The following is a 72,089-nucleotide window of genomic DNA, read 5'->3' as shown; positions in this document are numbered from 1 at the left end:
TGTAGAAGTGTTATGAGTTATACAAAAACTCTATTTGTATATATATAATATATATGTGAATATATATTTTATATATGTAAACATATACATATATATATATATATATATATATATAGAGAGAGAGAGAGAGAGAGAGAGACAGAGAGAGACAGAGAGAAGAGTAAACAGCTCTCCAATCAGACCTTGAAACTTACTGTACTTACAAGCAGAACCCAGGTCAGGATCGGTGGCTCACGCCTGTAATCCCAGCACTTTGGAAGGCCAAAGTGGGTGGATCACAAGGTCAAGAGAATGAGATCATCCTGGCCAACGTCTTTCCTAAAAATACAAAAATTAGCTGGGTATGGTGGCACATGGCTATAATTCCAGCTACTCAGGAGGCTGAGGCAGGAGAATCACTTGATCCTGGGAGGTGAAGAGCCAAGATCATGCCGCTGCACTCCAGCCTGGTGACAGCCTGTAGCGAGACTCCATCTCAAAAAAAAACAAAAGTAGAACCCTATACATTAGCATATTAAATAAAATAGATAAGCATTGTATAGTATGTGTGATTTATATATTTGTGTATTTATATATTTTAATTATATTATGAATATACATTTAGATATTTAATTATTTTATTAAAATAATAAAAGTAATATATTAATATTATGTTAAAAACTGATTGCCAAATTGAATTAAGATTTCAGCAAAAATCAGAGATAATTTTTTGAATATCTTGGTGATATATGTGGGGGGATGTGCTACTTTTATTTTTAAAACTCAATGAAAGTACCTACTGCTGACCAGGCAGTATTCTAAATACTTTAAAAATATTAACTCAGATAATCATAGCGGCAACTCTATGCAGGATATATTAGTGTGATGTTCAATTTGCAAATGAGAAAGTTAAGTAGCTTATACTCAAGGTCAGATAGCAAAGTGGCAGAATCAGGATTCAAAATGACTCAAGACTCTATGTTCCTGTTTGAAAAGACTATTCAGCCATATCTGAGCAGGTTTTATTTATTAATTAGAGGTCAAAGGCATGGAAAAGATTAGCCAAGTCTTGGTAGCTTGGTGGCAGGTCATCTAGGGTCCTGGAGTCTCCCTTTCAGCTGTCCCTCTGTGTGGTATTTGGAGCTGCAGTCATGCCTTACCTGCCTTCTCCTGGGGCCCTATCTTCAGACTACTATGACAGCAGGCAATAAAGGGAAGTTAGCATCAAGCAGCAGCCCTTCTCTTTATGTAACATAGAAATGACCCTTTCATTATTTTTGACTGACCACAGCTGCCTTAGTATTAGATTAGCCTTGGTTACAGACTGGATTTTGGTGATAAGTATGACTTTTGTAATTCTTTGAACCTCTGCAAGTCCTCTCAATTGCCCTACTAACCGTGTAAATTTGGGAGTATAACTAAATACAGATCTTCACAGATTGGAGTTTGAGCTTGCTTCTTCAGCAAGGAGCTGGGACTACTCTTTATTACAGGATGTTTTTCTCATCTTCTAGAGCATAAGTAAAAAAAAAATCTAGTTTCTCTTTGCGTAGTCATGATGAATTGTAGATACTTCTGCATAAGCTCAAGGAAAACACATTCAACTTTTCTGGTCATAAATGGAGGCTCATTTTGCTACAGGGGAAAACAGAGTTTTAAAAGACAGTAACTATACTGAGTAACTCTTATTTTCTCACTGGATCTTGAATAATAGAACTTAAGCGGTTGTTTGGAAATAAATTATTCTTGCCTCTTGAATTACCATTCAAACATCCTAAGTTCACCATATGTGTTAATTCAGAAAATAACGAGCCTTAAAAATTGCCTCAGAAATTTTATTTCCTTATATTATAATTGAAATTTGGTAACTTCCCTTAAGATTAATAGAAAAGTTGTTCTAAAATCAATAAAACATGTTCACTTAGGTTTTTTTACCCCCCACACTATAAGCAAGAGCTAATATTTACTAAGGGTCCAGCATACGCCAGACATTTTACTTTAGTTAAGCCCATGCTCAGTATATGTGGTAAATATTCTCTTTATTTTATTGGTGAAAATCTGGAATCTCAGAGGCATTAGACAAACTACTGAAACCTAGACAGGCCCTAAGAGGTATCCAAACTGGGGTTATTCAGACCTAAAAAACCTGTGCTTTGCCCTTCACAATACCATAATTTTTTTTTTTTTTGTACTTTAGTTTCTGCGGTACATGTGCTGATCACGCAGGATTGTTGCATAGGTACCTACATGGCAAGGTGGTTTGCTGTCTCCATCGCCCCATCATCTATACCTGGCATTTCTCCCCACATTACCCCTCCCCACCCTCCTCACCCCCCTGCTGTCCCTCCCCTAGCCCCCTCAACAGACCCCACTGTGTGATGCTTCCCTTCCTGTGTCCATGTGTTCTCCTTGTTCAACACTCACCTGTGAGTGAGAACATGTGGTGTTTGATTTTCTGTTCTTGTGTCAGTTTGCTGAGAATGATGGTTTCCAGATTCATCCATGTCCCTACAAAGGACATGAACTCATCATTTTTTATGGCTGCATAGTATTCCATGGTGTATATGTGCCACAATTTCTTTGTCCAGTCGATCGTTGATGGGCATTTGGGTTGATTCCAAGTTTTTGCGGTTGTAAACAGTGCCACAATGAACATATGTGTGCATGTGTCTTTATAATAGAACGATTTATAGTCCTTTGGGTATATATCCAGTAGTGGGATTGCTGGGTCAAATGGGATTTCTATTTCTAGATCCTTAAGGAATTGCCACACTGTCTTCTACAATGGTTGAACTAACTTATCCTCCCACCAACAGTGTAAAAGTGTTCCTATTTCTCCATATCCTCTTCAGCATCTGTGGTCTCCAGATTTTTTAATGATCGCCATTCTAACTGGCATGAGATGGTATCTCAATGTGGTTTTGATTATCATTTTCTAATGATCAATGATGATGAACATTTTTTTATATGTTTTTTGGCTTCACATATGTCTTCTTTTGAAAAGTGTCTGTTCATATCCTTCACCCACTTTTGAATGGGTTTATTTCTGGTTTTTTTTTTTTAATCTGTTTTAGTTATTTGTAGATTCTGAATATTAGTCGCTTGTCAGATGGGTAGACTGCAAAAATTTTTCCCATTCTGTTGGTTGCCAGTTCACTCTAATGATTGTTTCTTTTGCTGTACAGAAGCTCTGAAGGTTAATTAGATATGATTTGTCTATTTTGGCTTTTGTTACCATTGCTTTTGGTGTTTTAGTCATGAAGTCCTTGCCTGTGCCTATGTCCTGAATGGTTCTGCCTAGGTTTTCTTCTAGGGTTTTTATGGTGTTAGGTCTTATGTTTAGATCTTTAATCCATCTGGAGTTAATTTTAGTGTAAGGTGTCAGGAAGGGGTCCAGTTTCTGCTTTCTGCATATTGGTAGCCAGTTTTCCCAACACCATTTATTAAACAGGGGGTCCTTCTCCATTGCTTGTTTTTGTCAGATTTGTCAAAGATCAGATGGTTGTAGATGTGTGGTGTTGCTTCCCAGGCCTCTGTTCAGTTCCATTTGTCTATGTCTCTGTTTTGGTACCAGTACCATGCTGTTTTGATTACTGTTGCCTTGTAGTATACTTGAAGTCAGGCAGTGTGATGCCTCCAGCTTTGTTCTTTTTGCTTAGGATTGTCTTCACTATGCGGACTCTCTTTTGATTACATATGAAGTTTAAAGTGGTTTTTTACAGTTCTGTGAAGAAGGTCATTGGTAGTTTGATGGGGATAGCATTGAATCTATAAGTTACTTTGGACAGTATGTCCATTTTCATGATATTGCTTCTTCCTAATACAACTAACAAAGGATGTAAAGGACCTCTTCAAGGAGAACTACAAACCAATGCTCAAGGAAATAAGAGAAGACACAAACAGATGGAAAACATTCTATGCCCATAAACTTTTTTTAATCTTGATCATTTTTCACATTTAAATTAATCATCAGAATCAATAATGCAGTTTAAAAGAGGAGGAGTATTTTTAAAGAGAGAGCTATTTACTCTTTTGGTCGGAGGCATAGAAATCATGCTGAATATTATGTATAACTTACTTTGGCAAGTGTAATGGTTAAAACTAAGTACTAGGCTGGGCACGGTGGCTCACACATGTAATCCCAACACTTTGGGAGGCAGAAGCGGGCAGATCACGAGGTCAAGAGATCCAGACCACCCTGGCTAACATGGTAGAAACCCATCTCTACTAAAAATACAAAAATTAGCTTGGCATGGTGGCACACCTGTAATCCCAGCTACTCAGGAGGCTGAGGCAGGACACTCGCTTGAACCCAGGAGGCAGAGGTTGCTGTGAACCAAGATCACGCCACTGCACTCTAGCCTGGGCAGCAGAGCGAGGTGCCATCTCAAAAAAAAGCAAAACAAAACAAATAACAACAAAAAACTAAGTTTTAGTGTGCTTAAATACTTCCTTATTAAGCGATTATAATGCAGATTAAAACCAAGTGTGAAATGTGAAGTTTTATACCCTAAGCCCACAGAGGTCATCCCCTCCTTGTGGACTCAATGCACAAACTACAGTTGTCTGAACCTTCAAGCCCTCTTATGAATGCCTGGGAGGGGTTACAAGGAATCCGCAGGTGAGAGGCATCAAAGGTTACAGCTCACAGTGCCCCTGACCGTTGGCCCAAGGCAAAGACTCAGAGTAACTGTCAACAGAAAAGAAACCATTGTATGAGAGAATTGCTTAAAATATTTCAATTGCTGTCTGTGCATAATGGAGACACTGTTTGTGGTTTAGAAAGTTATAGTGACAGTTAGAGGCTGTTGTAGCAATTCACGAATGTATGTACTCATATGTATCTGTAATGTGGTATGCTTTCTTATCTTTAAGGGCATAGTTAAAACAGTTGGATTATGCTGATAAAATGGAGCCTATGAGGAAAGTGAAAGTTTTGACATTTCCTCATTTTGTAGTTTGTGTTCAGTTGACCATGTGACTGTTAATAGTGAACAGTGTTCATGCCTGCTTGCTATGTGAACCTGCCAGCTAAAAGATGATAAATTATGGATTTATTATTCTTTTTCCCAGTCTCTTGACAGCTGTGAGCAAGGCTATTCCAAATTACTACAAAATGGTAGAAAGTTTATTACTTCCCTAGTCAAATAAAATACAAATACAATTTTACCCTGCAAAAATATTATTAAGCTAATGTTGTAAAAACCTTATTAATCTTATTATAGTTAACAGTGCATAATACTAAAATGACAACTTGGGAAATTCAAGACAGCTTGATTTTTAGAACCTAATGATGTCTAGAAAATCATATATTAAATGTTCAATAAATATTTATGAACTAAATATACATGAAGACAGTATTAATATCTCTTCAAAGGAAAAGCACCTAGCCACTAACTTTTAATAAGTTAAGTGCTCCTAATTAGGAGTTGGCATTTATAATAGGGAGATGCTTTGTTGTTTTAACATACGTGGAGACTGAGAGACAGAGATTTTATTGTGAAATAAAGGATGTATTGTGAAACAAAGTAGATGGGCAGAGTAGAGTGGGTAAAGAAGACAGATAAATTAGGGAAACAAAACAAAGTTTATTACTTTAAATTTTCTGTGAATGTTTTTCATTGAGATATATTTTAAGGAGAATTTTGTTTACCACTACAAAAGAGATTCATAAATGAGTCAGAGAAGGGAGGAAAATAGAAAATGTAGTGAATTATGAAAAAGAAGGCAAAAATGAGAGAAATAAAAATTGTATAAGAAAGGTAAAAGAAAAATGTCCAGAAGAAGAAAGATATTTGTAAAATGGTTGTAGATCTTCTGCCCTTTCTTCATCTTGAGAATCCTTTTGTTTCATATTCTCTGCTTTTTTTAGACAGGATGTACATTTATAGGCTGTTTACTTAGTAACTGAAACCTTTGCTTTTTTTCTCCTTGAACACATCATGAAATGGTAAAGCTAGAAGGGAGAAGTTTGTTGTTAGCTACTTAAAAATATAAACCTCATCTGGGGGCAGAGTAGAGATTATAAACATTCTTAATAACCTAAGCTGAAAAAACTTTAAAACAACTATGCTCTTCTTATTAGCTATTAAGATTTCTTAGTACTTACTCTGTAAAATATGTTGTGATATTAATGACATTTGAGTGAAAGCCACTTCTAGTACCATTAGTGGCATTTTTATTTGTAATTATTTTAGAATTCTTTCTAAACAGTATAGGTCTAAGGAAACCATGAATGGGTTCCCCAAACTGGAGAATTGTCTGTCGACTTGAAAACTGTCTCTAGCAGCACTGTAGTAGAAGGGTAAAGTGGTATGCTCTGAGGCCGAACTATCTGGGCTAGAGTCCCAGCTCTGCCCCTTACTGTCCAGGTAACCTTGAGCAAAGTCATTTCTCCTCTGAGAAGGTACTCTCTATGTAGATACTGTGTCATGTGATTGAACTATAGAGTAAATCTACAGATGCAACGAACTCAGAAGAATGTCTGACAAAAAGAATGTCTGACAAAAAGAAGTTGTGCAGACAAGAGAATGGGGATGAGAGTGAAAGCATGGGGTCCAAGAACCTGGTGCCTTTCGCAGCGTCCCTTCCAGGGGCTACACAGAGATGGGCTGGCACGTCCTGGGTCCAGGCACCTAGGTCCTGCGACCCCTTGGGAGAGGGCCTTGTAGGTGAGGAGGGAGGCAAGTGGCCTGGGGTTCCCACGGAATATGTTATTTTGGCACATTATCCAACATAAAAACAAGTAAACATCACTTCAAAACATAAAAACAGAAATCCATTTAAAAAACAAGTGTTTGTAGCCAAAGGTGAAGATTATTTCTTAAAATGAATCAAATTATACATATATGTGTCTCAAGTATGTGTGTGTGTATGTGTGTGTGTGTATATATATATACTGTCATTTATATATATTTATGTATAGTTTTGTTTTGTCACCCAGGGAGGAGTGCAGCAGCATAATCTCGGTTCACTTCAACCTCTGACTCCTGTGATTCTCAAGTGATTCTCCTGCCTTGGCCTCCTGAGTAGCTGGGACTACAGGTATGAGCCACCACACCCAGCTAATTTTTGTATTTTTAGTAGAGATGAGGTTTTACCATGTTGGCCAGGCTGGTCTCAAACTCCTGACCTCAGGTGATCCGCTTGCCTCAGCCTCCCAAAGTGCTGGGATTACAGGCATGAGCCATCACGCCTTGCCCAAATTATGTATTAAATCTATCAGAGTATCTCCCACTTAATAGCAGTTCAGTAAATATTTACTGAAAAACTGGGTAACTAAAAGAATAAAATATAAACATCGAGATTTTCAGCAAAAAGGTATTATTGAGATCTGGCATGAACTTATAAATGCATTAGGTCTATTTTAATCGAAGAAGAAATATAAGATGTAACCCATGCTCTCAGAGTGGTTTCGATTAGTTGAAGAGAGAAGACCACATATGTAACAGATGTGGGGATTATATTTTGCACACAACAGGCTCTTAATAAATGCTGAGGTACTTGAAATGATTGAATGAAAATATCTGAAATAATTATAAATGATAATAGCAATTTAAGGCACTATAAGTAGGCATTCTGGGGATAAGGGCCAATGGATTGATGTAGTTCACAATGTAGGGCTCAGACTGATATTTAAAAATAAATAAATTTAAGCCTGTCATTCTCAGCACTGGTTGCACATTAGAATAATGAATGCCCAGATCCCACCACGAGAATATCTTATTTAATAGGTTTGAGGTGAAGCCCATGCATTTATGTGGTTTAAAGCTACAGAGGTAATTCTAATATTCAATCAAGGTGAGAATTCCGGTATAAAATGGGCAGTGAGGACAGAGAAGAAATTCCAGGAAGAGCTAGAGGAAGAGGGATGTCAATGTGGGATGATTTGTGTATAGGGCCTTGAAAGGATGCATAATGATTCAAATGGAAGCTGTACTGAAGCTAATCTAGCTTAATGTTGCTGTAACAAAGTCCCTGACTGGAGTGGCCTAGACAGGTATAGAAGGAATACACATGCGGCTCTCTCATATACGTGGGCTTTGATTTTTAGATATCCCGAGCTTAAATCTCCTTGGAAAGGTTGCATAATCTCTATATGCCTTAGACCTCTTATCTATAAAATGCATAAGAATTTTACTTCAAGTAGCTCTCTCATAAGGTGTGGGGACAAAGGACACAGTGAAAGAAAGAAATGAGTTAAAGATGAATGGGAAAATGGTGATGTTCCCACAGAGGCAAGATGAATGTGCCTAAAAGGGAACAAAAGCAAGTCACATGCTTCACATATAGTCCTAGAAAAATAAATCATGCAAAAATTTCTAAATGAAATATACTGTGGATTAATAAGCCACTATTTTATAAAACAAAACACCAAAGACTACTAATACATTTTCTTTCAAAACTGACTCTACTAACTCAGAAATCAAACAAGAGATGCATGAGCCTTTGGGCAAAATAAGAAATGACCCTCTTTTTTTTAACTTTTAAAAAAATTATTTATTGTACTTTAAGTTCTTGGGTACATATGCAGATCATGCTGGTTTGTTACATAGGTATACATGTGCTGTGGTGGTAGTTTATGGCATCCATTGCCCCGTCATCTACATTAGGTATTTCTCCTAATGCTATCCCTCCCCAATCCTCCCACCCCCTGCTATTCCTCCTTTACCCACCATCTCCCAGGCCCCAGTGTGTGAAGTTCCTTCTCCATGTCCGTGTGTTCTCATTGTTCAATACCCACTTATGAGTGAGAACATGTGGTGGTTGGTTTTCTGTTCTTGTGTCAGTTTGCTGAGAATAATGGTTTCCAGTTTCGTCCATGTCCCTGCAAAGGACATGAACTCATCCATTTTCATGGCTGCATAGTATTCTATGGGGTGTATGTGCCATATTTTCTTTGTCCAGTCTATCACTGATGGACATTTGGGTTGGTTCCAAGTCTTTGCTATTGTAAACAGTGCCACAATACATATACGTGTGCGTGTGTCTTTATAAAAGAATGGTTTATAATCCTTTGAGTATATAACCAGTAATGGGATTGCTGGGTTAAATAGAATTTCTATTTCTCACTCTCACCAACAGTGTAAAAGTGTTCCTATTTCTCCACATCCTCTCTAGCATCTGTTGTCTCCTGATTTTTTAATGATTGCCATTCTAACTGGCATGTGGTGGTATCTCATTACCCTTTCCAATAGAACAAGTAATAGTGAATTAGAGAGAGGTGAATGGCTCAGGTTGATGTTTGTTAAGATTTTTCAAGTACCCTAAAAAGGAAAGATAATTCATGTAGCATGAACACTTCAGTAATATAGACTAGAAATCTTACATATTGTGTGAAACAAATTATATTAAAGAACAATGACAGAAACTATTTTTCTCAGTTGGGATTGTCATGTAGAAGGCAGATCTTTGCTCTGAGTTCTTTTGCTTCAGATGGTGGAATTAATCACTGCATTGCTCTCTGGGGTAAAGCAGGAATCCCTTTCTTACTCTTAGGACATTTTTTGCTAAAGAAACTGATTATGACCCAAAAGTAGGCAAATGTGCAAATTTAACAATTTCTTCACATAAAAGAAATTATTTGTAATTTATTTGTAGCCTGGTTCTAAATCTAGATCAGTGGGCATGATACGCTTGCATTTTGTGAGAGTTAATCGTGCCCTTTTTTTTTTTTTTCCTGTGGCTGGTGACCCCCCTGAGCCACCCTCTCATAATGTTGCAGTTTGGTACATTCTTATTCTTTGCCATGAGCACTCAGGGTATACACTTTTTAATGTAGAAAACTTCATTTCAGAGCCAGAGAGAATAATTTTTTATTCTTCATTTGACTTGTTTCTTGTTATAAATAATTACAAATTTTGATTGAGTTTTCTGATATGAACATCCTAGCAATGTACTTGCTAAAGGGGAAGATTACTCAGCACCAGGACATATATTTTAAGACATCCACTGTCTGAATTCTAAATGCTTAATTTTCAATTAAAACAACATCCAGTTTGATTGGTCATGGTTCATCCAAATGAAGTGAGATAAAATAATTTGAGAAAAATACAACCAAAAAAAATCTCATTTGTAGCAGTTATTCCTGGAAATCCTTCTAGCTTTCCATAAATATATCAGTGATCATTTAAAAACCATCTGCTTTTATAACCCCTTTCCCAGAAACATTCCATTTGCAAATAACACAAGATACACACTGGTGTCATTGCACTAAAGGAAAGAAGAACAATGCTTCTATATGAGAGGTTGAATGTAATTAGAAAAATAGAATCCATAAATACCTTTGTAGCTTAAAATTTGACAAAAAATTAAAAAGCATCACTTACTATTTTATTAAAGGCATATAATACATACAAACTATATTTTATATCAATTGGTATCTCAAATGCTAAATAGTCCAACAATGAAGTCATCTCAGTACCTTGCCAAAATAATGAAATCTGATGAAATAATAAAACATAAATTAGCCTAAAAAAAAAAAAAACACTGCTTATATATGCCTATTGACAAAACATAAAATGAGATTAAATTTAACAGATGTTTAAGGTCAAATAATTTAGTAGTATCTAAATGGAATAAATCTAATTTTTCTTAACTTTGAAACCACATTGCTGGGGGAAAAATGCAAGATACAGAATAACACATGTTGTAGAAAAATAAATGCATTAAAAATGTATTGGATGAAGCACACCTAATCTATTAACAGTGCTTCTGATGTTATCTCAGGAGAAGTAAATAGAAAAAAGGAGTTAGGAACAAAAGAATTTTTCTGTTTTACCCTGTATTTCTTTTTTGTTTGTTACATTATATTAAATCTTTTATATTGAGAATGTATTCTCTCATAATTTGGGTAATTATGACATTTTTTAACCAGTAATAAAATGTACTCACATAAAAAAAAGACAAATTTCCCTCTTAAAAGTTTACTTAGTGTTTTTCAATGTTCATATTAAGAAGCGGAAGTGTATAAGTCCCATGAGAAAAAGCCAAATGAAAATAGGAAGTACTGAAAATGAAAGCCACATACATTTTGTAAGAATTTGTCCTTCCAAATTCTCTTGATATACTTTTTCTACAGCAAAATAATTGAAATTGTTAGACATTTAGATGAATATTATCTACATGGCAGCATATATTAGTGCAGCTATTTTTAAATTAAAGAAGTGTAGTGGCTTAGAAATACGTCAGATGACCAATAGGCACCCTTTTTGACTTAGCACAATAAAACAAAAAATACTAAGGGAAGCAGAATGATCTAGGGAGAAGTGTTGACCTGTAATTAAATAAGGTTTTTAAAAAATCTGAAGCTCAATTAATTTCCCAGGCCAACTTTTGAAATCGTCTCTAGGTATCATTGGCCTGACTATATTTCTGTTATCTCCACGCATTGTTATGTACTGTCACTCATTTTATTGCCACAGAACTTGAAAGACAAATAGACATGCAATGCCATTTCAAAGTAGAGAAGATAAGCTACAGAGAGGGATTAACTATCACCAGAAAACATCCCCGGCTAAGCAATAACAATGACCAAGGTGGAACACAACTTTCTCGAGTTTCAGTCTGATATTATTTCACTGTCGACTATCATATGCAATTTAATGGTCACTGACCATTTAAAATCATATTCAGTAAAAATAATTACTATATCTTTCTTCTGCTTATTATAACACAAGTGAACCAAATGCATTTCTCTTTATGGAACTTTGTATGACTTGAACTGATAAATGTCACTCTATAAAATAAGCAATGGTTCACAATTTCAATATGTGCAAGGCTCTAATTTTAGATAGCACAGTTTAAATATTCTAGACAAGTGGCTTAATCTCTGCATACCTCAAACTTGTCATATGTAAAATAGATAATTATTTATATTTGCAAGGATTTAAATAAATATGCATATAATATTCTTAACAAAAAATAGGCTCAATAAATATTATATACATAATTTTGATTTTTAAAATAACTATTTCCTACAGCACACATTTACCTATGTAACAAACCTGCACTCCTGCACGTATACCCCAGAACTAAAAATAAATAAATAATTATAAAAGAAAAAAATGCTTTCATGTTGAAAAATGCAACAATGCAATAATGTGATTTCATATGAAACCATATGAAAATATAAAGCTCTCTATAAAAGGTAAATACATACACAAATATAAGACTGCTATCATAATAATGGTATATAAAATGCTCATAATTCTGCTATAGAGTTAGTATAGTATACTATTAAACTGTACATTTAAAAAGGTATAAAATGGCAAATTTGTCATTTTAGTTCAATTAAAATTTTATAAAATGAAAAAGGAAAATAATTGCTATTTTTCTTCATAAAATGAAGAGGGGGGTCTCCATGGGAAGGAGCGGCATTATTTCATAATATGGATGTATTTATTAATTTATTATTTATTACAAAATTTGCATTTTATAAAGAAAAATAGCAATCTATATTATAACCAAAGATACTCTAAGAAAAATCAGGTTAAAATGTGGAAAAATATTTCAAACAAAAAATGTGAAAAAATGAAACATACAATAAAAATATCAACATGAATTTTTATGAAGCTAGACAATTTTATTTTAAAGTTTATGCAGAAAAACGAATACACAAAATAGGACCTTGCACGGAGACTTATCTCTATAATCCCAGCACTTTGCAAGACCATGGTAGGAGGACTACTGGAGCCCAGGAGTTTGTGACCAGCCTAGGCAACATTAGTGAGACCCTGTCTCTATAAAACTTTAAAAAAAAAAAAAAAAAAAAAAAAGCCAAGTGTGATTCCAGCTACTCAGGAGGCTGTGGCAGGAGAATCACTGAGCCTGAGAGGTCAAGGTTGCAGTGAACCAGCCAGTGAGCACTCCAGCAGCCTGGCTTACAGAGTGAGGCCGTTTCAATTAAAAAAAAAAAAAAAAGAAAAGAAAAACACTGAAAAGAGAAGCTGTAAGTGGGAACGAGTTATAACAAATGTTAAAACTTACTATGAATCTTTTATTATTGAAACAGTGTGCTACTAGCTCATGATAAAAAGACTGATGTGCAAAACTGAATGGAAATTCTAGAAATAGATCCAGGTACATATAGAACTTGCATATGTATGTGCATATCTATATTTTTACATCTATTTCCAAGTTCTATGCCAAACCTAAAAACCCATTTATTTTTTTTAATTCTTTCCTGCACTGACTTGGTGTTACTGTCCTGGCAGGTGAACCTTGATTTTATTCCATGCTTCTAGTAATCAATTTTACCAGCATTGTTCATTACCACTTTTTGTATTGATGGAAATGTTCTAAAATCCAGGCTGTCCATTAGGGAATCCACTATCCATATGTGACTATTGGGCCTTTGAATTATGGCTAGTGTGACTGAGAAACTTATTTTTAACTTCTATTTAATCTGAATTAATTTATATTTAAATAGCCATATGAGGTGTGTGAGGACTCTACTGAATGATCCTGCTCTATGCTCTAAGCTCCTCCAGGAGAGGACCAAGTCTGTTTAGTTCACATCAATGTTTAGCATGGTGCCTGAGGGATGAGTGGTCTTTTTATTTCCTATCCATATTAATTATATTACAAATGTATAGCAGGAGGGCTGGTTACGCCCTGATGTTCAGCTCCAAACCAGAAGATTAAATGCCCCAGTGCTGGATGTAGATGCTTAGAAGCAGCAGAAGCAGCTGCTAAGGGAGGGGTTGGGGTGGGGTTGGGGCGTGATCAGGGAGGAGAACTGCAGCTTGTAATAGGTATTTCGCGCAAAGGCTTTTCCCTCTGCAAAAGTTCACTCTAATTTGCAGGAACCTCGGAGTATTGTTTTTAGATGATTGGGAATAGAAAACAAAAGCAGAGAGAGAGAGACTTCTTAAAATAGTATTTTCAGCTTTTCTCTGGAGAAATCTGTCTTTAGGAAACATACATTGCCAACGGTTTAAGTAAACACGGGTCTCAGAAAAGCAGAACATCAGATGGAGGGCTCAACAGCAACAGAGGGAGGAAATTAGAATTTTATAAGAATTTCTGGTAATCTAAAGATTGTTTAAATCAGATCTTCAGAGACAAAGTCAAATAAAATGTTAATACTGATGTAGAGAGAGCAAATGCTTGCTTGGGGCTATAAATAACCGATTGGACCTCCAGCTTTCCCAGTCCCTCAGCTGAGTGAGGAAAGCTACTCAATTTCTCTGGGCATTAGCTCCTTTATCTGCAAAAAGAGAATCATATTGGGTAAGTGGTTTGTGGGGACAGAAATGTAGGTCAGTGGTCAGCAGAAGTGAATTCCCCTCTACTAGTGTTCCCTCCCACACTATAGCTACCCCAAAGAAGTTGTTATAAACAGTTAAAGAACGTGAGAACTGGAGGAGATTCTAGAAACCACCCAATCAAATGAGGAAATTGAGTAAAGAAGCAAAGACAAAAGTGATACCAGCAGCAGACTCTAAAAAAAGGACATGGCAAAAGTCACCAGTCTCACACCTGCTCCGTGCTCTGGGTTACCACCTTCGAAATTGGGACTCTGCTAAAGGTTCAGAGATAAAAACACTCATGTGCATATTTCGAGTTCAGCTTTCTCACACTGTGATTTCCAATATTTGTTTTTCTTTAGTTTGTTAAATGTATTGCTAGAGTGGTGAGATTTCTCTATTCAAGCAAGTGATTACAATCACATTACATTAAAAAAAAGTGTCTCAACATTATGTAGTAGGAAGACAAGCTCTTTGTTCAGTCTTCTGCAATTTTCTCTCTTCTGATGTGGCATTTGGCTTATCTTACATTTCAAAAAAAACAACTTTCAGGGTTTTTTTTTTCTAACTTTGGATGGCCTCTTTAGCTTCATTGTCTTTCTGCTTAATGATCATAAGACATAGCACAGGGATGTCTGATTGTGACAAAGAACTTGTGAAATTATACATTAGAGACAAAGAATACTTTAGTCATGTAAGTTGTGAAACTTTGTATTTTATAGTACAGTGTGGAAGTACAATATCAATGTGTAGAGCAAATATTTGCTTAAAAGAAAATTCATGAAAATCCTATAATTTGGAGATTTGTTTTCTTCAGATTTGAGTATGCTTTTGGTTTACTTTACAGCAAATCTAAAATCTGTTTTATTTTCTCTCCCTTTTCCTGATTTGGGTACTTAATTTTACATAGGTAAACATCTACAAACCTTTTCTTGTATCAAGTTAGTTTTCTCATAGAGAATTTTTTTGAGCTCAGCTAGAACTTTACCTGAAGAGAAATCATTTTAGGTGTGGTATGCAGATATAATAGAACCCAAGAGAAAGACAAATTAAATAATCATAATTTTTGTTATGAGGTGATATAATCTAAATATTATGTGTATGACATGGCAGAGGAATTAATATACAACTGGTATTTTACCAAATTTCGGGATATTACCCCATCATGTCACTCTGGATACAAACACACAGATCACTCCTAGAAGGGATATGACATAGGTAGTTTTATCATTATCTATTATTAGAGACTCTAGACCTATAAATATTATTAACAATGTGCTTTCTTTTTCATTGAGTCATCTGGTCTCAATACCCTTTTCTTTAGCTATGGTTTCCCCAGTGTTTCTCTTACTTTTTTATTTTTAGGGTCCCTCCCCTTTCTCACCCACTCAGCTCATACCTGCTCCATATGTTACTTGTTTATTCATTCATTCATTCTATTCAGAAAGAATTCATAGGATGATAAGGTTAATATTAATCATAAAGAAAGGAAGATTCTCAGAGAAGACTTTCATTCACAGTGCTGAATTTTTGCCTCTTTTTCCTTTTAAGACACAGTTTGGACAAATGCCAAAATGAAACCTCCCCTGAATAATAGCTCTTTAAGTGAAACTATTTTTTAGTTGATTTTCTCCCTTTATAATTCATGCTTTAGTGCAATATTTCTGGACACTTAACCTCTCCCTCCTTCTCAACAGGAATCTCTTTCTTTATTGAGAGTAACAAAGCCAGAAGGGGAAGCAGGTGTTCATAGCTTCAGTGGCCACAACTGGAAAAAAAGAAAAAGAGAAAAAAAACTTCAACCCCAATCTATCTAGAGCGGAATCTTTTTAAACATATGCCTTCCTAAGTATCATACTGTCAAGTTTATTCAATTTTCTTAACTGGGAGTGCATACTACCTTCAAATTTGCCAGAAAATTTCTGGGACATCCTCTTTTTTTTCTCATTCTTGCTAATGAGAGGGAAGCCCTAGACAGCAAACTCGTGTGGCACAGCTCAAGCTCTGACTCGGGGTAATGGGCCTAACTAGAATAAAGACAAGGGGCATCCCAGGGGCTTGATCATTAGTCTTTTATAATCATAGTCTGTAGGAATCCATGTATCAGTAACATAAGTCCAATTTTGAGACAACTTATTTTTTAATAATATGAACTATTTATAAAACCATAATGTGGTATAAATTAAATTATAAAACCATCGGTCCACTACTTTTATTTTCTAATTGGATGTAATGTGATCTAAAATGATCTATAGAAATAATTAAACTTTGTAAGGTGATAAATTAGTGAAATTAACTTGCTAATTATTGTGAGACATTGAAATATTAGTACTCTCCATTCAGATAGAAAAAATATTGAACAAATTCAGTGATGGTATTTTTTTCTTATTTTCCTCCTGTTTCTTTTTTCTTAATTCTCTAAGAATTCCAAGGTCTACATTTTTAAAATCTAGAAAAAAGTATTTGATGATTTTCTTTCATTCAAAGTCAGTTCAATATGCTTTCTTCATCAAGAAATCTTTCTCAAATCAGGTTGCATTTCAGATGTCATTTTAAAAATTAACCTTACATTTGTTAACATCTTGTGAAAAAAGAAATAAGCATTCTCATATATTGTTGTTAGGAGATAAATTGTTGGAATGTCTGTGAAGAGCAATTTGGCAACAAAGAGCAAAGAGAAAAAAGCACATAAAATTTAACCTTGAAATTCCACTTCTAGATATTTATTTAGCCTCCACATATACAGGCTTATGTGCACAGTGATGTATATACAATGATATTCACTGGTGCACTTTTATAATACCAAAAATTAGAAACAACCCAAATGTCATTAATAGAAAACTTGTAAAGTAAGTTTTTTTATGTCCATAGTGTGGAATGACATAGACATATTTTAAAAATCAATAAAACAATGCAAATAAAATGATGCAGGCTTTGAAATTATAATGCCTAATATTTATTGAGCAGTAATAATTTATTAAATAAATATATAAATTCATTTAACCCTCACAGTATCCCTATGGTGTATATACTATTATTAATCCTGTTTTACAGTTAAGAAGACAGAGAAATGGAGATGTTTCCTATAGTGATCAAGATAGAATGCAGATAGGCCCTTATACAAACCCAGGCAGTTTTATGCTGTGTGATACTATATAAACAGCTATCAGGTATATAAGAGTGTATTCATTTGTAAGAGAAATATATTTGGAAGAAAGGAAAGAAGGGAAAGGACAGAATTTGCATTCTTAATTTATCTAAATAATATTCTTTTAAAAATATGCTTTCCTAAATATTTCCTTATTTGCTAACGTACAACATTTTTCTAATATATTCAGTAAATAAGCATTTTTTCAATAGAGGTAAGGGTTTTCATAAGTCATGCATAGCAAAGCATTTGTATAATTCCACACTGTTCAACATGGTTGCCCCTAGGCACAGGCTGCTCTTCAACATTTAATATGTGGCTCTTCCAAATTGAGATATGCTGTAATGGTAAAATTCTCCCCAGGTTTTGAAGACTTTAGTATTGAAAACAGAATGTAGAATATCTTACTAACACTTTTATAATGATTTATGTTGAAGGAATACTTTGATTTTATTGGGTTAAAGAAATATATTGTTAAAATACATTTCGCCTTTTTATTTATGTAATGTGGCTCCTAGAAATTTTAAAATTACTAATTATATTTCTATTAGACAACAATAATTCAATGCATTCAGGTTTCATTGTACTTCACTTGCCTCTCTTCTAGCATTATTTCTCTAGCATGGAGGTTCTCTATCCTTCATATACATTAGAGTCACCTCAGAAACATTCAAATAATACCTGGGCCCACTACCAGAGGTTCTAAATTAATGTTCTGGTCTGAGACCCCAGCATCACTATTTTTCTTTTAAAAAGATTTTTTTAAACTTTGCATTCTACTATGAAGACATTGAAGAGAACAATTGCTCTATCTGAGCCTATTAGGGTTGTGCAAGAAACTTAATTTTTCAAAAGGTATTTCTTTTAATAACATTTTAGATGCCAAATTTTGCATTTCTTAACTAGGCAGGGACATTTATTTTGTTGAACAATGCCAAATATGTTGGAAGATGGGACTTTTTAACTAAAGGAATATTAAAAATTGTTTTAGTCTTTACTTGGTTAAATTTGTTTAATCATTGTTGGAACAAAGAGCCTTCTCCATGTTCCTATTTGTCCTCCAAATTTGGCCAGGAAGAAGCATTTAAAACACTTCAAATAGAGCAAATAAAAGTTACAAATCTGTTTATGTTATGGCAATGACAAATTAAATGTAACCAGCAGTACTGGCTTAAAGAATATGCCTTTATAAGTCACAAAAAGATCTTTCTGGTCCCTAATATTCCCAGTGCTATAAAATTGGACTGCGATAAACATGCTAATAAAAATTTTGTGCTCTTCTGGATAAGCTCTAGTTCTTTTTTAATGGCACTAAAAGTTGACTCTTATTATATGTCATTGTATTCCACAGAGCCAGTGTTCAGCCTCTCAATTTTTCTGTCATTTTTCATAATTTATTCTCTTTTCTGTCACAATGTTCTGCTCCATATTGCAACTCCCATTGCTGATTGGATGGTAGTCATAAAATATGGGTGAGTCAGAAAATAAGTAAATGAAATTCATAAAATTGTGACTGTTATAAAGTTACCTCCTTTATGATTTTTTTTTTCCCCAAAATACTGAAAGTCTCTTATTGGTTGACTGTGTAGGCAAGTTAGAAAATAAGTTCCTTAAGGACAGGCACCAATCTACCTTGTTCACTACATCTCTTCAATGTCCAGTAAAATAACTAACATGATTTTTATTTTTTTTTTTTGAGAGAGGGTCTTGCTCTGTCTGTCAATGAGGCTGGAGTGCACAGCTGCAATCACAGCTCACTGCAGCCTTGACCTCTTAAACTCAAGACGTCCTTTTACTCTAGCATCCCAAATTTGTGAGCTTATAGACATGACCCAACAAGCCTGACTCACATGGATTTTTTTAATGAAAGAAAATAGAAATTTATAATAAAATATTCAAAGTACAATATAGCTCTATTATGATAAAATTCCTTAATAATTAAGTGAAACTGTAATTGAATCACTCTGAATTTTTCCCTTTTCCTATTTTTGTTTACTTCAGAATAATTCCAAAATTAGGTTGCTGAATAAATTTAAAATATAAAAAAAATTTTAAATAAAAAATTATTTTCACATTTGGGAAAAATTTTCAAGGTATAATGTAAGCTTGGCCTATCAAGTATTCTTTCCATTGGCAATGGCAAAATGCCAGCTATTTAACATTTTGAAACAGATACCGCTACTGTGACTTTCAAACAAATTGTAGTACTATATTTAACCAAGTTACAGAGGCTGGGTGATTGTACTGAGTATGATCTGGCATTCTGCAAGCATACCTTGAGTTAAAACCTGTGAACTGCGCTACAGTCACTTCATTCTGTAAAGCCTGTTATAGCATCAGGCTAGTTCTAAGCTTATCTGGGCAATAGTTCAGAATCAAATGCTACATGAACTGGCTCCATTGTTATTGAACAAATTGATACAGAACAGTCTAAAACATTTGTCAGTAGATTGCATGCAAGACTTTATTACCTTGAAATATTCCTCCATTAAAAATGGTATGAATGTAAATTATAGACACTTATAAAAAACTCCATTCTTTTGTGTAGATGATATCTCAGCTCAAAAGAATTTAAATTTGTGAAAGGGGGCATGCAGGACTCAGTTGAAAAGAAGTGGAATTTGCAAAACAAGACAGGCAGGACTCAACTGATTCTGTACGCTATCATCACATAAGCTAAAAATATGATTTTTTGATCGAGTTAGGCTCTTGCAAAGATTTGAAGTCAGAAACTTGGTAATTGTTTGCAGAAGGGACCTCTCCCAGGAGTATAAAATGTTTAGCAAAATAATCCTAATGATTGCTGGGAATTATTCAAGCCTCTCTTGTCATTTATCATTAATTTATCTGTATGCATGTGCTTAAAAGTGAGTAAAACCTTCGGCAAAGAGAAATCCATGCATATATTAAATTTAAAACTAAAATTATCTCTTAATTACAGAAGAGAATATTTTTAAGAAACTCCAATATTTTGGAAATATTTTGAAAATGATAAATCCTAGAGTATATGCAGCTGAATTCTGGGCATTGTTTTCTGTTAAAGTGGCCATAAAATAGTCACAAACTCATTTCCTGGTATTATAAATGAACTGTGTTTCAATCATGATTCTCTCCCTTACTAGTTATGTGGTTATGAGCAAGTAGCATAACTTCTCTACCCTACAGATACCTCGTTTTTAAAATAGGAAAAGTAATAGTACACACTCAATTTTGGGGCTGTTGCAAAAATCCATTTGTGTAGCAGATGTGAAGCAGCTAGAGTAGCCAGTGTTCAATAAGTATCAGCTATCAATACTAATAATTGCTTGACTCTGGAAAACTATATAACTATGTATGCAAATAAAACTGTGCAAAATCTTTAACAATAAAAAGTTCAGCTCTAGTCCTTAACTCCTCTGGCTGGAAGATGTTTTTGCACAGCCAGACTAGTTTGTATTTTGTTCTCTGAATTGCTTGCTGCTTAATTAACTAGTCAGTGGGGTTGAGACTTAATATTCAAATATGAATCCTAATACTCTTAGTTAACAGAAAGTCTATGAAAAATCTAGTGTTTACATTATCATTTATTAAGAGTTTGTGATCTCCCAGGCAGTATGCATGAATAGTTTTATCTAATCTTTACAATAACTCTGTGATAAAAGTACTGTTTTTATTCCTTTCATGGTAAAAGAACCAAAGCTTAGAGAAGTTATGCAGATTATGTATTTAAATTTGTTTTTTAAAAAGTTAAACTTTTAATCAAACTCATGATTTCAAAATATTTTTGTATGGGATGAGGCTAAAGTAGCTAGCCCAGTGGGCAATATGCCCTACCTGCGTAAGCCAAATAAATTTCATGGTGGTGATCAACCGTATCTTTTTTTTTTTTTTTTTTTTTTGAGATGGAGCCTCGCTCTGCAGCCCAGGCTGGAGTGCAGTGGTGTGATCTCGGCTCACTGCAGCCTCCACCTCCCAGGTTCATGCAATTCTCCTGTCTTAGCTTGCTGAGTAACTGGGACTACAAGCATGTGCCACCATGCCTAGTTAATTTTTTTTGTATTTTTAGTAGAGATAGGGTTTCACCATGTTAGCCAGGATGGTCTCAATCTCCTGAACTCATGATCCCCCTGCCTTGGCCTCCCTAAGTGCTGGGATTACAAGCGTGAGCCACCGTGCCTGGCCCAGCCATACCTATTAAACTACTAGGATTTAAGTATAATGTAGATTGTTTGGTTGCTAATATGAATTCTCATATACTGAATTTCCATGTCATTATGTGGTTCTTTTCAGTGATGTACTACAGGTCGCTTAATATATGAAGTATCAATTATAACTTGCAGTTGGGACTATATACTCTTTGATTTCCTTTTCTCTTGAACCTAGCATGGATCAGTGCTTTATAAATGAGTCCTTTAAAGCATAATGCTGAAGACATTGATGGAAATATAGGTGCTATGGTGATTGCAATAGAATCGGTCATATGCTTTCAGAATGGTAGGAAGGCCAAATTGATGAATCACCAGAAACCATCTGTTACTCTTATAAAAGCGCCAGCTGCAAAGAAAACAAAATTATACAATATATTGAAAATTATTTGAAATTTGGATTTTAGTAAACTGTCAATGAGTGTAAACTTCTTTGTTAGATATAATTTGTTTTGGGGACACTCAGAGTTCTAGTTAGAGAGCATTTTGTCTCAAACGTCAGTTTTGAAATGTACGAAGACTACCACAGAAAGCATTGAATTTTTAAAAGCAGATGGATATTCAGGTACCACAGAAACATCAGCACAGGGTGGTGTGAGATGAAATTTCAGTGTTGCAGAAGCACTCTTTATAATGTTGGTTTCTCTTGCTAAGGTTAGTGATACTCAATTGGTTAGACACTTACCAAATCAGCTGTAAAAACAGTTGCAAGTGATGTTTAGTGGGACAAAGCAAGGGGAAAAATTATCTGAGGGGGCAACTCCACCAAATACTGCAATTCGTCAGACAGTGACAGATATGATCTAAATGTGGAGCAGTGTTTATTATCCTGGGTACAATGCAGTCCATAATATTCACTGGAGACTCTAAGATGAATCCCCTGACATTAGCAATTCAGCTGATCTTACCATGTTTGTCAGATATGAGCTGAATAATGGGTTCCAAGAAGACACGTTGTTTGATCAATCTTTGTTAACTCTTACAACTGCAAAAGAGATTTTAAAATTATTGATAATTTCAAGATAAACAATGACATGCAAGCGATATATTGGGTATGCACAGATGGTGCTAAGGCAACGGTATCCAGTAAAAATGACTTGTTCCATGTATTCAAGCTGTTGTGCTGGAAACAACATCTACTCACTATCCATGCATACTGGAGGCTCTCACCACCAGAGATGCTATTTAAAATTTAAGAAACACACCTGATGACGCTATATAAAGACTATTAACTATTAAGGCCTGCAAATTGAGTTCTCTATTTTTTCTTTCTTTTGAGAAAACACTAGCATTGATTACAAAATTACTGTCTATCATAGTAACTTGAAAAAAAAATCATGTCGGTAACAAAACTTATACATGCATGATTTAGATTGGCTTTGCCAATCAGTATATTGAGGCTATATTTTGTCCTTTAAATAACCTAAACTTATCATTTCAAGGTAAGCAAATTTTCATTTTTATTCTACATGAAATTGAAAATCAATGTGATAGTTGAAGATGGGAATCTGTGGGACACATTCCCTGATTGGAGTGAACTGAATTATTATATTGCTCTGAATGAACTTATTTAAAAATTCATAAAAAGAAGTAACTGAAAATATTCTGAAAATTGGAACTATTCACTTGATAAATATCTCCAAGGAGAATGACTTTGGTGAATGGCTGAGTGCCACATTTTTCCATATTATCAAATATTATTGAAATATTCATATTAAAATGAATTCAGCAAATGGGTTCTGCTAAAAGTTTGTTGAACCAAAGTTATGGAATTTTACTGCACTGTGATCTATGAAGTGGCTCATCTTATGTCTACATTAGGATATTTCTAAAGGTTTTGAGGTTACTACCTGTTGTCAATTTTTTGTAAATTTTCCATAGACCCTTAAAAATTGGTGAATCCTCTCTTTGTACAGAAGTCATGATATAGCTATTAAATAAATGTTTATAGTATTATCCATGACCTCTATATTATAAATTTTTATTTGGTTGTTCTTTCAAAGCCTGAGAGAGCTAATGGTCAAGTTTCCTGTGACTCTTCTGCTTTTTCTTTCTTATTCTCTCTCTCACTCACTCACTCACTCAACAGCTCTGCTTTGTAAATACTTGCTAAGTTACTCAGCATGTTATGGTTACAATAATGCTATCTTCATCATAGACTGTAGTCATCTTTACAACCTTTTATTCATAAAGAATTTATAACCTTGAACTCTGCAGTTTGATTTTAATACTGTTTTCTATGCTTTATTATTGTTTGTATCTTTTATGTATACATTTATCCAACATTTTCTTTTTGTCTACTCTGAAATGCCTTTGTCTTATTATATATGTCTTTTGTAGATCTTTCGTACATACATTCAATAATGAATGTATCATACTTATTTTTATTGTCACTTTTTATAGACTGGCTTCTGTTTCTCATGTATTTTACTTTTGTCTTTTAATTTATTACATCTCACTGTTTTCTTTTTCTTTATATTATTTAAGATTTTCTAATTCTTTAGTAATTTTAAAGTGTAAGGTTTGTATTTAGATAGGTCAACTGTTAAATCTTTTTTGAAATAGCCCTTAAATATTTATTTTTTTAAGTTATTAGCTTCAAAAATGAATTAGTTATGCTTATGATCTCATGACAATCCCACCTTCTCAGGAGAGTGATGCTATTTATCCCTCCGGACCCCCTCCTTTTTATTATCACTCCCACTTCAGTTATATGGTTCTTATCATTTTTCAAAGTATGTTCAGATTTTATCCATAAAAAGAAACTTCTTCCCTTGACTATACATCTCTGTCCTGCAATGGCTTCATCTCCTCCTCACTACTATGTTTCTAGAAAGAATTGCCAATTCTAGCTGTCTTCTTTTCTTGCCTCCCTGGGCTTCTGCCACATTACTCCCCTGATTTTCCTCCTACCTCTAGGCAGCTCCTTCTCAGTCCTTTTTATAATGCCATCCTCCTCCACCAGACCTAGATGTGTATAATTCCTCAAGGCTTAATCCTAGGTCTCTTATTTCCTCTCTCTGGGACGTTTATGCCAAGAGTTTCAAATGACACTATATACAAATGACTTGCAAATGGACATCTCTAGTCCCAGGCCTCCTCCCCAACCCAGGACTCCAGATTCATACTTGCAACTGCCTTCATGACATCTCAAGGACCTGTCAAAAGTGCCTTACAATCAATGCATCCATAATCAAGTTCTTGATTGTTCTCTCTGAACCAATTTATTTTTTAATCCCTGAATAAAGAGAGCTGTGAGAAAGCCAAGAGTGAGTGATGAGAAGAGTAGCAGGAAAGGAACTGGAAGAAGTGGCCCAGCACCTGATCATGACTAGCCTTGGAGGTTATGACAAGGATTCAGTCACTTGAGAATTTTGAATAGGGAAGTAATAATATTTGTTTTTGAAAGGGTTCCTTTGTCAATTGTGTGAGCTAGAGTGGAGAAGAGAAACAAGTAGAAAATCTGTCACAGAAGCTTAGGTGATAAATAACAGAGGCTTAAAAGAAGGTGGTAGAAATGGAAGAGATTAGATGTGGTCAGATTCTGATACCTTTTCAAGGTAAAGTAAGCAATATTTGTTGATGGGTTAGACATAGAGTATGAGATAAAGAGAAAAATCCAAGGCAGCTATAAGTTTTTTGTTATCTATCTCTAGTGAGGGAAACTTAAAGGGAAAGACACATGGAGGAAGGAACTGGAATCAAGAGTTGAGTTTAAAATCTGCTCATCTGAGATGCTCATTGGACATCAGGTGAAGACACTGAGTGGGCATTGGCATCGACAAGTTGAATTCAGAGTAGAGATGAGACCAGTAGATATACATTTGGGAGGCATCAGCATATACAGATGATAATTAAGAACACCTAGGAGTCAATGTAGACTGGAGATGAGAAGAGGTCTAAATACTAAGCAAAGAAAATTGGTACAAAACGGTCTTCGTCTTTTTTTTTGGCAGCCAACTCTGATTAATATTTATTCAAGACAAAGAAAATATACCTTCAAGTAGGGGATTGGTCAATTTTCTTTCATAGCCTTACACTTTAGTCTCTACTTCTTCCAATTAGGGGCTTACTTTATGATTTAGAAAGAGTTTCTTAATATAAACTGGATCCTTCACAATATTGAGAATCCAAGTCAAGAGAAGCAATGCCACCCCTGGCTTTGAGTGGGATGAGGTTTATGCATTTCTCTTCTCCTAGCTCCAATAGGAAGTTTAAGAATGCTACTGATGCACTTCAGAAGGAAAATTTCTCTGGGGTTGGTGGTTCTTATCTCTCCCATGGCCTCCCCTCATGTCAGTTCTTACCCTTCCTAATCTAGGTACTTCAGTGAGTACCTAATTGGTTTTGCCAAAATGTATTTAATTACTTTCACTCACAATTCATTTTTCTCTTAAGAAGATCAGTAATATTTTATTCCATTTGGTCCCATCTTTGCTATATTTAGCTATATTTCATTTAGGTGTGTCGTTTACAAATCAAGTCCCCTGGTGTCAGACACTGGGTTAAGTTCCTTAACAGATACAACCAGCTTGTGAAAAAACGGAGGCATATGGATGTTAAGTAACTTTCACCAAGATCACATAGCTAATAAGTGAGACCCTGTTAGACTTTGCTTTCCACAGAGTCAAAGAAAGTAATTAATTTCTAATTTCTAAAAGGTATGATATACCTATGTTTCAGATATTTTTTGTTGATGTGACAGAATTTTTAGTTTTTTAGAATAAAGGGACAAAAATTCAAGATATCATCATCATTAATAATGTTATAGAATTACTTTAAAATATTCAGAACCATGTTTCACAAATGCTTAGATTTTATAGACAACTTATTGGCACATGTGTATGTGATCTGTGAGCTCTGAATTCTGTAGAAGTATAAAAATTTTACCTTGGTAAATACCTGCTTAAGGAAACAAAAGAGTTTCCACTTCATAAAGTTCAAATTCATAAGCATAGTATATAAGCCCTCCATGAGCTGAATCCTACCTAAATCTTCAGCATTCTCTTTGCTGGTCTCATGTTGGTACCCTGCTCTCCAGTGTATTTAATTATTCACATTCTATAAACATACTAGGCTGTTTTCTACCTCTATTCCTTTATTCATATGTTCCCCACTTCTTGGAATGCTCTTTGCCTCATTGTTCCTGTGGAGGGAAAATTCTACTCCTCTTCCAGAGCTTAGTTCAAGCGTCATCTGCTTATGAAGTCTTTCCAGTCATGATTACTCCTGCTTTTGCCCTGAAAATTCCCCAAATGTAACAATCATTACATTTTACACCATTCATTTCTTTACATTTGTTTCTCTTCCATTCAATTTTGAGCTGATTCAGGGCTGAGATATCACGTCTGATTAATATCAGTGCCCCACACTATTTCAGGTACATAAACATGCTTAATAATACTATGCAGCCATAAAAAATGATGAGTTCTTGTCCTTTGTAGAGACATGGATGAACCTAGAAACCTTCATTCTCAGCAAACTGACACACGAAGAGAAAACCAAACACCGCCTATGTTTTCACTCACAGGCGGGTGATGAACAATGAGAACACTTGGGCACAGGGAAGGGAACAACCCTCGCAGGGTTAGGTGTCAGGGTGGTGGAGAGGGGAGGGGCCACGGGGAGCAGGCAGGGAGGAGGGGGAGGGGTAATACCTGGAGAAATGCCTGATGTAGGCAATGGTGGCAGCGGGGATGGAGACAGTAAACCACCATGGCATGTATATACCTATGCAACAATCCTGCAGGATGCGAGACATGCACATGTACCCCAGAGCCCAAATACAATTAAAAAAATTGTTATATTCAGTGGTAATAGTCAAAATTTTGAATATTTTGTTCAATACTGAACAAGAAATGACCCATCCGAAATGATCAATTGAACATCTAAAGGGATACCATACTGGGGCATATCAGCTTAATTTCAGCCTTTCAAAGTTCACTTTATTTCCATTACATGCCTTCTTTCTTTATGATTTTGATCTCTGTAGATCTGGTGAAATAATGTATAACCAATGATTATATAGTTACATTGTTCTTTTTAAAACTTATTTTTAAGTGCTTTATAACATGTCAAATTCCATGACAAAATCTTACCAGATCTTCATATTAACACATCTTCAAAATTATTTAAAAGATCATTGCATTTTATATTTCTAAAGTGAGGCTTTTGGCACGCTTCCTGTACCTCCTATAGGAGGTGCTTTTGTCTTGCCTCTGACACAGCTGAGATCAATAATATTATAAGCCTTTTACTGAGAGATTATTTATACAGATGTCAGAACTATCTTAATCCCTTGACAATGTTAAATAAAAATTCACTAACTCACAGTTTATATTCCACATTGTGCAAGGTGAGAAGCCAGCCTATAAGACCAATGCAACCATGTATGCAGGTAGATAAAGAGCTAAAGTGCACAAATAGGTGCTCTTTCTTGGCCTCTTCGATTTAGTGATGTTCTTCTGCTGAAGGTACTTAACTAAACAAGAGTTAAACTGAAACTCAAGTGAGTAAATGTATGATGATATTTTCTGTGAATCCCCAAAGAAAAGTATACAGACATATGTTTTAGCCATTATGTTATGAGGTAGTCCTTTTTAGAATTTCAGCGTGTGGGACCACAAATCATCTGAAATGCTAGTTAATCTTGAGAAAGTATTTACAACAATCCAATGCCCCCTAGAATAAAAGACAGCATTTAATGTGGCAGACCATGATGGAGGGGAAGCAATAAAAGAGAAAGCACAGCTTGAAGTGCAGTATAACTGGGTGACTTACACCTCCCTGCTGAAAGCAGCAGACTTGCAGTTACGGAACCACTAATCTGTTCTACTGTTTTTTAATCAGATGTTGGCATTATCTGCCACTAATTGCTTTTTCATTTCCACTTGTAATTATTCCATTGCATGTTTGTAGTGAGAAGCTGAAAATGAGGCAGATCACTGAGAAAGAATTAATTGTTAATGAATAATCATCAGTAGGAAGCCAATTTCATTATCTTCAAAGAGGTAGCCAGAGATTAACCACTAGCTGTGGTTCTCCTACTTTCTGTGCATGACTGTAAAGTAATCACAAATAATCACGCCCTCCAACTTCATCAATTATTTTCTATTATGTGGATTGATACCCATTTTTGTCTTTGTTGTTTAATGATAATGGCAGTATTCATGCTGGGGAGTGCTAATTGGAAGGTGTTACATTCAGTGGGCTCTAGGCCTAATTATTAGAGCATCTTCTTCATTAGCACATGATCCTACAAGGGTGGCATGGTGGGAGTTACTAATTTCTCCAGGTTACAAGAATATCATGTTAGGAAACTTTTGCATGTCCTTATGCCAAGTAACACACAGAAAATCTTACTTCTGGTCAAAGTTGTGTAGATACCAACAGAGACTTTCTGTTTAAACAAGTCAAATAGGAGGTTTTAATCGAATAGGTGTCTTTGAACACAAAGCCTCTTTCTGCCCTAGAAGCTGGATCTGCCCAGGACTGTTGATGAGTGTTTGCTTCTGCTTTGTTTCTGCCATTTACTGACACGCATTCTTTAGAATGGCTTGCACAGGCCCCTGGGATTATTATAGCTCCTGTGGAGCTTTGCCAGCTATTAACGGAAACATCATGAGATGAGTTTGAAAGTCAGGACAGAAGGGTCCTAATATTTGTTACCTCAGTGACTAGGTGACATTACTGCTCACAACGCTAGGGAGAAATAAATATTTTACCCTATTTCACATGTTTATAGGATTGCATAGCTTCTCAAGACACCTTCACATGTACTGGCTCACCTTGTCCTTTAACAGAGAAGTACAATTCCTTGCTGATAGACTTTCTGTAGCCTCTGAAAGTTGTACAGCATAAAACCCCCATGTCCAGCATACCATAGATACGTTCACCTGCCTTCCCTCTTCATAATGGTCTAATTTTTCTAATGAGCGTGACTAAAAGGCAACCTCTCTAATTTGAAATACCTTCTTCTCCATGCTTTTAATCTTTCCCAGGCACCCAGGCCCTATTTCCAACTAAACTCACAGTTATAGAAAGGCTTAGCCTTCCGGAATCTCAAGCTTAATAGAACACAGAACATGTTTGTTAAAAATCTCCAGGAAGAAAAACTCAGAAAAGGATAGAAATATCAGTTGTAGTTGAAACAGTGTGAACTTTGAAATTAGTTCCAGACATTTTGTTGGTGTGTGAGCTAGTGTAAATTATCTAACCTCTTGGAGCCTCAGTTTTCCTCATTAGGCTGTCATAAAAAGTAATGAGCTATATGAAGTATTATATGTAAAGTGCTAAACTCAGGGCTGCCACCTAATCAGTGGTTGTTTAGATAGGAGCCTGTCATAAAGAACCTTAAATATCTGAAGCAACACATTTTTACTTTAGAGGAATATGAATGCCCTTCAGAGGAGAATCACCAAAGAAAAGGGATAATGGAAGCCTGAAAATAGTTTAGACACTGATTAAAAATGTCAGCCAAGAGAAAGGGGTAAAAAAGATAAAACTGTAATACATCAACAGTAGCCAAGCCAAGAGTCAAATCAGAAAGGAAATCTTCGTAACTGCCATAAAAAGAATATAATACCAAGGAATACATCTAACCAGGGAGGTGAAGGGTCTCTACAAATAACTGCAAAATGCTGCTCAAAGAAATCAGAGAAAACATAAACAAATGGTAAAATATCCCACGCTGATGTATAGGGAGAATCAATACCATTAAAATAGCCATACTGACCAAAGTCATTTACAGATTCAATTCTATTCCTATCAAACTACCAATGACATTCTTCACAGAACTAGAAAAAATGTTAAAATTTATACAGAACCAAAAAAAGAACCTGAGTAGCCAAGGCAATCCTAAGCAAAAAGGACAAACCTGAAAGCATCACATTGCTCAACTTCCAACTCTAGTACAGAACTGCAATAACCAAAACAGCATGGTACTGGTACAGAAACAGGTACATAGACCAATGGAACAGAATAGACAGCCCAAAAATAAGGCACACCTACAACCACCCCCATCTTCAACAAAGTTGACAAAAATAAGCAATGAACGAAAGACTCCCTATTCAATAAATGGTGCTGGAATAACTGGCTAGCCATATGCAGAAAACTGAAACTGGAGTCCTTCCTTACACCATTTACAAAAATCAACTCAAGATAGATTCAAACTTAAATGTAAAACCCAAAACTATTAAAAAAAAAAAAAAAAAAAAAAAAAACCCTGGAAGACAACCTAGATAATACCCTCCTGGACATGGAAATGGGCAAAGATTTTATGACAAATGTATCAAAAGCAATTGCAACAAAAGCAAAAATTGACAAGTGAGAGCTAATTAAACTTAAGAACTTCTGCACAACAAAAGACACTATCAACAGAGTAAACAGAAAACTTACAGAATGGGAGAAAATATCTGCAAACTATGCATCTAATAAAGATCTAATATTCAACATCTATAAGGAACTTAAACAAATTTATAAGAGAAAATAAAACCCCATTTAAAAGTGGGCAAAGGACATAAAACAGATACTTTTCAAAAGAAGACAAATAACAAGAAACCCCTGTGACAAACCTTCACATATACCCCAAAACCAAAAATAAAACTTAAAAAAAAAAATAGTGGTCCTACAGAGGCATAATAGCAATATCTGAGAAAGACTGGATTTGGACGGTGAGAATGGAAAAAGCATGTCGAGTGCTATTCTAAATAGACTAGGGTGTAACTGGAGGTTGCTTGATTATCAAGAGAGATACAATGAGGCCAACAAAGTTATGAAAGAAAGATCAATATCACTGATCATTAGAGAAATGTAAATCAAAACCACAACAAGATATCATCTCACACCATTCAGAATGGCTATGCTTAAAAAGTCAAAAAATAAGAGATGCTGGTGAGGTTGTAGAGAAAAGGTAACACTTATACACTGTTGGTGCAAGCGTAAATTTGTTCAGTGATTGTGGAACTTGGCAATCATACTTGGCAATCCCTCAAAGAGCTAAAAGCAGAATTACCATTTGATCCACCAATCCCATTACTGGCTATATATCCAGAGGAATAGGAATCATTCTACTATAAAGACATTTGCTTGCAAATGTTCATTACAGCACTATTTATAATAGCTAAGACATGGAATCAACCTAAATGCCCATAAATGACAGATTGGATATAGAAAATTTGGTACACATACCATGGAATACTATGCAGTCATAAAAAAGAATGAGATCATGTTTTTTGTAGAAACATGGATGAAGCTGGAGGTTATCATCCTTAGCAAACTAAGGATCAGAAAACCAAATACTGCATGCTATCACTTATAAGTGGGAGCTAAATGGTGAGAACTTATTGTGAACACAAAGATGGCAACAACAGACACTGGGGTTTACTTGAGAGTGAAGGGTGGGAGGAGGGAGAGGAGAAGGAAAGATAACTATTGGGTACTGTGCTGAATTCCTAGGTGATGAAATAATTTGTACAAGAAACCCCTGTGACAAACCTTCACAGGTACCCCAAAACCAAAAATAAAAGTTAAAAAAAAATAGTGGTTCTACAGAGACATAATAGCAATGTCTGAGAAAGACTGGATTTGGAGGGTGAGAATGGGAAAAGCTATTCTAAATAGACTAGGGTGTAACTGGCAGTTGCTTGATTATCAAAGGAGATACAATCATAGAGAATAGGAAATCACACCTATGAGAGACCTGGACTGTCAAAGGTTGAGCAGAAAGGTTCAAATGTCTTTTGAGCTTTCTTAGTAGTCACTGAAGTGGCACAAAACCTCCCAACAAAGTTGCTTTCAACAAACGTGAAAATCCTCCTCAGAACTTTTCTCTTGAATATATTAATAAGATAATCCTTTTACACAATGACATTTACCCAGGCCCAAAATTACCTTTCAAGGAAAACAACACTAGATTCTTGGTTTATCTATTGTTAAATGAGAATTTGGAAAGAAGATGGTGAGAAGTAGGGTATAGAGGATAGCATACACATAAATATTCTGTATTTTCACAGTATTTGTCGTGTTATATGTGAGAAAAATGATTATCATGGGATGAGCCTAATAGATTCTCTAACTTATTAATAGATAACATTATTTTGGGATTTGTGCATTAGGTTATTCCTGGATGGCAAGCAATAACCTGATGCTGTGGCATGAAATGCATATTTTATATAAGTCATAATAACTAGGACTTCTTATTTACACAACTTGTTTGTCTGACTTGTCTTACGTGTGTAAGACATTTCACAGGATGCTGAACACACACTTCAGGATCCTGACCTTATTGTGATGTAGGCATTATAGCTGGTTTGCTGATGACTGGTTACTGTTGCCAAAAGTTTTGTTTCTACCTTTCATACCCTTCTCAGCTTCTTGACTAATGCCTTTGATAAGAGAAGCATGAGAGAAAGTGGAAGAAAGCTGAACTCATTCTTTTATCGGGAGCCCACTCCCACAGTAACTAGTCTACTGCCATGCATTAATCTGTTCCTGAGGGCAGAGCCCTCATTACCTAATCACCTCTTAGGGCCCTGCTTGTCAACACTGTTGCACTGGGGATTAAATTTCCAACAAATGAGCTTTGTGGGGCACATTCAAACCATAGCAATGGGGTGTAAGGAACATCCCAGTCCCGAAATACATTCTCTTCATGGCCTAGAGGTAGGAATCACATCCAACATATTTATTTGTTGATATTTCATATTTATATAAAATAGTAATGTTATACATTTTATAGTCTGTGATACTTGATTAATTCATATATCTGATATTATGCTAAGAAGAAGATATGGTTTCTGCCCGCCAAAGCTTAAAGTCATATATATTATCTTTTAATGGAAGTTTTATTTCAGAGTACTTTATAGGTGAGCAAGAAAAATCCAAAATACGGATTTTAGAGGCCTCTGAGTATGTTCAGGGATAAAAATAGTTTTAAAAACTAAATAATATGCTCTTACATGTCATGAAATATTCTGAGTCCTGAATTTCAGGGTGAATCTCACAAATTATATTGCTCTTTAAAACATAAAAGTAGGTGGGACTATAACATATGAAAGTAAAACTTGATGAAATTAAGGAAACTACTAAATTGTCCTTAGGAGAATTCATCCTGTCATCAATTCAGCCATCATATATTCTTGCAAATAAAATCTTTCTAGTATTTAATACATTTTCAGCACTTTCTGTAAGAGATAAGAGCTCATTACGTAATACTAGGCTCACATCCTGTACATTTCCATCTGAAGTATTTGATTCTGAATCAAATGTAAAGATTAGCAGATAGTCTCAGGAATGAAGCCATAGCAGAAACTGCCCATGACAAGTGAAAACAATACCCCTAAAATACTATTCTCTCATTTTGTCATCTCATATCAATTTTAATACCTTATGTCTCATCAGAGAGCGGTTATACTCTGACACATTCCCTCTTGGTGCAAGATGGCAGCTACTAAAATATAAATCACTGTAGAGAATTACTGGATTTAGAGCCAATTCTTCTAATCGAAAATAACAGCAATGTTAATTTCAGCTTGAGAATGATGGCTTTTCTATGGTGATATAATGGTACAGACTATAATAGTGTCAACTATCGCAATAAAATATGCTTCAAATGGGCTACCTTTTTTACATTTAGACTAGGGTGACTTCTGTCACATTTCTTTTTTTGGCATGAAACTGACAATCTATTAAATAAATATTAAACCCTAGCAGTCTTCAAAGCAGGCTGAACCATATCAGGATTTTAAATAACTTCATTAATTGCTTAACTACCTTTTCCCTAAATTCCTAAGGGATCCTTTGATGCTAGTCACTCTAATGAGTTACCAAGTGATTCATGACTTCAACCTGTTATCATGCAAAATACATTTCCAGTTGGATATCTTTGCAAATGGTTTTGCCAGAATATAGGTAGCCTTTCTAGACTTTAAAAAGAGCAAATATCATTTACATCTTTTCTTATTTGGTTTTACATTGGTACTCTAAAATAATACCATGTGTCCAGAAATTTAGCTCTGGCAATACATGATCGATTGAAGGGATTCTATTTGAATGGTAAAAGAGGACCTGGAATTATCTGTGGATGAATCATCCAAGACAATTTTTTTTTTTTTACTGTACACTGGCTAGTCCTTGCTTTCCTATAAACTTTCATATTACTTCTCTCTTTCCAAAGTATTAATATAAAACATAGATTTTTTTTCATAATCTAGACAAAACATAATTTGTAAGGTAACTATTTGTCAAAGAAATGAGCTTTATTTTTCAAAAGCTAGGTCTGTTCTTCTCCACTTGAATTGTACTCAAACATTTAGTATTTTTTATTTTTAACAGAATATATTTTTATCATACCAGCATATATGCATGCTTAAAAAAATGCAGTAAAGCTAATAAAGAGCATTCCTGCAGAAGCCCTTTTGGCAGCCCTCTGTTCTCTGTTACAGTCTCGACTGGCTGCTCTCTAGGGGTGGTATAGATCGCTTTTTTAGGATTGCCTTTGGCCTCTGCCCTGTACTGAATCACCCATTTCCAGTGCTCTGGAAGCTAAATAGAAAAAGGATTAGAGGAAATCATATAGATTTTCTTTTCGTCTTCTTTATAGGAAGATGTCCTTGAGTCTGAACCCCCTCTAGAGATTAAGCCTTCTAATTCCCGGAAGGATAATTAAGAGGTAGCTGCTTAATAATCAACTCAAATAATCCTCTTGTTTTTAATTCTATCTTTGACTCCCACTTCCAGTATCTGGTGCTTCTAATTTCTGAGCTTTTCTGGGACTCTGTGGCATGAATCAATTCATATTCCTGGGACTTAGACATTTCAACTTTCCATCTGCCCATTTGTTAACATTGGCTCCTCTTATTCTTTCTTTTTGTCCTTATGCATGATGATGACAATGATTTTATCACTTTAGTAGTGGTAAGGAATGAAGCAGTGATAAACAGATTTGTTATCTGCTATGTTAATTGATGTTGATTACTTTCAAGCTTTGTCTTTTAGTCAGGCATTTGGGCAGTCAACAAATAGTAGGTCTACTGGGAACAGAAAATATTTCCAATCTATATAACAGAAACTCCCCAATTTATTTATAAATGTTTCAGTAATTTTTAATCCCTGCTCCTCAGAGTTCTAGAGATTCCACAGCATTTCCCTGGGGAGCTACCACATAGGAAAGGACCTAAAAAGGCTGCTAGTGGGTGGGTCACTGGGCCACCAACCTCTCCTCCTACCCCAAACCTAAGAAACTCCATTTTTACCTGTTTCATATATATATTATACTTTATGTAACATTTTAATTGAACAAAGAGTTTCAGAAATACAAAATGTTTCAACCCAATTTATGTCGAAATGCTTAATAAATATTCAGTATTAATACTAAATAAGTTAAATGTAGACTATCTTGATCTCTTAAGAATGAGTGGCTGAGTTTTACAAGAAAGTGTCATCTGATGGCACTTTATGTGCAGAATTGTTCATTTTAATTGCTTTTTCTTTGCTATTAGTTCTGCATAGGCTCTAGATTAGGCAGGCTCCTCTATCAGTGTGTTACTGGTGGAAGGTGTCCGGGTTCTGGCTTCTTGAACAAAGAATTAGACAAAACACACAAACAAAGGAAAGAATGAAGCAACTAAAGCAGAGATTTATTGAAAATGAAAATACACTCCACACCGAGCATAGGGGCTCAAGAGCCCCATTATAGAAGTTTTGAGGTTTAAATACCCTCTAGAGGTTTCCACTAGTTACTTGGTGTACACCCTATGTAAATGAAGAGGATGAAGTAAAGTTACAAACTCATTTACTTGGTGTACGCCCTATGTAAATAAGCAGGATATTTCCTGTCACAACTGAAGTGCTGCCATATGATTCAGTTCTAGAAAGTCAGCAGGTTCCCTGCCTCTAGACCCTATTCTTTTGCTTCAAGTGCATAGTTGAATTCATAGTAGATGTTTTTATACCTTTAAGAGACACTAAACTGGGACACAAGGTAGTAGCAAATTTCCTCAGACTGACTGAATAGTTGCTCTATTTTATAATTGTATTATTTTTCTTTGTTTGTTTTAAAGAGAAAAAACTAGACAGAGTCTCGCTCTGTCACCCAAGCTGGAGTACAATGGGGCAATAATAGCTCACTGCAGCCTCAAACTCCCTGGCTCAAGCAATCCTCCAGCCTCAGCTTCCCACATAACTAGGATAACAGCTGCGTGCCACTACATGCAGCTAATTGTTCAGTTCTTTGTAGAATATGGTCTCTCTCATTTCCTTCTTTTTACTCCTGTCTACTCTAGTCTTCCTCACTCCTCGCAGAGCCATTTAAAAATGTTACATTTTCAGAAACTGGATTGTTTTTCTTAATAGAGAATAACTGACAATATGAGAAAATAATTGATATAGGTTCTTCACTTTATATAGAACCAAACTAGAGGTAGGTAAACACCTAATTTATTTCACAAAGGAACAAATTTCCACGTCCTTCTTACTTGTGTTGTGTCTTCCTTGAGTAGAGATAAGCAGTTCCCATTCATGAGCTAGCTCTTTGTCCATTCCTGGCTGTTATAACTTCAAAATCCAATTGCATCTGTGAAATGTGGAGGCAAGCAACTTATTCCTGACTCAATTGTTGGCCAATTCTTTTAAATCATAATATATATTTATATATTTATAATATATTTATAATATATAATTTCTCAAATACAGAAAAATTATTGCTAGACACATTCCATTCTACAAAAAGCCCAATATATTATATATTTGGGGGCCATTGAGTTTTTAGGACAGAAGATCTGTAAGCCTTGGAATAGGAACAAATTTTGAATTATTAGAGATTTGAGGCATGAATTCTCAGGGGTCGTCTTTATGCATTTATGTACTCTAAGGAAGAAGTACACATACTAATTGTTCATAATTGCTATCCTGTAGTTAAATGGTGCTTGGTGTTTTCCTATTCAAAGGCATATGGGTTATAAAAAAATACTATATAATACTAGAAAAAGATGCTTCTGAATAAGAAGGGTGTTCATTGATATTTTACATCAAATTTTGTCCATATAGGTTCTCTTTTTTTTTTTTTTGAGACAGTCTTCCTCTCTCACCCAGGCTAAAGTACAGTGACACAATCATGTCTTACTGACACCTTCAACTCCTGAGCTTCAGGGATCCTACTGCCTCAGCTTCCCAAGTAGCTAGGACTACAGGCATCCACCACCACTTTGGCTAATTGTTAAATTGTTTTTTAGAGACAAATTCTTACCATCTTGGCCAGGCTCGTCTCAAACAGCTGGGCTCAAGCAATCCTCCTGCCTCAGCCTCTTGAATAGCTAGGACCAAAGGGACATGCCGCCATGCGCAGATAATTTTTAAATTTATTGTAGAGATGGAGTTTTGCTAAGTTGCTTAGGCTGGTCTCAAACTCCTGGGCTCAAGTGATCCTTCTGCCTTCACCTTCCAAAGTGCTGGGAATACAAGTGTGAGTGACCATGTCTGACTGCCCCTAGGTTCTTCATTTCTGGACTATTTTATCACTCTTAAACAAATCTTAATGGGTAGAAGCTCTATAATATATTTTCTTCTTTTTTAATATCAAAATGAATTCCTCCATGAGTCAAGCATTCTGCGTTGTTGCCATGTAAAGCCCTACTCAAATAACATTCATGTTCTTGCTGCTACTGCAGCCATTCCCATTGCTGTATGGATTCAGTAGTGACTCAAGGTTTACACTTGGTTTCATTGTCCTTCCTTTTGCTTTTTATATCTTTCATTTAGGATAGAAGTTATGAGTATCTTTTCTTTACATATAGCATGTATATTAAGAAAGTAAATTCTTTACTAGAACCTAAATCACACAGCATTTTTTCTTAATCAGATAGAATAAATTAAAAACAAAGAATCAGATATCATGTAAGTATGCAAATACATCAAATGTGAAATGAATTCATTTGATCTATACCACAGTTCACATTTATAGCCAATGTTCAAACACAATTTAAATCCAGGTTACAACATTTTCATCCAGTTCTGGTAACATTATACTGTGGCTTCACCTGAGCACAGTGACTGCTTAAAACTGATGTGTGATGGTTGAGGAAAGTCATGCATTTTGTTTTTTATGATATATGTGTTTCATAGTGGTTTTGCAACTAGAAAAATGTATTGTGGCATCACCACGGAAAAGGGCACCCATTCACCTACATCTTAAACAAGTACAGCTTAATTTTTTTTAACATGTGGGCAACTAGGTGTATTGGAGGATAAATTGTCTTTTCTCATAAGTTATATTTTTAAAAGGACTGCAGTTAAATGAATAGAAAGAAAATAAAGACAATAAGGTCAAACTGATGAAATAAAGATTTATTTTTAAAGACTTCATCTGTTCTAATAATATAGGTTGTTACTAAAATATTTGACAAAGTATATAAGGAACTGGAATGACTTTGGAGCCAAATATTACATGAGGAAGCAGGATAAGAACTCTTCAGTCATGTAACAAAAGCTGATTATGTACTCAAGTAATTCAATGCATTTTCCAAGGTACTTGGGTACTTTGAAATAACTAAGCATGATCTTTGATCTCAAGATAGAAGGGCATAGTAGTACTGAATAATGGAAAACAATTCATATATGTATAAGCAGATAAGTACAATATTTGCAAAGCTGTGTAGAAAGAAAACAGTCATAGATAAAATTGGAGAAAGGAGAGGGTAATTTACTAGAAGACAAAACTTGGTTCTACCTAAAACTCAGATATGTGGTTGATTTCTTTCATAAGCACAAAAAGGAAGAGGAAAAGCATGAGCCATTAACCTCCATTGTTGCTGCCCGTATTCTTTGTATCCATTGCTGATAACAAAAGTTTGCCAATACACTTAAGAAAAAAAAAATTTGTGAAAGAAGAACCTCGAAGGTTTTGAAAATTATAGAAATTACATTTTAGCTATAAGAAGCATTTGCTTTATAAAGGGTGGACTATATCATATGGCTAGCATTTTTATAATATGACAAAACTATGTTTAATCATCAGTCCTTCCAACATGCTCCCTCTCCAATATTTCTTAGCTCCAATCATTGTTATCATCATCCTCTGAATTTTCCAGGTCAGAAAGGTGGCCACCATTCTTGATTCTTTCCTCTCTTTCAGCCTTGATGTCCAATCAGTTCCTGAATTTTATTTAAGAATTTATGGCTCATTTCTCTTTTCTCCATTCCTGCTACACTACTTCCATTGGTCCTTCCATCAATTTGGTCTTTCCCTTCCCTAATCTTCCATAGAGAAGCCAAGGTAATTTTCCTGAAGCACAGATCAGAATTGATTACTCCTAGTTTAAAACCTTTTAATGGTTCCTCATTATCCTGAGGATGAAGTTCAAAACCCTTGGAATGTTTCCCAGTCCCAACTTGACTTCATTTGCCTCTCCAGCACACCCTTTGCGACTCTATATGCCCCTCCATCCTCCATGTCAGCTGTAGTAATACTGGGAATGTAGCTGGGCACTTTTTTTTCTGGGCTTTCAAACAAACTCTGCCTTTACATAGAATATTCCTCTCCTCTTCCACAACCTACTATCACCTGCCTTTCCAATTTACTCATAGAGTATTCACCAGGTCCTCTGTTTACATGGATGTCCACAATAAAGACTTTCTTGACTCATATCCTGAAGTCTTTGGTAGGGGGTCAGTTACTGTGGTAGTAAGTGTTCCTTCTATTGTTATTGCATGTTTACTTGTACATCTCATTCACAGCATTGCAAGTTCCTTGAGAATAAAGCAGCTCTCTCAGCAGAAGCCCTACAAGACAGAAGAGAGTGGGGGCCAATATTCAACATCCTTAAAGAAAAGAACTTTCAACCCAGAATTTTACATCCAGCCAAACTAAGCTTCATAAGCGAAGGAAAAATAAAATCTTTTGTGAATAAGCAAGCACTCAGAGATTTCATCACCACCAGGCCTGCTTTACAAGAGCTTCTGAAAGAACCACTACAAATAGAAAGGAACAACCAGCATCAGCCTTTCTAAAAAACACCAAAAAATAAAGAACATCAACATAATTAAGAACTTGCATCAACTAATGGGCAAAACAGCCAGCTAACATTAAATGGCAGTATCAAACTCACATATATTGTTATTAATTCTAAATTTAAATCGACTAAATCCCCCAATCCAAAGACACAGACAGGCAAAAAAAGCCAAGACCCATTGGTATGCTACATCCAGATCCATCTCACATGCAAAGATACACAAAGATTCAAAACAAAGCGATGGAGAAAAATTTACCAACCAAATGGAGAGCAAAAATAAATAAATAGAAAGCAGGAGTTGCAATTTTTGCTGATAAAATAGACTTTAAAGCAACAAAGATCAAAAGAAGCAAAGAAGGATATTACATAATAAAAGAATCAATGTAACAAGAAGAGCTAAAGATTCTAAATATATACGTACCCAATACAGGAATACCCAGATATATAAGACTTATAAAGAGACTTGGACTCCCACACAATAATAGTGGGAGACTTCAACATCAATATTAGACAGATCAGTGAGACAGAAAGTTAACATCGATATCCAGGACTTGAACTCAGATCCAGAACAAGTAGACTTAATTAACATTTATAGAACTCTCCACTTTAAATACACAAAATATACACTCTTATCAGTATCACATCACACATATTTATAGGTTTAAATGAAATATTGGTTGGCTGCTTGTTAATTATTTTCTTCCCTCATTTTTTTTTATGTCTCTATTATTAAACACAATTACAGGCATACCCATTTTTAGACTGCATTCTAGCCCGGGCAATAAGGCAACAACCCTGTTCTCTCTCCCTCTTCCTCTCCCTCTTTATTCCTCTCCTTCATTCTTCTTTTTTTTCTTTTTCTTTTTTTTTTTATTCTTTCTCTCTTTCTTCCTCTGGAAAAAAAAAAGAATAAAGATGGTATCTTGTTTATCATTAGCTATATCCCCAACATATAGTATGATATCTGGCACGCACTGAATATCTGTTGGAGGAATTAATTAATAATACACATTTCATGTGTTCCTCTACAAGGTTTTGTTAAAAAGAAAGCAAGAACTGAACTAGCATCGTGAGACAAATCAGCCACAAGCTGCACTAAATCTTAATACTATTTTGTACAGTACTTAGGTACTGTTCATACTGGGGACTCTTTACTAAACACACTTTAATCTAGGCTAACTACAAATGATGATAGCTAACATTTATTGAATCCATACTGTTGGTCAAGCATCATCTTAAATTCTTTACAAATACTATCTTATTTAATCTCAGTTACTCAATCCAAAAGAATGACCATTCTTAATTTTTCTCTTTCCCTCACCCTGCTTCTAGCAAGTACTGTCAACTCCCTTGCAAAATATATTCAGAATCCATCTATTCCCTCACTTCTTTCCATTTCTTCTCTTATAACCCTGGTATAAACTATCATCATTTCTTTTTTTAGGTCAGGTTTATTAAGACATGGTTTACATACAGTAAAATTCGCATGTTTAGTTCTACAGTTTTATGACTTTTGATAAATGTGAATTGTTGCATAACCATCATCACAGTTGAGATTCAGAACATGTCCATAACTTCAGAAAGCTTTCTCATGTCACTTTGTAGCCATTTCCCTCATCTCATTCCAGCCAGTGGTCTGTTCTCTGTCTCTGTAGTAGTGCTGTACCAAGAATGTCATCTCATATATATGGAATTTTGAAGTACATGGCCTTTTGTGACTAGCTTGTCACTGAGCATAATAATCATGATATTTATCTATGTTGGTGCATGCAGCAGCAGTTTGTTCCTTGCTACTGCTGAATAATATTATGTATTATGGATAAACCAGAATGTATTTCTTTCTTTCTTTTTTTTTTTTTTTAACAAAACAGACAGTTTGTTTTTTGTTTTTTTTTACTTATTAGCAGTGGTGTCGCATTGCCTACTATTTCAGTCACTGTAACTACTAATCTAGTCTTTGTCTCTATAGATTTGCCTACTATGCACATTTAACATAAATGGAATCATACTGTATATAGATGTAGTCTTTTGTCACTGGCTTCTGTCGGTGAGCATAGAGCTTTAAAGGTTCATTGAGCTTGCATCAGTATTCCATCATTTTGTTTGTTGAATAATATTTAATCATATGACTATACCATATTTTGTTTATTCATTCATCACTTCATGGCATTTGGGTTAATTCTACTTTCTTTTTTTTTTAGCCTTTTTTTCCCCCATTTATTTATTTTATTGCATTTTAGGTTTTGGGGTACATGTGAAGAACATGCAAAATTGTTGCATAGGTACACACATGGCAGTGTGATTTGCTGCCTCCCTCCCCATCACCTACATCTGGCATTTCTCCCCTTGCTATCTCTCCCCAGCTCCCCATCCCCTACCATCCCTCCCCTATTTCCCCCCAACTGACCCCAGTGTGTAGCGCTCCCCTCCCTGTGTCCATGTGTTCTCATTGTTCAACACCCAATAATGAGTGAGAACATGCGGTGTTTGATCTTCTGCTCTTCTGTCAATTTGCTGACAATGATGGTTTCCAGTTTCATCCATGTCCCTACAAAGGACCCAAACTCATCGTTTTTGATGGCTGCATAATATTCCATGGTGTATATGTGCCACATTTTCCCTATCCAGTCTATCATTGATGGGCATTTGGGTTGGTTCCAGGTCTTTGCTATTGTAAACAGTGCTGCAATGAACATTCGTGTGCACGTGTCCTTATAGTAGAACGATTTGTAATCCTTTGGATATATACCCAGTAATGGGATTGCTGGGTCAAATGGAATTTTTATTTCTAGGTCCTTGAGGAATCACCACACTGTCTTCCACAATGGTTGAAGTAATTTACACTCCCACCAACAGTGTAAAAGTGTTCCTATTTCTCCACATCCTCTCCAGCATCTGTTGTCTCCAGATTTTTTAATGATCGCCATTCTAACTGGCGTGAGATGGTATCTCAATGTTGTTTTGATTTGCATTTCTTTGATGACCAGTGATGATGAGCATTTTTTCATATGTTTGTTGGCCTCATGTATGTCTTCTTTTGTAAAGTGTCTGTTCATATCCTTTGCCTACTTTTGAATGGGTTTGCTAGTTTTTTTCTTGTAAATCTGTTTTAGTTCTTTGTAAATTCTGGATATCAGCCCTTTGTCAGATGGGTAAACTGCAAAAATTTTTTCCCATTCTGTTGGTTGCCAATTCATTCTAATGATTGTTTCTTTTGCTGTGCAGAAGCTGTGGAGTTTGATTAGGTCCCAATTGTCTATTTTGGCTTTTGTTGTCAATGCTTTTGGTGTTTTGGTCATGAAGTCCTTGCCTACACCTATGTCCTGAATGGTTATGCCTAGATTTTCTTCTAGGGTTTTTATGGTGTTAGGTCTTATGTTTAAGTCTTTAATCCATCTGGAGTTAATTTTAGTGTAAGGTGTCAGGAAGGGGTCCAGTTTCTGCTTTCTGCACATGGTTAGCCAGCTTTCCCAACACCATTTATTGAACAGGGAATCCTTTCCCCATTGCTTGTTTTTGTCTGGTTTGTCAAAGATCAGATGGTTGTGGAAAGGTTGTGTTGCCTCCGAGACCTCTGTTCTGTTCCATTGGTCTGTATCTCTGTTTTGGTACCAGTACTATGCTGTTTTGATTACTGTAGCCTTGTAGTATAGTTTGAAGTCCGGTAGTGTGATGCCTCCCACGTTGTTCTTTCTGCTTAGAATTGACTTGGCTATGCAGGCTCTCTTTTGGTTCCATATGAAGTTTAAGGTGGTTTTTTCCAGTTCTGTGAAGAAGGTCATTGGTAACTTGATGGGGATTGCATTGAATCTGTAAATTACTTTGGGCAGCATGGCCATTTTCACGATATTGATTCTTCCTAACCATGAACATGGAATGTTTCTCCATCTGTTTGTGTCCTCTCTTATTTCGTTGAGCAGTGGCTTGTAGTTCTCCTTGAAGAGGTCCTTTACGTTCCTTGTTAGTTGTATTCCTAGGTATTTTATTCTCTTTGTGGCCATTGTGAATGGAAGTTTGTTCTTGTTTTGGCTCTCTTTAAGTCTGTTATTGGTGTATAGGAATGCATGTGATTTTTGCACATTGATTTTGTATCCTGAGACTTTGCTGAACTTGCTTATCAGTTTCGGGAGATTTGGGGCTGAGACCTTGGGGTCTTCTAGATATACAATCATGTCGTCTGCAAATAGAGACAATTTGACTTCCTCCTTTCCTATTTGAATTCCCTTTATTTCTTTTTCTTGCCTGATTGCTCTGGCTAGAACTTCTAATACTAAATTGAATAGCAGTGGTGAGAGAGGGCATCCTTGTCTGGAGCCACATTTCAAGGGGAATGCTTCCAGTTTTTGCCCATTCAGTATGATATTGGCTGTTGGTTTGTCAAAAATAGCTTTTATTATTTTGAGATACGTTCCATCAATACTTAGCTTATTGAGGGTTTTTAGCATAAAGTGCTGTTGAATTTTATCAAAGGCCTTCTCTGCATCAATTGAGATAATCATGTGGTTTTTGTCTTTGGTTCTGTTTATGTGGTGAATTACGTTTATAGGCTTGCATATGTTGAACCAGGCTTGCATCCCCGGGATGAAGCCTACTTGATCATGGTGGATAAGCTTTTTGATGTGCTGTTGCAATCGGCTTGTCAGTATTTTATTGAAGATTTTTGCATCTATGTTCATCATGGATATTGGCCTGAAGTTTTCTTTTCTTGTTGAGTCTCTGCCGGGTTTTGGAATCAGGATGATGTTGGTCTCATAAAATGATTTGAGAAGAATTCTCTCTTTTTGTATTGTTTGGAATAATTTCAGAAAAAATGGTACCAGCTCCTCTTTGTATGTCTGGTAGAATTCAGCTGTGAACCCATCTGGACCTGGGCTTTTTTTGGGTGGTAAGCTCTTAATTGCTGCCTCAACTTCAGACCTTGTTATGGGTCTGTTCAGGGTTTCGGCTTCTTCCTGGTTTAGGCTTGGCAGGAGGCAAGTGTCCAGGAATTTATCCATTTCTTCCAGGTTTATTAGTTTGTGTGCATAGAGTTGTTTGTAATAATCTCTGATGATGGTTTGAATTTCTGTGGAATCTGTGGTGATATCCCCTTTATCATTTTTTATTGCATCAATTTGGTTATTCTCTCTTTTCTTTTTTATTAATCTGGCTAGCGGTCTGTCTATTTTGTTGATCTTTTCAAAAAACCAGCTCCTGGATTTATTGATTTTTTGAAGGGTTTTTTGTGTCTCTATCTCCTTCAGTTCTGCTCTGATCTTACCTATTTCTTGTCTTCTGCTAGACTTTGAGTTTTTTTGATCTTGCTCCTCTAGCTCATTCAGTTTTGACGATAGGGCGTCAATTTTTGATCTCTCCTTGCTTCTCATGTGGGTACTTATTGCTATATATTTTCCTCTAGAAACTGCTTTAAATGTGTCCCAGAGATTCTGGTATGTTGTGCCTTCATTCTCATTGGTTTCGAAGAACAACTTTATTTCTGTCTTCATTTCATTGTTTATCCAGTCAGCATTCAAGAGCAAGTTGTTCAGTTTCCATGAAGCTGTGCGGTTCTGGGTTAGTTTTTGAATTCTGAGTTCTAACTTGATTGCACTGTGGTCTGAGACACTGTTTGTTACGATTTCCGTTCTTTTGAATTTGCTGAGGAGTGATTTACTTCCAATTATGTGGTCAATTTTAGGGTAGGTGTGATGTGGTGCTGAGAAGAATGTATATTCTGTGGATTTGGGGTGGAGAGTTCTGTAAATGTCTATTAGGTTGCTTGGTCCAGGTCTAAGTTCAAGTCCTGGATATCCTTGTTAATTTTCTGTCTGGTTGATCTGTCTAATATTGACAATGGGGTATTAAAGTCTCCCACTATTATTGTGTGGGAGTCTAAGTCTCTTTGTAAGTCATTAAGAACTTGCTTTATGTATCTGGGTGCTCCTGTATTGGGTGTGTATATATTTAGGATCATTACCTCTTCTTGTTGCATTGATCCTTTTACCATTATGTAATGTCCCTCTTTGTCTCTTATGATCTTTGTTGCTTTAAAGTCTAATTTATCAGAGATGAGAATTGCAACTCATGCTTTTTTTTGCTCTCCATTTGCTTGGTAAATCTTCCTCCATCCCTTTATTTTGAGCCTTTGTGTATCCTTGCATGTGAAATGGGTTTCCTGGATACTGCACACCGATGGGTTTTGGCTTTTTATCCAATTTGCCAGTCTGTGTCTTTTGATTGCGGCATTTAGTCCATTTACATTTAGGGTTAATATTGTTATATGTGAATTTGATACTGCCATTTTGGTGCTAGCTGGGTGTTTTGCCCTTTAGTTGAGCTGGTACTTGTTGTTCCTTTTTATGTGTAGAGCCTCTTTCAGGAACTCTTGTAGAGCTGGCCTGGTGGTGATGAAATCTCTGAGTACTTGCATGTTCCCAAAGGATTTTATTTTTCCTTCACTTATGAAGCTTAGTTTGGCTGAAAAGGAGATTCTGAATTGAAAGTTCTTTTCTTTAAGGATGTTGAATATTGACCCCCACTCTCTTCTGGCTTGTAGGGTTTCTGCTGAGAGATCTGCTGTGAGTCTGATGGGCTTCCCTTTGTGGGTAAACCGACCTTTCTCTCTGGCGGCCCTTAGTATTTTCTCCTTCATTTCAACCCTGGTGAATCTGACGATTATGTGCCTTGGGGTTGCTCTTCTTGACGAATATCTTTGTGGTGTTCTCTGTATTTCCTGGACTTGAATGTTTGCCTGCCTTGCTAGGTTGGGGAAGTTTTCCTGGATAATATCCTGAAGCATATTTTCCAGCTTGGATTCATTCTCTTTGTCGCATTCGGGTACGCCTATCAAACGTAGATTAGGTCTTTTCACATAGGCCCACATTTCTTGGAGATTTTGTTCATTCCTTTTTACCCTTTTTTCTCCAGTCTTGCCTTCCCGTTTTATTTCATTGAGTTGATCTTCGACCTCTAATATCCTTTCTTCTGCTTGGTCAATTCGGCTGTTGATACTTGTGCATGCTTCGCGAAGTTCTCGTGTTGCGTTTTTCAGCTCCATCAATTCACTTACATTCCTTCCTATTTTGTCCATTCTCGTTAGCATTTCGTCAAATCTTTTTTCAAGGTTCTTAGTTTCTTTGCATTTGGTTAGAACATGTTCTTTAAGTTCACAGAAGTTTCTTACTACCCACCTTCTGAAGTCTGATTCTGTCATTTCATCACACTCGTTCTGCCTCCAACCTTTTTCCCTTGCTGGTGAGGAGTTGTGATCCCTTGTAGGAAGAGAGGTGTTCTGGTTTCAGGTATTTTCATCCTTTTTGTGCTGGTTTCTTCCCATCTTTAAGGATTTATCCACCTGTCGACTTTGTAGTTGCTGGCTTTCAGATTGGGTCTCAAATCTTTCAGATTGACATTCTGTTTGTTGATGATGAGGTTATTTCTGTTTCTTGGTTTTCCTTCTGACAGTCTGGCCCCTCTGCTGTAGGTCTGCTGAGGTTCACTCCAGGCCCTGCTTGCCTGGGATTCACCTGCAGCAGCTGCTGAACAGTAAGGGTTGTTACCAGTTTTCTTCTTCTGCTATCTTTGTCCCAGAAGGATACCCGCCTAGTGTCAATCTGATCTCTCCTTTATGAGGTGTCTCTTTGGATATATAGGGGTCAGGGAGCTGCTTGAGGAGATGGTCTCTTCTTTATAGGAGCTCAGATGGTGAGCTGTGAGCTCTGTTCATTCAGAGCTGCTGAGCAGGTACGTTTAGGTCTGCTGCAGCAGAACTCATAAACTGCTTTTTGTTCCCAGGTGCTCTGTCCCAGGGATTTAGGGCTTTATGAGTTTCGGTTATGCTGCTGCCTTCTCTTTTTTTTTTTTTTTCCTTCAGAGCTGCCCTGCCCAGCAAGGAGGCAGCCTAGTCACTGTCTGCCTGTAGAGGCTTTGCTGAGCTGCTGTGGGTTCCGGCCAGCTGCCTAGTGAACTTCCCTGCAGTCCTGTTTATATGGGTGTATTTAGAACTGCTTTGGCGATGGTGGCCCGCCCCTGTTGAGGTGGAGTCTCTCTGCAAAGGCAGGTTGCCTTGGCAATGGAGGGCTACCTCAGCATTGGCGGGTTGCCTTGGCAATGGCGGGCTGCCTCAGCATTGGCTGACTACTTCCGTAGTGGTGGGCTGCCTCGGTAATGGCGGACGCTCCTCCCCCACAGAGCTGGACCGTCCCAGGTTCAACTGCGCTTGCTGTGAAACTCTCAATCCAGAGTTTCTGGTTGCTGTTCTTTTGTGGGGGTGGGACCAGCCGAGCCTGATCGCCTGGCTCCCTGCCTCAGAGCCTTTTTTAAGTTGGTGTTCCAGTCGCCTGTTGAAGAGGTGCCGGGGTCTGTTTGTTTTCCCCTGCGGCCACTCACTGCGCTGGCTTAAACAGCGGCACTGAGGTTTGTGGCGCCTTTTTTTTTTTTTTTTTTTTTTTGCCCTGGAATCTACTGTCCTGGTTCTCTGCTTAGTCCCCTTTTTAAACAGACGAATGGGCAACTCTTCCTGTGGCTCCAATCGCCAGCCAAAAGGGCACCCAGACCGGTGTATTTTGTACGGAGAACCGCTGCTCCGGGGCGCCGACAAAGCAGCTGCGCAGGGCAAAGCAGCGGCACCGCCAGCACAGCCGTGCTGGCCAAAACAGCTGCGCTGGCGACCTGTGGAGCTCCTCCGCCTGGGAATTTCCTAGTTTGTGGGCAATAAATATGCGGCGTCCACTCACCCTCTGCGCTTTCACTGGGAGCTGCAATCCTGAGCTGTTCCTAAATGGCCATCTTGGATCCTCTCCCCCAGAATGTATTTATTTCTTTACCAATTAATAGACATTTTAATTGCTAGTTTTGGGGTATAATACAAAAAAAGTTCTATAAACATTCTCATACAGGTCTTTGTATAGACAAACGTTTTTTTCAATATCTAGATGGATTGCTGGGTCATATGGTAGATACATATTGAACTCTACAAGAAATCGCTTAACTGCTTTCCAAAGTCTCTGTATTGTTTTGTATTTCCACCAGGAACATATACATGTTCTAGTTGCTCTGCAACTTTTTCAACACTTGGTACTTTTGGGGGATTTTTTATTAGAAAAACATTTATCTGAAAGGCATTTTCAGTTTTTAAAATGATAGTTAACGTAGTAGAAATGTAGTACTAGCTCATTATGCTTTTAACTAGCAATAATAATGTTGAGAAATTTTTCACATTATTTTGCTGCCTATATTTCTTCTCTTGCAAAGAATCTGTTAAATCTTTTGTAAATCAAAAAAATAGTGTTCTTTACCTTCTTTTCATTGAGTTATAATTGTTCTTTATATATTCTGATGAATTCCTTTAAAAGGTAGTTGCTTTGCTGTTTAATAGTCTGTAACTTATCTTTTCTTCTATATTTCAAAGAGTAGTTTTTAATTTTGGTAAAGTCCAATTTATCAATTTTTTATGACTCATACTTTTTGTTGTTGTTCTTGCCCTATCTAAAAAGTTTTTCACTAACCTAAGGTCACAAATATATTCTCATGTGTTTTCTCCTAGAAGTGTTATAGTTTTAGGTGTCGGATGGGATAATGCTAGGGGTTCTTTTTTTTTTTTTTTTTTCCTTTGCATAAGAATGTATATCTAGGCTATACCTCTTCCCACTACACAATAATCTGATTTGTAAGAGCTGATACGTTTTTAATGTCCACATTTGTTTATATTGTCCTGATCCCCAAATTATTTGATTTTTGTGGTCAGCCTTGGCCAGGGTTATCATATTGACTTTCTCCTAAACATTATGAATAACTAATTTTAAATATCACAGACTTGTCATCATTACTTGGATGCAATGTGCCATATCGCTCTTCTATGACTAACAGACACTGAAACAAGATGATACTGGTAGCATCATAAGAAGTTAGATCTAGATGGTGGGGTCTAGTCTCTTCTCTTGAATACTCATGGTGAGTGATATTGGCAGTGCCTTCACAACCTCCTCGATAGAAGGCAGCAACCATAGTCCTAGTATTGTTATATGAAAAAATTTCTCTTCATTTTGTAACATCCACTTTTATGAGAACTATAAGATACTAAGTCACGAGAACCCATTATGACTTGTTTTAAATATATTTGCTATTTTATTTTTTAAGATGTCAATGCAGATTTCACAATGGCATATAAATAATTTAGTTTGATTTTTAGAGTTTTCAGAAATCTAGAAGTGAATTGCCTTTCTGGCTAGAAGTCTGTTTGGGTTTCTCCTTCTGCCAACTTGCTATTCATTCTGCCTTTACTCCACATGGATTCTATAGATTTTATTTAAATTATACCAACTTACAGAGACATGTCTGCCCTAGAGAAGTTTGACTCTGTTAACATTCTAGTCACCACTGATGTTCCTTTTTCATTTGGGCTTTTAATTTGGATGAATTCCAAATTACTATTTATTCAGATAGAAACACTACTAATTACACAAAGCATCTTAATAAACAATGGAAATAATTCAGAGCATCCTCCTTGTGGTATTCTAATGCCTAGTAGTTTTAAAATAGCACTAAGGAACTTTCTTTCATAGCTATTATCTAGTGCTGTTAAAACTCTTACTCCTTGGTATTTTCATAATGTTGAATAAGTTATGGATTGAAGAGCTTTATGGAGCATTCTTGATCTCTCACATAGATTTTAAATTTGATCAACTAGGAATGTTTAAGGAAACTTGTTCTGCCACTGATGTTTTAAAATAAGTCTCTAGAGTTATGGTAAAAACAGAGTCTAGAAAGAAAAGGGCAAGCTCGATTTTCTTGATCCTGATACCTGTCAGTGTTTACTAGACCTTAATCTTTTGTTTCTTTGTTGGTGTTACTATAGTAGAGATGGCATTGATGGCCCCAGATCGTCCCCTCCTCATGTCCACACCTTCTGTTATGTGATTTTGCAGTTTCCCTATCAAGATGGAAAGTGTTTTCCTTGCTTCTTCATAATGAGTTCAGGCATGTGATTGGGTTTGGCCGATAGATATAGGAAAATGTGATGCAGCAGAGATCTGAAGATGCACTCTGGAGACTAGATTCGTTCTTTTCTGCTTCAGCAATAGCCAAAAAGTTGCAGTCCTAGCCTAGCGTGCTGGCCCCAAGATGAGGGTGAGAGGCATATGAAGTAGACTTGCAATTAGCCAGTCAAGACCAGCCTGGATTATTTTTGCCCCAGATAGCATTCAAACACATGAGTGAACCTCATGTAGATAAGCTGAACCTCATAAACACATGAAAGATAATTGTATATCACTGAGGCATGAGGGTTATTGTTACATAAGCACCAACTAAATTAAAATTTTTTTGAGAACAGGGCCTTTGTTTCACTCATTTATTAAATCCCTGCTCTCTAGCACTCAGTAATAGCTTATTTAATCTTTATTTGGTGGTTTCACAAATAAAGAAGTCACTGGAAATAATTTTCTCATTTTTTGTTATACTTAGATAGCATGCTAATAGCCATAACTGAGAGCTTCTGTGTGTAATAAAAAGGGCCATTCAATGGACTAACCTATAATTAACCATCCTAGAGATGGTGGCCTATCTTTTTGTCCCAAGCTCTCCTGAAATAATTTCCACAGTGTCTCCTGGTCCCCTGACTTGGTTGTGTTTAACCATTCTTAATAGTAAGAAATTCTTCTGATAAAGAAAAGTAGCCATCAAAGAATAATCTGCAGACCATAAATGAGCACTGAATTAAAAAAACAAATTGTTACAACCTAGCTAAATACAGGTAGTAGTAGTGTTTTGTCTCAAGTCAAGCTCTAGAGTAAACTGAAGAGTGAGCCATTTGTGTTTCCTTTTGAGTTCACCTCCTCCTGTTCTCCAAAAGTATATACCCTTATTCTCTTCCCTATCAAATCCTATTCTTATAAAAATAGATCTGAAAGGCAGCTAAGTAAGTAATTACCAGTAGTATTGCCTCTCATTGGAAACTTGCATGTTAAGATTCCTTCCTTCATTCATTCATTCCGTAATGCTGAGTGGCCACTCTGCCCAGTACCATGGGGTACAATGGGCATGCAGTGATGACAGATACAAACATAGTACGTTCCTTCACAGAGCTCATGATTTGGAGATCGGAGCAGGTGGGAAAACAGACACTGAACAAGAGTACTACCTGTTGGAAAGGAAGACTAAAGAGGATGGTAGAGTGTATGGCAACAGTTGCTAATCTAGTCTACAGGGCAGAGAATTCCCCTGGGGAAATACTGTTTACACTTGAAGAAGAAGTTGGCTTTAGTCAAAAAAAGCATGGGAAAATCATTCCTGAAAAAGGAACTGTGTATAGAAAGGTCCTGAGGAGGAGCAGATCATAGTCTGTTTCAGGAACCAAAGGAATCCAGACTGGCTGAAAGGAAGAGAATGAGCCTTGTTGATGATATTTTGAATTGTGTTCAGAGTTTTGTGTTTGTACCTAGTATTATATCCAATATTTGTGTTTTTATACCCTATTGGGTGATGGTTTCACTAAAATCATCACCATTATACAATATTCCTATGTAACAATCCAGCATACATACCTCCTGAATCTAAAATACAATAAAGTGACAAACTACTACTACTACTGACAATAATAAATAGGCCAGAGTCTACTTCTTTTTGGCAAGCAGTCACTGATTCTCCTTGTATGAAGAAAAGCATTGGGTCATACTGAGCAAGCCTAATAATCCTAAAACATTCTGTTTTGAGGCAATATACTTAATATAAAAATATCAAATAATTTTCAAACAAAATTAGCTCTAATTCATGTATCACAATAATCCTTGGGAAAATGCTAAAATACAATTACCATGAATGTTTCCTTAATAGACCACCCCCCTTGATCAGTTTGCTAAACTTCCTAACTCTGTCCAGTCCCCCTGCCCTATAACAGTCAGATGCTTGTGGAAATGGGCTACTCTTTTTTTTTTTCTGTAAATCTTTTTTAAAATTATTTTTATACTTTAAGTTCTGGGATACATGTGCAGAACGTGCAGGTTTGTTACATAGATATACATGTGCCATGGTGGTTTGCTGAACCCATCACCCCGTCATCTACATTAGGTATTTCTCCTAATGCTATCCCTCCCCTAGCCTTCCACCACCCAACAGGCCCTGGTATGTGACATTCCCCTCCCTGTGTCCATGTGTTCTCATTGTTCAACTCCTACTTATGAATGAGAACTTGTGGTGTTTGGTTTTCTGTTCTTGTGTCAGTTTGCTGAGAATAATGGTTTCCAGCTTCATCTATGTCCCTACAAAGAACATGAACTCATCCTTTTTAATGGCTACATAGTATTCCATGACATATATGTGCCACAGTTTCTTTATCCAGTCTATCATTGATAGGCATTGAGTTGGTTCCAAGTCTTTGCTATTGTGAGTAGTGCTGCAATAAACATATGTGTGCATGTGTCTTTATAGTAGAATGATTTATAATCCTTTGAATGTATACCCAGTAATGGGAGTGCTGGGTCAAACGGTATTTCTGGTTCTAGATCCTTGAGGAATTGCCACACTGTCTTCCACAATGTTTGCAATAATTTACACTCCCACCAACAGTGAAAGAGTATTCCTAATTCTCCGCATCCTCTCCAGCATCTGTCTGGAGTGAGATGGTATCTCATTGTGGTTTTGATTTGGATTTCCCTAATGACCAGTGATGATGAGCTTTTTTTCATATGTTTGTTGCCCACATAAATGTCTTCTTTTGATAAGGGTCTGTTCATATCCTTTGCCTACTTTTGATGGGGTTGTTTCTTTCTTGTAAATTTTTTTAAGTTCCTTGTAGATTTTGAATATTAGCCCTTTGTCAGATGGATAGATTGCAAAAATCTTCTCCCAGAAATGGGCTATTCTTAAAAATAAGTGCACACCTCTGCTGCCACTTACTGAGTTTTGTCCTTAACATGAATCAGTTGTGTTTATTCTCAAACTTGTTTATGCTACTTGTTTCTCATTTTGTAATTTAAAAAATTTGATAAATAAATGAAATATAATTGTTTAAAAGCTATGATTTGTATAAAAACCAAATTTAATGCTTTGGAAAGTACTGAAAATTGCTTTAAAATTGCTTTCAAATAAGCTACAGGTAAGAAAACAGAAAATATTGGGAAAAATCAGGAAAACCTAAATGGATTCTGCTTTGGATTGCTTCATTTACGGCTTTAAGTTCTTAATTTACATAAATAAAATAAAACAACTGGCATTTATTGAGGATACTTTATGGATTTGTTCGTGTAAAATGTCCACTCAGCTCTCCAGCCAGTGGTCCCTTACCAAAGAAATGGCATTGGCCCTACATTTGAAGCTTGATAAATGAATGGATATATATCTTAAGTTAAACTAACATGTTATTATGTGTGTGTATCTTTTTATTATTTGCTTTTTAACCTACTTCCTTGATTAAACAAATAATTGTTGGTAGTAATCTTATCAGATAAGAAGTCTTTTACTCTATAAAGAATGTAAGCATTTGTGCTGTAACAATTAGGAAGGTTGTTGCTACCCAACTGTAGGGTGGGTACATCACTACCTCTAGGCCTCTTAGAACAGGGCTGAGGTTATATATGGTAATGACATTTATATATATGTGTGTGTATATAAATATATAAATATATATATGTTGGAGACAACAGAGAGAATGTTACAAAACAGGAATCTGGAATTATTTTCTTTTCTGGAATGATGTATTATTTGTTCCTTTGATTTATTTATTCTACAGTGCAAAAACAGAAGCACATTTATTTCTGCTTAGAGCAACCCAGGAGTTAAGGATGCTTTTCAGAGGGGTTTCATGCTCTATTTTTTACTCTCTCTGGTCGTAATGGCAGGTATAGCAAGAACAGGAAACTTCCAAACACTTCTGCTCTCTCTACACTCATTATCCTAGAGACCCTAATTGAGACAAGAAGAGTTTCCTTTCTGACTAAACCAGGCCTCTCTCACTCGCCCACTTTTATAGCCTACGAAAGGAATATCAGCCAGAAGTGCTAAGGAAGAACTTAACATATTAAGAAAAAGTAGCCTCCACTTCCAGTGGGTGAGCCAGAGGAGCTCATAAAATCTAGATTTTGTTAAAGCAAGATTCCACTATGTACCTATTACAATGGCCCAAATCCAGAAAACTAACAACAAATCTGTGAGGATGTAGAGGAAGAAGAACTTTTGTTTATTGCTGCTGGGAGTGCAGAATGGTACAACCACTTTGGAAGATAGTTTGGTAGTTTCTTACAAAATTAAGTATCTTCTTCCCATACGATCCAGCGATCAGGCTCCTTAATATTTACTCCAACTTATGTCCGCACAAAAATCTGCATACAGATGTTTATAGCAGCTTTATTCATAGTTGCCAAAATTTCTTTCGTAAGTGAATGCTTAAATAGACTGCTATATCTCCAGATAATGAAAGATTACTCAGCACTAAAAACAAATGAGCTGTCAAACCATGAAAAGACATGGAAGAGTCTTACATGATTTTTATTAACTGAAAGAAGGAAATCTGAAAAGGCTACCTATCTGCCAGTGATGAACACGTTTGTGACTCCAATAGTCTGACATTGTGGAAAAAGCAAAACTGTGGAGATGATTAAAAAGATCAGTGGCTACCAAAAGTTGGGGGTGGAGGAAGGAATAGGATGAGCACAGAGGATTTATCAGACCATAGCAGTACTCTGTTTGAAATATAATAATGGATATACATCATTCTTATACATTTGTCTAAACATACATTTTGTGTGATTATGCACATTTAAAATATAAACTTTGAGTAATAACAATGTGTCAGTATATTTTCATCAATTGTAACAAACATACCACTCTGGTGGGAGATGTTGATAATGGGGGAAGCTATGCATGGGTGGGGGCAGGGAGCATATGACAAATTTCTGTACCTTTCTCTCAGTTTTGCTTTCAACCTAAAACTGCTCTACAAAAAAAGGACTTTTTTTAGAAAAAAAAAAAAAAAAAACCTGTTTTTTTTTTTTCTGAGATTAAGTTGCTTCCAGTGATGTGCATTTACTATCTTCCCCTTTCTCGTTTATTTAGAAATAATATACAATAAGATGTATCTCAAGAATCCTTAGAAATGGAGCAAATGAACAAATAATCAAAAGTCACTCTTGTCATTATAACTTTGTGGCTGACCTGGTAATTATCTTGCTGTAGGTCTGTAATTATTTACATAATCTACTCCTAGCTTCTCTCATTCTCAGGGTCTCTATTCTTAACCATAACTATTTACGCAATATATTTATTGGCAATTCTGCATGACTGATGGACATGTGCTAAGATGATCAGTGTGCACATCTGATTTTTCCAAATACCCCACAGTAAGTGAATAAGTGAATGTTCAGAAAATATCTGCCATGCTATGTTTAAGGTTCTCGTGCATATTTTATTTAGCATTACAAATTGACTGTCTAATGAGATTAGGTAGGGAAAATATATATCAGATCCATGACGTTTTGTGAATAATTGACTAGCCACACAGGTGCATACGATTTCAATGAGTTTCCTTCTTTTTTGTGGAATATGTATTATTAAACGATTATAGGGGAAAATTCCAGGGATTCCTTGTCATCCTTTATAATAACAAGATTTTGTAGATAGTTTATCAAATAGCCAATGGTTTTCTAAACTTCTTGCCATTGTTATAATATTACCCATATCACACTTATTCTAAGAAAATAAAATGTTATCACTTATTCTGATAGTCATCATTATGCTTAAACAAAACTGGCTCTATTTTCTTCTGTTCTGGGGAACAGGACGCTGCCTAAGCATAGCACCCTAGTCTTGCTCTCTTATAGCAGTCTGTACTTTTACCCTGTAGCACTTGACACAATTATAATGACTCCTATAATAATTCATTTTATACTTGTCACAACCACTAGATTATAAACTACATGGAGTCAAGGTTCATGGCAGAAGTTTTTAACTCATGCTATGGCCCCAACCCAAAGTAGATTATCTGTGAATATTTTTAAAATTAAAGAATGGATAGACAGAAGTGAGTGGGGACTCCTATATTTTCCTCTCCTCTTTGCCTTACCTTTTCTAGGACTGCTGTGAGTAGTTAGGGCCCTAAAAGGAGGCAGAGGGGACCCAGGCAGCAAGCTCCTCTCTCACCAAAACCTCTGCTCAATCTATACTCAATCTCTCCCACTTGGGCTCTGGATGTCAAATATCCTGCCACGGTGGACATACACAGATGAGGACATGATTACTGTGAGGCTAGCAAAAGTTTTAGTGCACTGACCAAAAACAAAACAAAACAAAACAAAACAAAACAAAACACCTCATTGCTTTCACACATGGTCAAGATCACCCTCACATACCAACATTTAGGTAGCACACACTCAGCCCCTTTTATAGGCAAAATTTATTGTGGATAACTATGCTACTTAGAGTGTATCCTCAACCTTTTGAAGTTGGCCTCAGGGAGGAGAACCAGGAGGATAATTCACAAAATCCTCTTTAGTGCCACTGTCAGAGATAAAACATGAGATGGCTGGAGCACAATTCTAGCAGAGTTTTTTATATTACTGTTGTATTCTGACTATTTAACATAAATAACTCACCACATAGCATATAGCTTAAAATGATTAGAACTATATATGTAACACACTAAGTCTAAGTGATGAAGCAGATACAGGGGCTTCAACAGCAAAGTGAAAATCGGTTAAAATGAGCATTAACCACTATTTAAGGAAATATGTGTCACACATCAGGCTGTAATGATAAAAATAATATTAAATGGTCATGAAGACCATTTAATCAAATCTGATGATGGAATATGGACTCAAAAACACCTAAAGATTTAAAAATTCAGGCCAGGCATGGTGGCTCATGCCTGTAATCCCAGTACTTTGGGAGGCCGAGGAAGTTTCAAGACTAGCCTGGGAAACATGGCAAAACACCATCTCCTCAAAAAACAAATGCAAAAATTAGCCAGGGATGGTGGCTGAGGTGAGTGAATCACTTGAGGCTGGAAGGTGGAGGTTGCACCTTCTAGTGGCTCCAAAATGGAGCCACTGCTCTCCAGCCTGAACAACAGAGCAGGACCCCGTCCAAATAAATAAATAAAATCAAGCAAGAAAATTCTTAATGGAATGAAAATGCTAAATGTTAAATAATAAAGAAAATTGCATATTATGATTTGGTGATTCAAATATTATAACAAAATAATTTATAAGAGGTAGCAGAAGAATAAAAAAGTCTATGTGGCCAGTTACCGTGTTAAAGTCAATCAAAAAATATTTTGCTCTTTATTCTCTATGTCAACTACTGCAATAAGCTTTGAAGTGACTTTCCCCATTTCTAATCTCTTTGCCAGTCCATCAGGCTCCTTTCTTGACTCTGTCCTCAAGCCATTTTCTTCTTTTCGCATGTTCGTAGTTTTTAAGGCCCAGTTGAATGCTGTTTTCCATGAGGCCTTCTCTGATAACCAGCTATAAGTGATGTCTCCCTCCACCAAACTGCAATAGAACTTTTTCAGCACCTTTCTCATTTATAACTCTTTGAACTTTCTACTTTGTAGTTTAGCGACTACTGTACTTTTTTTTTAAAGTTTCTTACTTGTTCATAAATTTTTGAGTGCAATTTCTCTTTGACAGCATATGCCACACAGCTTATTATAATATTTAGTACACAGCAGGTGCTCAATTGACAAATGTAGACAGTAGATGATTTTCAAGAAAAGTTCTTGTGCATTAGATTATATACAGCCTCCATCCTTCTCTTTCCTCCCCAAATGTCCTTCTCTGCTTTTCTAAACTTGGCTCTGAGTCTTCATTCAAGACTTAGCTTTTTAGTGAAGCCTTCCCTAACCCCCAAGTTCAAACTTGTCTCTTCTCTGACAAAAATTCATGTATTCAACATCTAAAAGGTTTGAGACTTCATGTGCTATCTCGTGGCAGGTCACCATTTTTAAGTTTATCAACTATAACCCCCTCATCCAAGATTGTAAACTTTTTGAGAGAAGAGATCACATTTCCTACATTTTAGTGCTTACTGTCATTTAGTACCATTTATATATTTAGTAGTTATTGTCAGTCTCAGAACAGTGCTCCACATCTATTGATTCTATTTTGTTCCCAAGAAATCCTAAACATTTAGAACACGATCCTGCACATAATAGGTGGTCAGTAAATATTTGTTGAATGCAGTTGAATAGACGATTAGTAAAACGTCTCATAATTTTGAGTGAAAAGTTGACCCTTTGGCAGAAACTTCCAGGAGTTGATTTTACGGCTCAATAAAAGTAGAAAGCAATGTATACTCCTGGTAGAGCTAGTCAAAAACATGCAGGTTAAGTAAATACAGGCATCTTCTCCACAATCCTCATTTCACTTTATGTTAGGCATGTCTCCTGGGGCCACAGCCAGATCGGAGAGGCCTCCACTTGGAAATGTTCCATTTCAGTGGTGCCGATGAATTAGACCATTTCTCCCCCAACTAAGTGGTTTTTCTCCGGCCATTTTGAGGTATAAGCCATGTGCCTCCTCCTTCAGAAATATCCTTATTCATGTGATGATTTCCAAAATATATTTTAGTCATTGTGTATTAAAGTGAATAACTATGTCTCCATTCACTTATCACTAATAAACATAGAATAATTCACCTAATCATGGAGGTGTAGGGTAAGCCAGCGTATTTTGAGTTCATGTAGCCAAATACAGTGATGTTGAGTCACAAAGTTTAGCTTAGAACACGAGTCTGCTTGTTTTTTCTGTCGGAGCTCTTATCTTGCAACTTCCATCCTTCTTTTCTTCTTCCCTTCTCTTCTACTCTCTTTCCTCCCCCTTCTTACTGTCCCACCACTAGTATCTGTTGATAGCAACACTACTTGCTGAGGATGTAGTGAGGAACAAGTCAAAGTGTCTCTTTACTCTTACATGACATTCAGACATTAAAACTGCTATTTTTTACTATTTTAATTCCAACTATTATAAAAGTTGGACAGATGAGGGACGGATAACTATGGGAGCTTAGAGGAATCTATCCTAGTTTGGTGGGAAAGGGATAATAGGGTTTAGGAGTCTGGAAAGGATCACCTGAAAAAACTGTGTTAAGACTGTGTCATGAAGAACTAGTAGGGAGGAAGGGTTGGGGGAAGGAGAAAGAGACAGGGGATTATTCCAGGTAGAAGAAAGCAAATATATGGCCTTGAGTGGTCACTTCTTTTTGGCTTACCGTGTATATCTATTAGTTAATGTGAATGAAAATTCCCTTTTCTCAAATTGTTAGGGTAGCTTAAAAGACACCGACTCTACAATATATGCAATATAACAATACAAAACACAACAATATAACAATACAAAACACAACAATATAACAATGTAAAACACGACATTATAACAATACAAAACACAACATAACAATACAAAACACAACAATATAACAATGTAAAACACAACAATATAACAATACAAAATATAACAATATAACAATACAAAACACAACAATATGACAATGTAAAACACAACAATATAACAATACAAAACACAACAATATGACAATGTAAAACACGATATAACAATACAAAACACAACAATATGACAATATAAAACACAACAATATGACAATATAAAACACAACAATATGACAGTGTAAAACACAACAATATAACAATACAAAACACAACAATATAACAATACAAAACACAACAATATAACAATACAAAACACAATATAACAATGTAAAACACAACAGTATAACAATGTAAAACACAACAATATAAATACAAAACACAATATAACAATGTAAAACACAAAAATACATTAATATAAAATTATGTACATTTCGTAAAGCCCATATTTTCTCCCTTGAATTAAAAATAAAGTGCAGCATGTTGAACTCTGGCCATATGACTAAATTGGAAGCCTCTCTTTGCTTACACCGTGGGGCGAGGCAGGCATCAGATGAAGTCCTTTTTATTTTTTATCCTTAAGATTATTTCAAGGTCAAGTTAAATGAAAAACTTGTCATTGGCTCTGTTAGATTTTCAAATATATCCTCAATAAAATGTACACTATTAATTATTTTCATATTGGTAATTTTAATGAACTTTTAAAAATTTGCTTTTTAGAAAAGTTTTCACAATTTCCAGTTTCTAGGGTAATTGAAGTTTCAGTATATAAATTATAGTAGTATAAACATGATACTCAAAAGTCATATTAAAGGGCATTAAAATATGAAAAAAAAACTAGTAGGGCAGGAAGCCTTTACTACAAGTTAATGAAATGGGGGTAATTTAGTTGAAAAGAAACAAAATGATTACAAATTAAAGATTACTATTCTGTAGAAATCTTCCTTTAATTGACAGTGAATAAGGTAGAGTTACTGTATTTTTATTCATATTATGATTTGGCCCCTTTGTAGAAAAGTGACAATTTTATGTAACTCTGATACATGGAATATATTTTGAAATTAAGAAATATACATACATACATGTTATTATTACTGCAACTATTCCTCGTGAAAAATATACCTCATTAAAAGAAAATGATAAATTTCAACAACTGTTATATTATGCACACTTTTTGCCCATAAAACTAAGCAAGCCTAATAGATTAAAATTTAAATCATGATTGTTCAATTAGGGACATTTTCTTGCAATCAGATTACAAAGGATATTTTTATCTCTTTCAATTTAGCAGTGAGATTAGGGCTCCCTGTAGAAGGCTGCAACACATTCGTCCTGCCACTTTGGGTGACCTTTATTTTTAACTTCATTCTCCATAACTCATGGGGCATTGGTGTGCAACTGTGGGTGCAGAGTGGCAATGAAATTGCTTGAGTCTGCATTCTGAGGGGATCACATGTGGAAAGAATGATTGGTTTTCAGAAAACTTCATCTGGTTAAGTCATATTTCTCTGCTTTAACATGTTATAGGATTTTTTATGCCTTTATCAGAGTTTCTCAAACTTTATTGAGCATCAGAATTACCTGAACAGTTTTTGAAATCATGGATTACTAGGCCTTGCCCCAGTGTTTCTAATTCAGTAGGTCTTGGGTGGGGAACATACTTTGAGAATTCCAACCTATAGGATAAACACTGGAGTTCTTATTATGTCTCACAAAGCCCATTATGATCTGAAGGCAGCAGAGGTTGCTGATGGAGGATGTGAGCTCTGGAACCGGATCTCTTGGGTTCGAAGCTCTGCCTCTTACTCACTGGTTAAGACCATGATCAAGTTACTTCGAATGAAAAATTGAGGTAATAATAATATCTCCCTCTTAGGGTCTTATGAATATTCTATGAAATAGTTTATTTTAAAATAGGAAGATACCAGAAGAATATCAGCTATTAGGATTATGATTACTTCTCCAGTTTCTTCTTGGTTGAATGACCTAGTACCAACCATAACAGACTACTCCAGACCATAGGAACATCATGGTTTTCTATCCTTCAAATATTCAGTTTTCTCAGTAGTTTCTATCCTTTTCCTACATCATTCCCACCTTCATCTAGCTGACTCCTACTCAGGTTTGAGAGCTCAGCTTTTACGTCACTATTCCAGGAAAGCCAATCTAGCCATGTCTGTGTGTACTTCACCATTAAAACACTGATGTCCGCATGCATGTTTGTATCTGTCTTCTCTACTGGACTATAAACTCAGCAAGGTAAAAATGATCTGTTCACTGGTACCAATAGTACAGTAGTCCCCATACCGAATAGTTACTTAATAACTATCTGCTGAGTACAAGAATGAATGATCATTCATGCTGTCTGTGGGACTCTGGTCTGGGTTCACACACACACACACAAATGGAAGTTAAGCATAGAACACTGGAGTGAAGAAATCTCTGCCCCTTCACTGGAAAAATATGCCAAGACTGGAACTGAATGACAATAGATACCTAGTACTTTTTGTGAAGTTACGAATATCACAGGCATATGACATGTGTGAAGTCATATTATGTTAATATAGGGATTTTAATTTATTTTATATTTATATATGTCATTCTGCTACTTAAATCATAAAAAATACTAAAGCTAAGAAGAGCTCTGGGAAGCAAAACCAAATGTAGTATTTTCTTTAGCAGCTTGGTATGGCTATTTTGTCTAACCAACAGCTTAGTGGTTGCTAGTACAGATGATAATAGTTTATCATTTTACTTAAGAATTATTATCTAGTTGGTGTCAATTTGTATAGCCAAAGACATTAGCAAGTAAGTCATACAAACAGTATGTATGACTGCTTATATAACTTACTTGCTAATGCCTTTGACTAAGGTTCTTACCTTTCTGACACCAGATTATTTTCCCAGTAAAATGGGCATAATAGTAATTATCAAGCAGAATTATTACTATTGAAATTAAGTTCACAGAGCACTTAGGCATTTATTCTTTAGATGCAATCATGATGCATTTTAGATATTCATTGTTTTATGAAATGGCCATTATAGTTTCCTTCTCATGGAGATTCAGTCAAAAAATAGTAGTGTATAATGTCTGTATTGACTTGATTTTGTAAAATGAGAATGAATTTCAACATTTAATCAGGGGAGAACTGGAAATGATGATCAAACAGGGTAAAAACCATATCAGTGATAAAATCTATAGGGAAACTCCATAAAACTCCCACTCAGAAGTATAAAATACATAGGATCATGTAAAAAGAGTTTGATCCGTGGAACAGTTGGGTTGAGTTTGTTCTTAATGTACTAGGGTAATGTTTGTTTCCACTTTTACCTATGGAGCAGGGTGCTTGGCTTTGGCACAAGACAATCACCAGTCTTATATCTTTCTGCTATTATCCTTTTGTATGGCATCAGATAGTCAAATGGGTCAGATGACTTCCACATATTTTGCAGGGAAAATTTCAAGGACACTGAGCAGCTGAGAACACTTTCTGGGCATCTCTAACTCGTGTTTCTATAAGTTGTGCTAGGAGGCTTTCTTTCTACACATCACCATTATTAAACTTCCTATTTCAGATGACAATTGCCCATTTCAGTTGTTTATCTCTCCCTCAGATTGTCAGGTCCTTGAGGACATTAACTATGTGTTATTCATCTAGGTAGCACCAGTGCTTGGCACAGTAGCTGGCCCAGAATAGGAGTTCCATTGTTGAACTGAACTTCATTTTTTAAGATTAATAAAGCATAAGCTACTAGGGAAATAGTCAAGTGGTCTCCAAGAAAGTCAGAACTTGACAGTGAACCATTTTGACCACAAGGTCAAATCCTGAGAGCACCAATCAAAAAATGTTCAAATACCAGTGTAGTGTTTGGAGCAGTTTGGGTTATTGGTTTCTCTAGGGAGGAGTGATTTGACATTTACTTCTCCCATCCCTATACTCTCACCATTTTGGTACAGAGCACCAAATTGAAAAAGCTAACAAACTTTTAAGAATCAGAATATATAAATCAACGGTTACTGTGAAATTCATGGATAAAGAGTCTTTATAGTGTGCATGTAACCTAAATTAGTAGATGTTCTTGATGCTGTTCAGTGATTTAACAGGGCAAAAACATTGAGAAGGTGGGGTTCAAAATAGTCACATATCTAAAATGGCATTGAGATAGAAGTCAGTCTTTTCCCTTAGTATTCGCCATTTAATAGTTTCAGCAGAGAAGCCTTGAAAAGTTCTTTAAATTTCAAGAACTGGACCTTTGCTCAGAAGGGAACCTGAAATTGCATGACATAAACTCAGCCACCACAATTATTTCTTCAGATGTTTTAGAAGCTCTTCACTGAAACAGCACAGAGTAGTAGCTCTAATAGAAGAAGTCTAAAATCCAAAGAACAGTTCACAATTTCAGCTTCTTACTTCTTGAGGCTTGAGGAAAATAAGCCCTTTATTCATTTTGGATTAATAAGAGGAACCTAACCATAAGTGATTTCAGTTTTCTCTGTAAGTTGCAGTCATTGTGAATTCCCTTCTGTAAATTACAAAAGGGACTAACCTTCAAGTTAAAGTGACTTCTCTTTAAAATAAATTAATTAAAATTCTGTCACTGTGTGTATCTCTGGGTTCTCTCCTCCTTCCAAATACATTCTATACACAAACTCAGATAGATTAATATTTTATTTCTAATTAAAAATAACTGCAAAAGAATGTCACAGTATGTCACAGTGGACATACATCAACAATGTATTTCAACTTGAACTCTAGGGAAGAAAGATCTCAAATTATTTGCATGAATATTCAATAAGTCTATGAATCTTTCAATCACAGTTAATGTTCATAAAGGAGAATAAGTATTCAGAAATCAGAAATATTAACAAATGAAATTCTGGGTTGCTGTCGAAGTCACAAAATGCCTGTTATTCTTCCTGGCTATGTATCTACATTACCTGTATGTCTAATTGAAGAAGTTAAAGAATGCGGTTTAGTTATTTTGCCATATAATACTGAGCAATTTAAGAAATTTCCCTTTACTGAAGAGATAAAATTTTCTAGTAACCTAAATACATTCAATATTGTATAAAGACCCAGTATAGGAGAATCTTTTCTAGGAAGATATTTTTTTTTTTTTTTTCCAAAATGATTTCCAAAGAAAATGATTATTTATGCCCAGTGATAATATAAAAACAGATTTAGCACTTGTTTTGGGCGAAATAAAAGCTTTTTGGACTCATAGCTTAAAATATATATTTAACATACAAATTTGGAATAGTGTATGAAATGCCTAGAAATACCATCATAAAAAATAAGAAAACAATGGATTTTCAATAAATGAAACAGAAATCACAGGAGATGGACATTTTAGATATTGCAACCTGAAGGATAGCTTTGGTTTGCAGAGTACCATTAAACCACTTCTCTTTGGTAGATTTTTCTAAATAAAGATTGTAGATTTGGGTTTTATGGTCTTTGATCTTGATCTAGACAACAAAGCCACTTGGAAAGGCTCCATTAAAAAAACAATAGCATAGTTTTGGAAGGAACTGAAAAGATAGCCAAAGGAAGTTGAAAGCAAACTTTATTTTTTAAGTCCACTTTATATGACATTCTGTGCAAACTGACACTGAAACTCAGTTAAAATACCGTGATATTGCACATTAGATCCTCAGACTTACTCATCTTATAACTGAAACTTTGCTCCCTTTGACCAACATTTCCCCATTTCTCCTACCCCCACCCCACCTCACCTCCCCGGCAGCCACAGTTGTATTCTCTGCTTTAAAGAGTTTGATGTTTTTAGATTCCACATATGAGTGAAATCATGCAGTATTTGTCTCTCTGTGTCTGGCTTATTTCACTTAGCATAATGTCCTCCAGTTTCATCTATGTTGTTACTAATGGGAGAATTTTCTTCTATTTATGGCTAAATAATATTCCATTATATATACCATATTTTTTATCCGTTAATAATACTATGTTGTTTACTTGAAATTTGATAAGAGAGCAGATTTTAAGTGTCCTCAACCCCCACCACACACAAATGGTATCTACAAGTGATGATGAATATGTTAATTATTTTTATCGTGGTTATTGTTATACAGTATACATGTATCATCATATTTTATACCTTGAATAGATAGAATTTTTATTTTTCAGTTAAATATTTAAAAATAAAAAAGCATTAAAGAAGGAACAAGAATCCTTTTGGAAGGAAAAAAAAAAAAAAGCCATGATTTTAATAAAGAAAATTTGAGGCCGGGCGCGGTGGCTCAAGCCTGTAATCCCAGCACTTTGGGAGGCCGAGGCGGGTGGATCACGAGGTCAAGAGATCGAGACCATCCTGGTCAACACGGTGAAACCCCGTCTCTACTAAAAATACAAAAAAATTGGCTGGGCATGGTGGCGCGTGCCTGTAATCCCAGCTACTCAGGAGGCTGAGGCAGGAGAATTGCCTGAACCCAGAAGGCGGAGGTTGCGGTGAGCCGAGATCGCGCCATTGCACTCCAGCCTGGGTAACAAGAGTGAAACTCTGTCTCAAAAAAAAAAAAAAAAAAAAGAAATTTTGGATGCTGATCTATTTTATAGGCTGGCCATTCTACCCTTGTTTCTGAAACTTGTATAATAAAATACAGAAATGAATACAATTGGATTGCCATGAAGATTATGTGAAGAGTAGACCGGTAACCCTTACAAGGCTTCACAAAAGGTTTACATTCAATTAATAAAAACTGGCTTTATTCACTCTTATTCTCATTAATGTGAAATTTTCCCAAAGACTGGAATGCTTTACAGGCTGTAGTTTATTAAAAAACATAAATTGTGGATCAAATTCTCTAGAATTTTAATTCAATGGGAGCCCTCTCAAGGTAAATTATGTTCCTAATGAAAGATGGTGCACCTGAACGAAATAACCTAGACTTTCACATGTGGTTATTGGTCCACTAATTTTTTTTTTTTTGTCATGAGGGCAGTTTGTCTGTGTTGGGTGTTTTATTCTGCTATACTTCTGAGCACAGTGATTTAGAATTTCAGAAGAGAATATCAAGTTGGAATATCCTAAAGAATTTAAACAAAGGAATAAGTACAGGGTAGTATCAAAGCTTAAACAATAGTAGGGTTTTTTTTCAATTTGATTATAAAAGCTGTTTTAAGTCTTTGAGTAATATCTGTGCCAGGCTGAAATAAAAAATGACAAAAGGTCAAATCCATGTATCTTCATGAACCACTTGGGTTTATTCACACACTAGGTATGAAGTGGAAGAAATATTGCCTCTTCAAAAAGGGCTGTTATGCATATCAGTTTATAGAAAGTGCAACATGAAATTGCTCACAGGGGTTTAGAAAGGCAGCTATATACAGATTTTTTTTTTTAAAGAAAGCAAAATAGTTTATCATTTTATTTAAGAATTATTGTCTAGTTGGTGTCAATTTGCATAGTTGCAATCATGTCAAGCAAAGACCTTCCCCATGGATTTGCATTCCATGCTCAAAAACTGACAAAATGGAATATAAACCACAGACAATTGGTTTGGTTTGGAGGATGGGGAGAGGGAGAGGTGAGCAGAAGGGATACTATTGTTAAAAAAATAAATAGACTTCTTTTCTTAAGAGAGTGGTTGTCTCACTATTAGATATTCTCATACTACTAGGTGGGGATAATAATTCATTATGATTATTATATTTTAATATTTTGAAAAGGTATTTAGTGAGAAACCTTAATTCCTCAAAATTCAAGTCTATTGTTTTGAAGTTTATTTTGGCCAAATCATTTTTTAGGTCTAATGGTGTTTCCATCTAATTTCCTGGGGGATGGAGAGTCCCTGTGGCCTGGGGAGTCTGGGAATGGGGAGTAGCTGTGGCTTCTGTGCAAGAACAGAGAGTTTCCATAGTGCGAAGACAGTGATGTAAAAGGAAAAAGCCTTTTCTGCATCGAAGAAAGGAACTATACTACTATATTAGTCAGAAGAGGCAGAATGAATCAAACTATGTGCTTTTAATCATTTTAACTGGCAGCAGTCAAAAGTTGAAATAAAACAAACCTTAAGAATACTGCTGTTACAACAGATTTAAGTGACCTTGAAGTTTTTTAAATTCCAACTTATCATGAACAAAACCATACTGAGTTCATATGCAAGGTATTAATCATCAACCATATAAAATAAGCTACATAATAAAATTAAATTAAATCTCAATTTGCCAAACATTAACATGCTAACAACTACCAACTTTGTTAAGTCACAGTATAAAGATGAAATGAATAAAACACTATAATCACTATACCAAACAACGTAATTGAAGTTAAAATGCTGTTTTCTGTAGTTCTTTTAAGAAAAAATAACAACTTGTTTACTTTAATGCAGTGACATTTTATTTTGTGATTAATTTTAAAATAACATTGTAAAAACTACAAACTCATTTTAATTTGACAAGCATTTGGTAATTAATTTTCAAACAATGCTGTGGGAACCCAGAAAGCACTCTTCCTTTGACATGTATTTTATAATTTATTTTAAAACAATGCTGCACAAATCTGCAAAGGCATAATTCATTTGGGAGTTCATTAATTATGCAAATGAGTTGCAATTAACAAATCTGTTCCAAGGATGGCATTTGCATAATAATGAACTTCATGTTTGTGACATTATTTAATAAGATACCTTTGTGCATTTTTAAACCAAACACTCTTGTGAATACTGTAAGATGAGATGAGGTTGAAGATGGACATCTAGTCAATGAGATTCAAAAGTATGCAGAAAAATGTTGTTAAAATAAACAGAATTATATATAATTCAAACAATAAATATGGATATTCTTTTTAGAGCACAGGGATTTTGACTAATCTCAGCTTCTCTAAATAGCGTAAAACTTGAATTTACATTAATAAGGAGCAATACACAAATTAGGCTAAAGCAAGATGAAACAAGCAAAACTATAAACTTCAATTTAATATTTCAAGTGAAGATAGAGCATACACTACATCCAAGTCCAAAAACATAAACTTTTACTTAATACAGAAAATATAACATTGAGTGAAAAGGCCCCTTATTTCTCAGTATTATGATAGAATGACCACAAAACTTGGTTTACATTCATTTACTCAATGAATTATGATTTATTGAGTATCTATAATGGGGCCAAAACTGGAATTAAGTTAGAACAAATAAAAAGAAGAATAAGATGTATTTCTACTTTCAAGTGACATGAAGTCTAATGAAAAACGCAGACATATTAGGTTGGTGCAAAAGTAATTATGATTTACATAAACATTAAAATTCAATGAAAGCTATCAAATAAGAGAGAGAAATGCAGTGTTCTAGAAGTACAGAGGGTTGGAATAATTAGCCTGGTGGATTCAGAAAGGTGTGTAAGAAACGGACAAAATGTTTTGAAGGATAGGAAGGAGTTTACCAATGAGCCAGAAGGTAAAGAATATTTGAGAAAAAGGAAACCGTGTACACGAAGTCATGAAACAATGGGTGTTCAGTGTATGGGCTGGGGGATAAATGTTTTTGGAGCAAGACTGTCAGAAGTTTTAGAGATCCAATCTGAAGTTTTAAAAAGATGATTAGAATAGTGCTATAAATAGATGACTTAGAAGGGACAGAGCCACAGGTAAATTTCTCTGCAGCTCATCAGTTACAGTGTCTTGATTAATCAGTGATGCATCTTGAGTATAAAATGAGATCAAGTGAGTTTATGAGCCAAGTATTTGCCATCCCAAATCAATGTGATTCTATGATGACCATAAGATCTTGTGGTTCTGTCATATGTTTTTCTGATTTGCTCTTTGCTTGTGCTTTTAGCCTCTCTCCTCACATCTCAGTTCAAAACCCAAGATTCCTTAGGCGTCACTCCATGCTCCAACTGCACTGACTTTCTGAAGCTAGAGGGGTATTCCAAATCCAGTCTTGTGTATTGTTCACTCAGCCTTCAAAACTATATCATCATTAACCTGTCACAGAAGCAGAGTAAAAACAAAGCAATATCACCATGGCTTAAAAATAGACATACAGCAGTCCCCCTTTATCCACAGGTGATATGTTCCAAAACCCAACAGTAGCTGCCTGAAACAACAGATAATACCAAACCATATGTATCTCTATTTTTCCTATATATACATATGTATAATAAAGTTTAGTTTGTAAATTAGGTACAGTAACAGAATAACAACAACCAAAATAAAATGTAACAATTATAACAAAATGAAAGCATTATGATTCTTGAGTTGGGGGCCATTATTATGTATGATTAGAGTCACTTGAACACAAGCACTGTGAAACTGAGGCAGCTGATATGATAACCAAGGCAGGTTCTACGTGACTAAAGGGTGGGTAGTGTCTACAGCATAAATACACTGGATAACGGGACAGTTCATGTCTTGGGCAGGACAGTGTGGAACAGCATGACATTTCCTCACACTACTTAGAATAGTGAACAATTTAAAATGTATAAATTGTTTATTTCTGCAATTTTTGATTCAATATTTTTGGATCACAGTTGACCACAGATAACTGAAACTGCAAAAAGTGAAACCACAGATAAGGAGGGACTACTAGGTGACATAAATGATACTGCAAAGGAACATAGCCCAACTGGCCAAGCAAACTGGAAAGAAGTACCTTTAGACTCATGCTTTGCCAACTTTTGTTCCAGAATCTCATGATGAATGATGGAAAGAAAAGAAACTGTTTATGATATATTTTGTTTTTGTTTTATTTTTAACATAAAAACACCATGTTTTTCAGCTGCAAGTTTATTTAATAAGATTTGTTGTTTCTGTTTCTTTAGTGTATGTTCTTGCTGAGAGGCAGAAGTCTTGCCATGTATCCCACAAAAACAATGATATGACTGGGACATTCATTGTTTCTTGGCCATCCGGCATCCATTCTCCATTCTTATCAGCATGCTATTTCCTTTGGAGAAATATCTTCTCCCCATTGTGTGCAGTGCTAGTGGGGTGGTAAGCTAGGTATTTTCCCTACTATTCTTTTCTCTAGATTCTATTAGGCCTAGAACAAAATGCAGCCAATTACTCTCTCTTCCCCAACTTTGAATCTTGATCAGAGTGTCGCAAAGGTAGAGAAATGGTAGTTTCGTTTCCTTTTTTGGCAACTGGATGACAAATGACCTACTTGTTCCAAACCTGGTTCACTAGCTATCCCTCAATTCCCATGAGCTTCCCCAT

Source organism: Sapajus apella, unplaced genomic scaffold (assembly GCF_009761245.1).
Source record: "Sapajus apella isolate SASKATOON/1434 unplaced genomic scaffold, GSC_monkey_1.0 scaffold28, whole genome shotgun sequence".
Classification (NCBI taxonomy): domain Eukaryota; kingdom Metazoa; phylum Chordata; class Mammalia; order Primates; family Cebidae; genus Sapajus; species Sapajus apella.
This window is presented reverse-complemented; position numbering follows the sequence as displayed.